This window comes from Aulonocara sp. 'chitande type north' Nkhata Bay, linkage group LG3, assembly GCF_057382095.1.
Source record: "Aulonocara sp. 'chitande type north' Nkhata Bay isolate Kocher_YH1m ecotype deep benthic linkage group LG3, A_spYH_male_GT1.1, whole genome shotgun sequence".
Taxonomy (NCBI): domain Eukaryota; kingdom Metazoa; phylum Chordata; class Actinopteri; order Cichliformes; family Cichlidae; genus Aulonocara; species Aulonocara sp. 'chitande type north' Nkhata Bay.
In genome coordinates, this window is record NC_141346.1 from 61,626,745 (window position 1) to 61,698,833 (window position 72,089).

Below are 72,089 nucleotides of genomic sequence, written 5' to 3' on the forward strand. Positions count from 1 at the left end.
GTGCTGATACAGTTGGTCAAAATGAGAAAATAACAGATTGGCAAGATAAACTGTTTTTAAAGGTAAAATATAGAGGCCACATCAAAAGTAGTCAAGAAGGGTTAAAGGCTAAAAGCAAAGTTGTCACCAAGTACTGTTTATATTTGTGTGTATTGCTGCAGCTTTTTTGAGTATTAATTTGGTACCTTTGTGTGAAATAATGGTATTGTGAGTGATCCATATAGTCACAAAGAATAGCCACTTGTTTCTGTGCTACCAAAGTTCCCCGGCTTTCATTCAAAATGTGTTTATCGTCAGCACCTGCACATTAAACTACTTAAACATTATAAATGTCTTCAAGCTCACACTGAGGCCTGTGGGGTACTATCAGCCACTGAGACAGTACACACATTTATATGTGTTTGTATATGAATATTTCATACTTTAAGACTGCCTGTTTATTTAAGGGAGATGAACAAAATACATTGGAATTGTACAAAATAATATCATGGATGATAAATTAAATAGATTTTAAGTAGATGCTTGTGCATTCTTAAAGTCTTATATGTTGAACTGAACTATGTGATCTGTTCAAAGCCTTAATCTTAATTTGAAGTGAAATGTGCATTTTGAGTTTATACACTATGTATATAAGGCGACCGTTTCCTTTTGCAGTATTTTTGCGTGGTGTACTTTTCTATGTCTTAACAAAAGGGGAACAAAGGTGTTTAAGTTCACCTAGGATGATGTGTTTTAATTTTCACATGGTCTTGCTTGAATTTGACCCTGACAAAGGCGTATGAACTCTGTCAGCTGTTTGGAGTTTCCATTTTCTAAACTTCTACATTCTGAACCTTCTTCAGCTCTGAACAGATGATGAAACACTGAATGATTTCAAGCTCACACTTTGTCTAATAAACTTACATCTTTCATTCTTTATACAGATTGAGGGACTGTGGTTTGTCAGAGATCAGCTGTGATTATCTGGCAGCAGCACTGAAGTCCAACCCCTCCCATCTGAGACAGCTGGAGCTGAGCAGGAACTACAACCTGCAGGATTCAGGAGTGAAGCATCTGTGTGGTTTCCTGGAGAGTCCAGGATGTGGACTTGAAACTCTGAGGTCAGTCAGCATGTTTTAGTTGTGCTGAGATGAATATGATGTGAAAGTTGTGCTGACACTAAACTGCAGACATCAGGCTGATATTATACTGATCCACACTGAGGATCTTCATGGTAAAGTCTGTTTTCTTCTTCTCTGGTTTAGTCCATTGACTGCAGCAGAACAATGTTCACATTTCAAACCTTCAAAGAAGAAGAAAAATCCTCCACTGGATAATTCACTGTGAAACTCTCCAACTCTTCATTCCACCTTAAAGTCTGTCTGACACTGAAATCCAAAGCAAAATGTGCGTTTGCTTTACAGACAGCAGTCCAACACAAACATACACACATCATCCAAAACACAGTCCAACATCCAAATCTCCTCCACTGCCAGCATGAATGATGGGAAAGAGAAGGAGGAACACTCTGACATTCAGGGTTAGAATGAGTTTCATGAAGCAGACTGTGAAGATCAAAGCTGCATTAGAAAGCTTACATGAATGAATGAGTGGACAGAAGTGGACAGAGATCATCTGAAGCACTTCAAAGGCTTTAAATCAGCACATTTCTCTTTATTCTTTATCAACTCTGTTAGTTTCTCTCAGTTTTCTGTGGAATGAAGCTAACAGCAGGCTAATAAGATGCTGACCAATAGGTTTCTATTAAAGGTTGTAATTTGTATATGAAAAAGTGCTTTGGCTCAGCAGGGATCAGCTTACAGGTAGAATACAGCTGCTGGATGGGATTAGCATGTCATAGCTATCTACCAAACTGCTAACTGGGGGATTTCAGGCCATCTATGGATCATTTTTGCTAACTGTTTATTCAGCTTAGGCTCACAGGGCTGCAGCCTGTGCCCTAGCTGTCATAGGGCAAGAGGCGTGGTCCACCTGCACAGGTGAGCAGTCCATCACAGGGCCAACAGAGAGAGACAGAGAAGCACTCTCTCACATCCACACCTACAGCCAATTTAGAAGCACCAATGAACCTAAGCAGCATTTCATTGGACTGTGGGAGAACATCCAACCTCCACAGAAAGGCCAACAAGCTTCAACCTACAACCTTCTTGCTTTAAGGCACTAGTGCGAACCACTTTTCCCCATTTCAGCCCAAATCCTGCATCTTCCTGTTTCTGACTCCAGGCCAGCTCCACTAACACTTTCTCATCAGACACTGCCACCTAGTGGAGGAAGTCTTAGTTCCATTTGAAGCTTCAGATTACAGTTAGTTCCTTTACAAAGAGGTGGAGGTGGTGGGGCCACAGCACCATCATCACTGAGTGCCATAGGACACTTAACCTTTGTTTCCATATGCTGGGAACTTCCTGTTGTTCCAAGGAGGACTGGAAAATGTGTGAAAATCTCCCAGTCAGTTCCTCACAGCACACTTCAATCATTTCCCTCCCACAGCATCAGGACCAGGGCTTTTTCTCTCTTTGGTCCCACTAAGAGATTTCCACACAAACACCTCATCAGTGGGACTCTCAGAGCTACCAGCCCTTTGCTACAATCACAAAGCTCTTCATTGAAATCAATGATATCAAAGCTGGAATCAAATGAGTCCAAGTCTTCTGCTGATTCAGCATCACATTCATCTTTGCTCCTTGTTCTGCATCCCCACCATGGACTTCATTCCTTTCCAAGCCAGCCTTGAGTGTCCTTTATTCAGCTCATCCTCTGCTTTACTTTTACACCTGATTTTAGCTGCTTTATCTCTCTTTCAACAAGTTTCTGTGCCTCAATCTTTTTCTTCTCTCCCTCATAACAAGACAGCTTCTTCTGCCTGAGAACATGTTGGAGTGATTTACTAATCCAGGGCTGCTTATTGGGGAAAATACTTCCTGTTTCCAAAGTAATCCCCATTTTTCCCAGAAAGAAATGTAAGTAGAAATCGATGATCTAAGTGAGAACATGAGCCTTTAAAAAGTCCCAGTGGGTGCAGTCAAAGCAGTCCCTCAGTCCCAGTATATAGTCTTTGGTCCAGACTGGAACAAGTGTGTGCCCAGTTTGAGCTCTCTTCAGTGCTGTGACCTGACAGACCCAGAGGGGCCATCACATCACATTTAGAAGCTCCCCTAATGGAGCCACAACACATGTCCAACACTTAGTCTGTCTTGTTGGACCAACTGGAAGAAATGATTCAAGGACTTAGTCACAGAACAGAGATTCAAATCTCCAAAATCCAACTGGCTGCATCAGGACATATAGTCTGAAACTCTGCACAGTTTCCTGTTTGAAGCTGCTTCCTGTTGGCTTCAGCTATTTGGAGTTTCCATTTTCTAAACTTCTACATTCTGAACCTTCTTCAGCTCTGAACAGATGATGAAACACTGAATGATTTCAAGCTCACACTTTGTCTAATAAACTTACATCTTTCATTCTTTATACAGATTGAGTTTCTGTGGTTTGTCAAAGATCAGCTGTGATTATCTGGCAGCAGCGCTGAAGTCCAACCCCTCCCATCTGAGAGAGCTGCACCTGTGGAGAAACAACCTGAAGGATCCAGATGTGAAGCAGCTGTCTGATCTTCAGCAGAGTCCAGACTACAGACTGGAGACTCTGAGGTCAGTAGAGTGATGGAGTGAGTGGGTGGTGCTGTCAGCAGTATTGTACTAAACACAGTCAGTATGAAACAAAGATCCAGTGTTTCCTGTAAAGCTGCAGCTTCTCAGTGAAGCTGTGAGAGGAGAATGGTGACAGGCTTCAGGATTGGACACAAACACTTCCTGTTTCTGACCTTTATGGTCACCATAGTAACGGCTGACACGCTCTGATCAAACGCTGTCAACAGCCAATCAGCTCTCTGAACAAAGCAGCACGCAGACCAATGACTGCATTCATTTCCAAGTTTAAAGCAGTGAAGAACACAGTCTGTAGGTGAGGAAGAATTTAGTGAGAGCAGATGTTTGGATGGAATTCCTCCAGTTAACAGCTGGAACCGTCCATCTGGATTGTTGGGCTTGTTGTTGGGGTTCCTACAGAGCTCAGAGTGGACACACCAAGGTTCTTCTAATGAATGAAAGTCCAAACTCAAACTAGGAGGGAAAAACATTTTCATCAACTTCAATAAAAATCCAAAGATTAGAAAAAGTGAAGCAACAATGAGTCCTAGTACAGTCCCAGCACTGAAGTCCCTGCTGCTCTTTATACTGGATGTGCTGCATCACTGACTGACAGCTGATGAAGAGTCTCTGGAAACACTCGTTTATCTCCTCTGCTCTTCCTTCTTCTCTCTGCAGGTGGAGGCTATGATGGTAAACAGGACGGTGTGTGTGCTGAGAGAGGAGGAGCTGTGTCCTGATGATCCAGAGAGGTTGAAGCAGCAGCAGCTTGTGTGTAGAGACGCTCTGACTGGGCCATGTTACTGGGAGGTGGAGAGGAGAGCTTCATCCAGCAGTGACTGACAGAGGAATGAGAAGAAGTGCAGATGACTGTCAGTGCTGCAGAGTGAACTGCTCTGAGAACAGCTCCACTGTCAGACACAATGTAGAGTCCAGCATCATCCCTGTGTGTCCCTCTGGATCTGACAGAGGATCATCAGTGTATCTGGACTGCTCTGCTGCTGCTCTGTCCTTCTACAGTCTCTGCACAGTCTCTGTCTGACTCTGGCTTCAGACCCTCCTGGATCAAACTCACCTGGAAAGACTTTCAAACATCACTCAATAGATTTGAATACAGAATATATTTGATATATACTGTAGATGTACTGTAGAGTTGCAGTTTGTCACTTGTAAATACAGTCTGTGAGCAGCTGTGAGCTGAAAGATCTTTCTAGAAACAGGAAATGTTTTCACTCTTCTGTTGCTTTTTCATATATTTCCACAACATTAATATTGATCCCACCTGTCTCACCTGTTTCATGCTTTTATACATAATAACAGGACACGTGTGATCTGAGCGCTGCTGTGGTTGCTGTGCTGCACGTCTTCATTTAGATAACAGAGACATCTAGTGGTTCAGAGGGAGAACTGCAGGAGGTGGAGCTGTGTTTTAGCGTGGAAAACTTTTTATCTTTTAGGCGCAGATACAAATATGACAAGTATCAGTGTGAGATACAAAAGGTCACATCAGTCAGCAGAGGGAACAGTGATCACACAGCAATGTAAGAATAGAAACATAACAGTGAATCTGGACATGTATACAGATGGAAGCAAACAAACAGGATGTAACACTACATTAAAGCCACAAATGGGAAGAAAACAAACACAAAGGAAAATATATTTGATCTCAGGAATCCAAATCAGATGCTTTAGAGCAGGGGTCGGCAACCCTGGGCACGCGTGTCACAGCTGGCAAGCGAAGGGTTAACTGATGGCACGACCATAGCTGGACTGGCCATCGGGCATACTGATGGTGATTTTTCGTTTTTCTGGGCCAATGATGTTTTTTTATGATTTTTTTTTTTTTGTAACAGTATAAACAATGAAAGATGGTGGATTGGCCGGATGCTGGTCGATGTGTAGAAATAAGTCAGTTGTTTGGTGGTGGCTATGGCGGAGCTTCCACAGAGGCAGCAGGATGAGGGAAAGGGGAGGCAGGAGGAGCAGAGACCCGAGGCGGCCGCCGGTCCGAGTGTTGGCCCCCTTGAACTTTCCCACATTTTGTCACATTACAGCACAAACATGAATCAGTTTTATTGGAATTCCACGTGAAAGACCAACACAAAGTGGAACGGAAATCATACATGATTCCAAACATTTTTTACAAATAAATAACTGCAAAGTGGGGTGTGCGTAATTATTCTGTCATGGAAAAACACACTGCCATCAACTTCTGTTTTGTTTTTGTCAAAATCCCTGTAATATAATCACTGTACCTTTATATACATGTGACTTATATTAATGCTGCTGCCCTCTTGTGGCTAAAGTGTAATTATGTTCTTGTTATTAGGGAAAACATTTGAGAGTAACATGACAAATGAGTCAGCACTTTGGCTTCAGCTTAAGAAATCCTCATTTTTATGTCATCAGTTATAGTTGCATGTATTCATTATCATAAGTTAACCTTTAATATTGATGTCTTAAATTGATTTTACTTAAACTAGCAATAATTTTATGGTTGCATTAAATAAATGCATCACTAATGAATGAACTATTTCAGTAATTAATTTAAAAAATCTACATAATCAATTAAAGATATATATTAATAATGAATTATCCATTAATTTCATTTAAAATTTTTCAATATTTGTTTATATACAATTCAAATTAGTTAATTACATATTTAATCAATTATTGGTTTGTTTTCTATTTTGATTATTTTACTGACACATTTAATGAATTATTTAATGATGTATTTATTTAATTCACGTTGCTACTCCTGGCCCTGCATCGCTGTTCATAAATACATTTTATTTGTCAGCTTCACCCATCAAAGTCAGGGGGCGGGGTTAATGCTGATCAAGTCAAAACCATTGCTTTGGTCTGGTGGGCGTTCTTTTAGTGGGCTTTTCTGTCACGGCCTGCGTGGCAGACTATGATGAGGGGAAGGACGACCCAAATGCCAACACGTTCTCACTCCTGTATGGAGGACCACAAGAGCCACGCGCATCGAAATAAAGAATTCTGTGCTTAAGTAATGAATTATAGAATAAATTCTGCATTTGTAAATTCATTTTTGAATTCCCATTTAATAAACTGATTTTTGAAATGCTTTTAAAAACTGCATTTCAAAATCCTTTTTCCAATTGCACTTTAATAAACTGCATAAATTGCATGAATGAAGGGATCCTGCAGCGAAACGGAGAGCCCAACCTCTGACTTAGTGCCTGTTTACTCAGTCTGACCACCTGTGAAGTTAACGCGCTAACGTGGCTAACGCTAGCATCACCACACGTAGCCCCGTTATTTTAAGGTCATCTTAGCTCATGAAAGTTTAACGTCGCAGCTGTACGAGCTAGCTACGTGTTTTGTAAGCTGCTGTGCTCTTCACAAATAAAGCTGGAAGCAGCTCAGACTATTAGAACCAGCACTGAGGCCTGTTACATTTATGTTAGAGCAACAGCTGCAGCCTTTAAACTAGCGATTAAAATGCTGACAGTAATCAGAATCAAAAACGGTTTTATTGCCAAATATTGAGCAGGTTTACAACATTAGGAAATTGCTGCGGTGCTTCAGTGCAAACATACTGTCATATAACACTTAAATAAAAATAAAAATAAGGATTAAAAGTGCTAAGTAGATAGATATATACATGAGTGCAGGTGGTGATCAGGGCCAAACATGGAATGATGCAGTGAACACAGCGTAGGGTCACGTGGTAGTGGTGGGAACAGTCATACGGTTATTGTTCATGTGTCCAACAGCAGAGGGGAAGAAACTGTTCTTATGGCGAGAGGTTCTGGTGCGAATGGACCGGAGCCTCCTGCCTGAGGGGAGCAGGTCAAACAGACTGTGTCCAGGGTGAGAAGGGTCAGCTGTGACTGAGCTGCACGCCCCAGTGTCCTGGAGGCGTACAGGTCCTGCAGAGATGGGAGTCTGCAGCCAATCACCTTCTCAGCAGAGCGCACAACATGCTGCAGTCTCTGTTTGTCCCTGATAGTGGCTCCAGCGTACCACACGGTGATGGAGGAGGTGAGGATGGACTCGATGATTGCAGTGTAGAATTGCATCATCGATCATATAATCCATTGTTTCAAATTAGACCTAAAACTCCCCCTTTTGACACATCTTCATGTGTCAAACAAAACCACAACTAGAAAATTAAAAGAAAAAGGTTCATCATATCATTTCTCAGAAAACCTCAGCGATTCTCCTCTCGAGTATATTTGCTCCGGGCCTGCAAACCTGTGTTTAAATAATAAAATCAGTTTAATTATCATGTTCGATCTTTTCAGCTCCTGGCTCCACCCAGAGCCTGCATCCCCAGAACGACCTAGAAACAAAACCTGTATATTAGCATCAACTTCACATTTAAACTCAGTTCCCCCCCTGTCCTTCCCTCACTGTGATCCACTCTGTGCTATAAGAAACTAAACTTAAAACACAACAGTTATCAGTCATGTGCTTCATACAAAATGTGCGTATGTTTTAGTTTCACGTTGATCCTCTGAGTGTCATGGTACTTCTTTTAATTTGACTTTATCAAATCGAACCAAAATAGGTTTGCTGTCTTTACTTTGCTCGTTTCCCTCCAGCACCACCTCGTATCACCTGCCCTTTCCCTTGGACCAGTGTTTGTTGTTCCATAACTGGATTTGGAATGTGACAAGTCCACCAATCCCCTATATAACTCCTACATTTGGCTTTGGTTCTGTTTTCCTTCTATAAAATGTCATTGACTTCTACAGTGGCCTGCTTTGGTTAATGGTAACATCAGTAATATCAAACATTTTCTCCCCTTCAGCATTTGGCATTTTCCCAACAATATAATGTGACACCATCATCTAAACCCAGTCAATAAAACAACATTTTCTTAAAGCAAACATCAGCAACCCAAAATTAGCCGCCCAAGGGTGGAGTCTGCAGCTCCACTCTCATGTGAACCTTTCGGTCTCCCTCTCTCTCTCTTGTGCTCCTGCCAAAAGCAAAGCAAAGCATCCACCTTTTTCTTACCGGCGTCGTGAATTGTTTGTCAACATCTACTCATCCTAACGCTGGTCCAGTCTTTGTCACGGCTGCACAGCAGACAAGTGGAGCCTCACGCGCAAAGCATCAGAGTCTCCACCCTCATCAATATGAGCTCATTTATTTGTTGTTTCTTTTGTTTTTAGAAAAAGAGTTCTTTATGATATAAGATGGCGCCGGTGAGGTCGGCTGCCGTCACGACTGCTCCGACCACTTTTTCTTTGTCTTTGCTTTTTAAGTTAGTTTTCAGCGTTTCTAAATCGGCAAAATCATCACCATTGGGTACATTAGGTATGACAGTGACACTCTTGTTTCTATTGGTATACAATGTACTCACAATTCGAAGTTTTTAACTCCGGATCCGAGCTGGCCGAGTGAGATCTCGAGGGAGAACAAAGGGAAGCGGCGGCGTCCTAGAGGGAAGCGAGCCGGCGTCAGGAACAGGCTGAGAGCTCGTGCACACCGCACACCTCTGCCTAGCATCCTGCTCGCCAACGTCCAGTCACTGGAGAACAAGCTTGACGACCTCAGGGCCAGGATAAAGTTCCAGAGAGACATTCGGGACTGCAATCTCCTCTGCTTCACCGAGACATGGCTGAACCCAGCGGTGCCGGACCACGCCATCCAGCCGGCCGAGTTCTTCTCGGTTCACCGCATGGACAGGACACGGGACTCGGGGAAGTCAAGGGGAGGCGGCGTGTGTTTAATGGTGAACAACAACTGGTGCAACAGTGCGAACGTTGTTCCTCTCACACGCTCCTGCACACCAAATCTGGAACTACTGTCCATCATGTGTCGTCCTTTTTATCTACCTCGGGAATTTACATCGGTCATTGTAAGTGCCGTTTATATTCCACCACAAGCGGACACGGTCACCGCCTTATGCGAGCTGCATGAGGCACTCACACAGCACCAGACACAACACCGGGACGCTGCGCTTATTGTGACGGGGGACTTTAATAGCGCCAACCTCAAACGCGCAGCGCCGAACTTTTATCAACACATCACCTGCCCCACCAGGGGTGAAAGGACACTGGACCACTGCTACACTACGGTCAAGGACGGCTACAAGGCACAATCCCGCCCCCCGTTTGGCAAATCTGATCACGCCGCCATCTTCCTCATGCCAAAATACAAACAAAGGCTGAAACAGGAAGTTCCGGTTCAGAGGAAGGTCGCGCGCTGGACGGATCAATCGGTGGCCGCGTTACAGGACGCACTCGATGACGCAGACTGGGGCATGTTCAGAAACAGCTCCGACGATGACGTCAACGTGTTTACGGAAGCGGTTGTGGGATTCATCGGGAAACTAGCGGATGATACCGTGGAGACAAAGACTATCACAACGTTTCCCAACCAGAAGCCGTGGGTGGATAAAACCATCCGCGACGCTCTGAGATCCCGCACCGCTGCCTACAACACGGGACTCATGACAGGGGACATGGACCCGTACAAAGCCGCGTCATATAACGTGCGGAGGGCGGTGAAAGAGGCGAAGCAGCGCTACGGGAGGAAACTAGAGTCACAACTCCAACAGAGTGACTCTAGGAGCCTGTGGCGGGGACTAAGGACAATAACGGACTATAAAGCACCAACAACCGGTATGACGAACGCGGCCGTGACTCTGGCAGACGAGCTGAACACTTTCTATGCTCGCTTCGAGGCTGCAGCGAAGGTCTCCAACAATGCTAGTGTTAGCGGCGCTAACGGCTGCAGACAGGAAGATACTGCCAGCACCGGAAACGTGCTCGTCATCTCCGAGCATGAAGTAAGGAGAGCCTTCAAGAGAGTGAACACCAGGAAAGCAGCAGGACCAGACGGCATCCCAGGTCGTATTCTAAGAGACTGCGCATACCAGCTAGCTCCTGTGTTCACTGAGATATTCAACATCTCTTTATCTCAGTCGGTGATCCCCACATGCTTCAAAGAGTCCATCATTGTTCCTGTCCCGAAGAAACCCCACCCTGCTTCTCTCAATGACTATCGCCCTGTAGCCCTCACCTCAGTAGTGATGAAGTGCTTTGAACGCCTGGTCAGAGACTTCATCATTTCTTCACTACCAGACACACTGGACCCACTACAGTTCGCTTACCGTCCAAATCGTTCCACAGACGATGCCATCTCTCATCTCCTCCACACATCACTCACTCACTTGGACACTAGAAGGGGGAATTATGTTAAAATGCTCTTCATAGACTACAGCTCTGCATTTAATACCATAATTCCCTCCACACTCACCACCAAGCTGGAGCATCTGGGACTCAGCTCATCTATGTGTCAGTGGATCTCCAACTTCCTAACTGGCAGACCACAGGCAGTAAGGATGGGCGGACATGTCTCAGCCTCCACCACTCTCAGCACTGGAGCCCCCCAGGGGTGTGTTCTGAGCCCCCTGCTGTACTCTTTGTACACATATGACTGTGTGGCCACTACCAGCTCCACCACCATCATCAAGTTTGCTGACGACACCGTCGTGGTGGGCCTGATCTCTGATAACAACGAGACGGCCTACCTGAAGGAGATTAGGAATCTGGAGAACTGGTGCCAGAGGAACAACCTCCTTCTAAACGTCAGTAAGACAAAGGAGCTGATAGTGGACTTCAGCACTAAGCAGGAGAGGAACTACCAGACCCCTGTCATCAACGAGTGCCCAGTGGAGAGAGTGGACAGCTTCAAATACCTCGGAGTTCACATCACGCAGGACCTGTCATGGTCCTGTCACATCAACACCGTGGTGAAAAAGGCCCGACAGCGTCTCTACCACCTCAGACGCTTGAGAGACTTCCAACTGCCCTCCAAGGTGCTCAGGAACTTTTACTCGTGCACCATAGAGAGCATCCTGACGGGAAACATCTTAACCTGGTTCGGGAACAGCACCATGCAGGACAGACGAGCTCTAGAGAGGGTTGTGCGGTCAGCTGAGCGCACCATCCGCTCCGAGCTCCCTGACCTGCACTCAATCTACAGCAGGCGGTGCTGGACCAAGGCCAGGAAGATCGTGAAGGACCTCAGCCATCCCAACAACAGACTGTTCTCTCTGCTGAGGTCAGGAAAGCGATTCCGCTCCCTGAAGACCAACACAGAGAGACTGAGGAGGAGCTTCTTCCCGCAGGCGATACGGTCTCTCAATCACACCACCACACAGTACTGACCCACACATATGGTTCTTACACACACACTGGACTTTCTGGACTTTGGTTTTGCACAACACTGGTCACTATATTCTTCATTTCCGGTTAATACTTGTACAGCTGCTGTTATTGTGTATATATTTATTTAGATTTAGATTTCTTCATACATTCTTATATAGTTCTATATTGTGTATTTTGTTGTACAGTTATTTTATTTTCAACTTTAATTTATATATTTTATCTTATTCTTCCCAGTTAAATTTACCCTTCATTCTAATTTGTGTTGTACAGTTATTTCATTTTTAACCTTAATTTATATTTTATTCCTTCCTAGTTAAATTTACCCTTTTTAATTTTTCATATTTATTTCCTATCTTATTCATAGCCTTTTCCTTTTTTGTTTTCTTTAGGTCACGAGCAGTTGTCCAAGCATTTCACTACATATCGTACTGTGTATGACTGTGTACGTGACAAATAAAAATTTGAATTTGAATTTGAATTTGATCTTGGACTGGATTGACTCGCTGCAATCCTTTAGACAGGAACTCGCAGGTTCCCACAGGTGACCTTTTCCTCAGCCCATTGTAATCTGGAAAAGCTCACCTTATATTTGCTCTCACAACAATGTTTTACAGCGCTGTTAATTCAATCTTGCAGGCCTGCTTAGAACAAAGAAGGAGGAAAAGAGAGCTGATTATTAGCTCATCAGAGCACAAAACATCATCACCAAAGGGGGCGACACCTGACAGTTTTCTCTAAGTGCACTGTTACAGAAATAATGAGCCGCTCCTCGACATGTCCATGTTTAGTAAAACTCCCTCTATTGAAATAAGAAAACAAGCCAAAGCTAACTGACAGAATGAACCCATCACTAAAACAACAACCCCAAAAATCTTCATCACAGAAAAGTTTTGCTTACTAATCCAACAATATGTTGTGGGAATTAGAACTTTCCGGGTCATAAAGCTTTTGCCCGACTCTTGGCTTAACTAATACTGACATAGTCTGAAATCAGACTTAAAGTCACTCCCTCTGTTCATTTAGGATAAATGTATCTATATCTGATTTAGGCTAAGTGCCTTTTGTTTAGATGAACTGCTGGACTTCCAGACCAGCAGGTTTAGGGAAGTCTTTATGGGGTCACACTCTGACCCCCCCCACCACACACACACACACACACACACACACACACACACACACACACACACACACACACACACACACACACACGCACGCACAGGCAACGTACTCTTTGTTTGTATGTAGACGTCATATGTTAATGAACGTCATATGTATATTCATGTAACCTCAATAAACATGAAGAACTTTGCCTACTCGTGTCTTGCTTTGCTATGTAATTAAATTGTCCTTAACGTTCCAACGAATAGGTTTATGCTACAAACCTATCACTGAGGTTAACTACACAACCCCTCGCCACCTCCTTATACACAGGAGTGAGTACAAAAGGGTTCGTACGGACGCATCAGCCGGCCGTCCTTCTGCTCGACACTGTTAGCTGAAAGATGATCGGATCATCCTCTGTCCTGTATTTAAGGCTGAGAGTCTTTGTCCAGTCTCTTTTCCACAGCTACTGTCCACAGCACTGATCCACCTGCAGCACAGCCCCACTCAGTTGTTTTATGATTTACATTGTGCACGTTTCCCTTCCACTGAGCTTACAAAACCTCTGACAGGAGAAGTCAGGCATGTGTTTCCCCCACCTCCCCTTTTAGGCAGTAATAAAATAGAAAACAAACAATCAAACAGGCTAAAGCTAGAGCACAAGCAAAGACAGCACCGGTGACTAAGTTCTCCCATACTGGACGTACGCTACCACGTGGGCTCAAACAGCAGCACGTCAGCTCAGTTTACATACTGTTGACATCTTCATCAGAGGGTCAGCAGGGAGCGCTGCTGAGCTGCAGTGGTCTCCACCAGAGTGACGGAGCAGGAATCACAAACAGCACAAACCCACCGTGTTGTTTCCACCCTGTTCAGGAGATCTGAGCCCCCATCCCTTTTTTTCATGTTGCAGCTCTGCACTGCAGGCCCTGAACGCCTCCCGGTTACCCTCAGTGTGCTTAGAGTTTAATTTACAACCGACGAGCTCACAGATCATCTGCAGGCAGGTGAACGAACCCTTAATGTGAGGATAATAGCAGAGCTGAGCTGAGGTCAGAAATAGTCAGGAACGGTGTCGACACAGTGAAGTCAGCTGTTTGGGAATTTGTCTGATTATCAGTTTGGGGGGGGTCGGTGTTAAATAACAAAGGCGGTGTAGGATGGAGAGAGGAGGAGGGAGGGAGCAGTGATGATATGAAGTCAGAATACACATGTGGCAGACATAAGGGGGTCAGACAGGAGCAGCATCAGTCTCTGCTCTGTTTTGTTAATAACGTAGAAAAATAATTTTGTATAATCAAGCTACATCGACGGACGCTTTACCTCACGTACCCTAAAATGAAAAAGTAGTGACAGTAAGACGGAGGCTGCACATGACACCATGACTGAGTTCACAGCTGTTGCTTTGATTCTAACGTTTAAGACTTTTGGCATCGACTCCGTTTTAATAAATGAGTGCTGGGAGGCGTCATTTGACTTCAGGAGCTCCTGCAATGCTCCTGCGATGCTCCTGCGATGCTCCTGCGATGCTCCTGCGATGCTCTTACTCTGCGGGAGAAAACCAAAAACCAAAAGTAGCAAACATGGAGCGATATGACTCGTTTAGATTTTGGGAAACGTGCATCGACAGGTACAGTGTCCTTTTCCCCGCGTCTTTAAAAATGATTCATGCATAGATCCCCCACTGAGAAAACCCTTTTATATACTTTCTCCTTTGTACACATTTTATATAGAACTATATATAATATCATTTCTCTATATCTATATTTTCAGAAAAATTCTTTCCACACAATAAAAAACAACAATTTAACAAATGCTTCAAACAAAACAACAAAAAGAGAGAAGATGGAAGAAAGAAAATCACGACTGAGGCCAATTTGGCACTTTGTCATGAGAACATGACAGAACTCTGTTAGTTGACGGTAAATAGCGATACTCTATTTTTCTTTGGTTTTTCTTCTCCCTCGATGAGAAATGAAACACAGCAGTACTTACTTGGCACCTAAAAATGCTGGTAGAATGAAAGATATCAGTGTTTTCATAGTTATATGTTTAGTGTACGCCTCCCGCCTCCAGACTGCTCAGCAGATCGGGAATTTTTAGAGAAGAGCAGGAGGGAGGCGTGTCAAATGAGAGGAAGAGAGCAGTAATAAAACACGGATGTAGAAAAGAGAAGCATAATGTGCACATAACACACAGGAGATGGAAAAAGAGATGACGCCAGCGTAAAAAAGAGAAAACAGCGAGGAGCGAGAGAGCATTCGTCCCTTTGACAAATGTTGGAGGTCTTGAGCCTGGAAACAGCAGACCGTCTTTGAAAACAGTATCTTTGAAAGATCTGAGTCACCCACCCCAAACTGCTCATCTGCTGCTGGACACTTCAGTTGCACCTCCACATGCCACCAGTGGAGGGAGCTGCCAAGTTTCACAGCACATGACGCAGCAGGTGTAGTTGCTTTTGGAGAAAGAAGAGAATAAGAGGACAGAACGAAGGCCCACGTCTAGAGGCCTCCCTTCCAGAGCGGAAGCAGAGCCAGTGTTCCTGGTCCCTAGGTGGCGCTGTGTCGGGCCTGTCCCTACTATACCCTGGTGGTGGAGTGGGGGTGGGGCAGGGTGTTGTTGTGGCCGGTGGAGGGGAATGTGTTGAAGGCGTGAAGAGGCTGCATGCTGGTGATGGTGCTGGGGATCACGGTGATGGTGTTTGGCTTCATCAGCGGCACGTTGTCGGGGGCGCGGCGCAGCGCCAGGGTGTAGTCGGGAGGGCAGGCAGGATGTCGTGGGGTCGCAGGGGCTCCATGTCGTGGTGAGCGTCGTGCTCCCAGTCCTTCATCTGCAGGGACATGATCTCCTCCTCCTGGCTGTGAGCCAGGTCGTTGGCGGGGCCGCCCCGCTGAGGGGACAGCCGGTGCCGGCGCATCTCGTGCTGCTTGTCACGCTTGTAGTAAAGGGCGGCGAAGGCCAGGATGTTGAGGAAGAAGAGCGACGCTCCAACTGCAACTGTCACGCTCAGTTCGGTGGAGTAGTCGTGGGTGTGTCTGGGAAAGAGGTCCTGGGGCGGGCGCTCTGAGCCCTCGGGCTCAGGATCTGATGGGAAGGTAGGGTAAGGATGACGAGTGGTTCGAGGAACGTTGTTTCTGGGCCTCATGGTGCCGGGGTCACGGCCTGCGGGGGAGCGCGTAGTGGTGGGAAAGAGCACGTCGTGCAGGCTGTGAAGATGAGGGACTAATTCCAGCCAAAAGGCCACTTTGTTAGCTCTGTAGTTGTCTCTGACACGAGGTTTCAAACCGATGTGAAGGTACTGCTTGTCCTTCCAGTTGAACTTGGTCCAGATGACCTCCTCGAAGCGGTTGGGCTTGGTATGAATGAACTTGGTGTCCTGAGGGACGGGCAGGTTGGGGTCCCTGGTGGAGCATAAAGGTTAAACGTTTCAGTTCAAAGTTATATTCAGTCTCCATTATAAGTAACATGTGGCATCAATACACTGAATACAGGCAGGAGGCCCATTCTCTGTGCAACCTTTAAACTATCTAAGACCAACCGGCTGCTCTGGGATCTGGATGCTTTTGGTGAACCAGTATGTTCAATTCTTCAAAGCCACACGGGAATTAAACTAGCAACCCAGATTCAAGTATTCAACATGACTAGAAGGCTGTCAGAGAACATACAGTAACGTGTACAGTTTACACTACTGTGACATGAGGCCTACCCAGTCTTTGCGAAGTTAGTCCAGTAAGTCATGACCACAGCGCTCAGCATCACATCGTTCTTGGAGAAGTTGCACGGGAGCAGGTCCGTGGCACCGATCATCGGTACGCCGAACACGTAAGGTATCTCGTCTCCGTGCGCGGCGTCGGCACTCGGGCCGCGTCTCGGTGTGGCAGTGGTGGTAGAACGTGTAAAAGTAAACTGGGGACTGAAACTCAGCATGGAGTTTGGCAGTGGCCACAGCTGGTGCCACCCACTGGTGGTCCGTAAACAGGGCCAACAGAGTCTTCCGCCGCATGTCGCCGTTGTCCCTGTCCGCCCAGTCTGTGTACATGAACTTAATGGTCTCCCTCAGGATGTCTTTGCCTGGTGAAGAAGCACAGGAGGGGACAAAAGGAGGGGGAAGAAAGATAAAAGTGAAAACTGCTAAGAGTAAAGTAACAGCAGTGCAAGACATTTTTTAAGAGATCGGTCTGATCAACAGATATGAAACCAAAGCAAATGTTGGTGAGATGAACCAAGAGCCAGGAAGCGAGTGAGAAATCTAGAGAGGAAAAAAAGTCTTTCAGATAACAGAAGGAGTGACAGGCAGCAGAGAGGAAGCATGACTGCATTATCCAAACATGTCTGTACTGTGACTGTGGTCCGGCTGTGAGGGGTTCGCAGGCCGATCTGTCAGAAACACCGACACTGAGATTGGGAGCCCACTACCTGGGGGATGATAGCATTACTGCCCACAGAGCCTCAAAGGTTAAGGCGCAGACACGCCGTGATGTGGATGAGTGGCTCTCTTTAGCACGCTTGTCTTGTTTGATGCACTTCACTGGGCTCACATGTTACTGATTCCATTCTTTACTCGCATGTTTTAAACGCTTAAAGCACTTTCACAGCTTTTTATATTCTTTTGAAAATTCATGTGAACTCAAGCTGTCAGAATTGTAATGTAAGCTTTGATAATTGTCCACATTTGTCATTTTGACGATTATCCGTTTATTTTAATGAATACAGCAAACAGAAAAAAACGAACAAATCAACAAACGCGGCTCCTAATGAGACAAAACCTGATGATGCTGCAAAATGCAGTTAAGTGAGAGGAGGCTGTAAAATGGAATAACTGAAAAAGTGGCAGTGTACAGAGGTGGCGTCCTCACCCTCTGGGTAGCCGTAGAGGTTGTCAACAAAGTTGGAGATGGTGTAGTCGAACGCCGCAGCTGAGATGCCGTCGTTGTCCTCACTGTCGTCCACAAACTTCAGCCCCTCTCCCTGGTTCACTCCTATCAGGATGTCATAGTTTAGGAGCTCCCCCTGGTGGAGCAAATAAGGAAGAACATGCTGAGTGCTGGGACAGAGCCTGTGTGCATCACAAGTCTACAACAGGAAGTGCAGCTGAAGCACAGCTTTGTGAATTGGCAGCATTTCATTTCCCAGTAAACAAAATAAAGATTAGCTGTTGCCATGAAATTCCTACTATAAACTGTAAATACTGCAATATATGCAGGGTTCATACACATTTTTAGGGTCAAATTCAAGCACTTTTTAAGCACATTCAAGGTCAATTTTCAAGCTTTTCCAGCACATTACCAAAAAAGAAGCATGTTTCACTTTGCATCACCTCAGTAAGACCTTGTAAAAATTTAAACAAATCATCTGAGGTCGATTTAAATGTCTTTTGTTCCCCTTTTGTTAAAAGAGCAGCACACAAAAATACAGAAAAAGGAAACGGTTGCCTTACATGCATATAGTGTACAAACTCAAAAAACACATTCCTCTTAAAAATGTGCAAATGTGAACAAATCAACTTGTTAGAGATCTTCATCTCCACTGTAAATAAACAACAAGCCAGAGAACAAGAAAACTGCACCAAACACCACAAACACCAACAAATTAATGTCTTCTCATCAGACATTGAAGCTTCTTTCCTGTGTGACATAAAAAATAAGAGACAGATGTTTGTTTGTTTTTTAACTAGTTAAGCACCCACGCTCAGTCATCCACCCATTCACGCACACATTCACACACTGGTGATGTAGCTACAGCCACCCTGGGGCGCCACCAGGCCCTCTGACCACCACCAGTAGGCGCCGGGTGAAGTGTCTTGCCGGGTGAAGTGTCTTGCCCAAGGACACAACGACCGAGACTGTCCAAGCCGGGGCTCGATTACAAGGCGAACTCCTAACTCTTGAGCCACGATCGCCCAGTGGGGACATGGGGACATTTCAATTTCCAGCAGGAAGCTCCCCCTTTTTGTTAAACCCTTTAGATCAGGGGTCGGCAACCTGCGGCTCTTTAGTCCTTATAGTGCGGCTCCGCGTGGTTTGGGGAAATAAATTAGCTGAAGTGTATTTTATTTATGTTAGTTCTTTTTTTAACTTGTAGTTCTAAATTGGAAGATTATTGTGATTTTGCAATATACAAATAAAATTATATTTTCTTATTTTTTCATCGCTCAAAATAAGCATCACACTCGCGGAAGCCGGTGTACCCGGCGAAACGCCGTGCATTTATCGAGCCTTTCAACCCCAGATAGGCCAATTATGGCTCTTTGGCTCTTTGGGTCTTAAAGGTTGCTGACCCCTGCTTTAGATGAACAGAGTTTTTTAATTAAATACATAATCTTTAATAAATGTTCTCTTTTATAAAAAGTAGGATAATTAAAAAAAACTTTTATTATACCTCTATTGAGTAGAAAAAAAACTCGTGTTTTCTGTCGTCTGTTATATAATATTAGTGATGTTTGTGACAATTAATTTCTTAATCGGCTGGACTAACCAATAGTCCACAACCAGGAAACACTGAAATTTTAAGTTAAGTTTGAAAACAGTTTAAAAAAAAATACCCCATTCCAAAATGTCTTGTGACAATCTCATTGGCTTAGGGAGTGATGATGTCATAGATCTTAAGAATCTTAAGTCCTTTGATGTTTTTCCTTAAGTAGGGGTGAGAAACAGCAAGTTTTAGTTCGTTTCAGCAGCATCTGTGTTTGCAGCCTACAAAACGTTCACCACAAGCTCTTCAAAGTCATCGTATAGAAACTCCAACATGTTTCCAAGAAAAAAACAACCAATTCAAAAAGATTACGCCGCCTCTCCTTCCTGGCGTGGCCGGCCAATTTCCCCAAATGGCTCCTCATCCTTCCAAAGGGCGTTAGAGGAGAGTAGGAAGGAAAACTACCTTCTCCAGAAAAAAATGCAACAAATTGAAGAAGAGAAACTTCAACTGGAGGACAAATGTAGACGAATGGAAGCCCAAAATAAAGAGCTGGAAGAAAGACAACAGCGCCAGCCGGACATAAAAATTATTAATGAGGGCTGGGGAATCAAGTTTGCTCAGAGCCGAGAGCAGATTGTGCACCTCATTAAAGAAAACAGGCAAAAGAGTGCAGAACTAAAAGAAATGACCAACCAGCTCCAAGACAAGAAAACGATGACTGATAAGATACAACGGGATCTCCAATACATGGACCGAAAAAATCGGCTCCTCCAAAGACAGCTCCATGAAGCTGTGGAAGAAAAGAAAGAATTCCTCCAACAGAAGGAAGAGCAGGACAAAAAGCAACGAGACATGCAGCACGAACTGAAGAGCATGCAGGAAAAATACCGCATGCTGAAAGAAAGCCTGGATGAAACACTGCGCCAAAATAAAGACCTTCTTCAACAGAAAGAGCAACAGCAGGAAAGACTGAAAGAAGGAAAACGTGTCGTCCAGGGCTCTGAGTCTAAAAATCTAAAACTGCAAGAGTTTTGTAATCAGCTGGAGGACAAAGCAACTAAAGTGGAAGAAGAAAAGGACAAACTGGAGATACGCTGCTCACAGATGCAGAGAAGGATCGATCAGATAGTGAGAAACAACTCCGAGCTCGTTAAGGGGATTTTGGTGGAATTCAATAACTTGAAGCGTGAAAACACTCAAATGCAGGCGCAAAAACAACAAGAAGACAAAATACATGAAGACCTGCAGCTCACGCTCCAAGAAATCCAGAAAAGAAACGAGCAGTTAGAAGACAAGCACAAAGAGGTCCAACAGAGAAATGCAGACATGCACAAGGACAAGCTGATACAGGAGGCAACATCCAAACAACTCAAAGACAAGCTTGAAGAACAACAAGCAACATTGGAAGAGGTGGAACAAAGATGTGAGAAACTTGAAGAACAAAACGCAGAAACCATCGATGAGCTGAGAAATCTCATCCTGGAGAAAAAAGCGCTCGTGGAAAAGTGCATGAAAAAAAAGAAAAAATGGTTCCACTTGTTCCGGAGGAGAGACGCTACTGCTTCCTCACCTGATGTAGCCTCGTCTTGCTCCACCTCTGTTAACCCCCCCAACCAGTCCCGGCCGTTGACTGTCCCCTCCTGAGCCTGGTTCTGCCGGAGGTTCCTGCCCGTTTAAAGGCAGTTTTTCCTCCCCACTGTCGCCAACTGCTTGCTCAGAGGGGATTGTTGGGCTTTTCTCTCCTCTGCCTTGTTTCTTCATTTACTTGTTTAACTTTTTTCATTATTACTTCATTTTACCTTGTTTCTTCATTTACTTGCTTGTTTAACTTTTTTCAACTTATCTAAATAATAAACCAATTAAATTTATCCTTTGAGTATTTTTCATCTCATCTTTACAGAATCTTTCCAAAACATTTTCAAACATTCAGATCTGTCTTTTATTTTCTTCTTGAAGCCTCATAAATGGTGAACTAAAAACCCGGAACATGGTTTGAAACATAGTTTCAGCTGAAACTGGCATAACATGCTGTGTGTGTGTGTGTGTGTGTGTGTGTGTGTGTGTGTGTGTGTGTGTGTGTGTGTGTGTGTGTGTGTGTGTGTGTGTCAGGATATCACTAGTTAGGTCATCATGTTTAGACTCATTCACTCCAAAATTATTTAGGCCAAATCTTTAAAACAGTGTCATTTCATACACATTTTCAATTCACTTCAATCGCACAAATGCAGAAATAATTATTTGCAGTATCTTATTTATTATGAGAATGTCATGCCTGATCATTTGTACCTACACCACCAAAAATGGGGGCAAAAGGGAGGAGATCATGTTTAATCGGTTATAAGAAAAGGTCAGAAATATAAGTGCCGACATGAGCAGTGTCCACAGAAACCTCTGACTCTCAGCTCAAAGCTCATATAAACCATTTCTACAACCAGCAAACAAACAAAGACACCGAACAGTTAAAAGAGCAGTGACGTCACCACGAATCTGTGGTCAGGTAATATCCATGTTTTGATTGATGATTTTCTGGAGTTAAATGTGAACCGAAGCATATTTTGGGTGTTATATGCTATTAAATACTTTTTAATTTATTTAAAAGTATTTAATAGCATATAACACCCAAAACATGCTGGGTGTGGAAATAAAAAAATCAGAATTTCCTCTGTTTGAGTCACAGTAACTTTGACATAGTAACATTTGCAGTAAGTCCTAAATGTTCACCTTTAAAATCCCTCCCTCTGTTCATTTTGCCCACATCATGTTTCAGTGGTTGGCCTCAGGTTCTTCAGCTTCCTGACAGTCTGAAGTCAGCTGACAGAGTTTCACCTGCTAAATACACAGAAAATCTTGTTAAAGCCGCACAGTTTGCCCAACAGTAATATTCCCATTAAGCCCTTTCTAAACACTTTATAACAATGTGTCATCACTAAATTATAAACTTCTTCTCCAAATCTGCACGACTGCACTTAGTCACAGACTTTATTTAATTGTCCTGCGGCTGCTATCATATATTTTACCAAACAGTTCTTCTCACACAGTCACAGATATATTTCTCTCAATGCAAACTTCACTCATGTCTCAGACAGGAAACTTGAGTTTTTCTTTTTTTTCTGTCCCCACTCATTCAACTAATTTGCATATTGAGTCACATCTCGAGAAGTTGCCCTGACAACAGAAATGCATATTCAAAACATTGCTGCATAATTCAATTATTATTATTTTATTTTTATTTCTACAGTCGTCACTTCTTTTGCTCAATCAGCTGGAAACCACTTCTAATTCACTATTTTAAACCTGCTTTAAGCTTCTAATCACTGGTTGGTCCTCCCAGTCTCTTTTTCCTTGTCACAACAGTCGCTCTATTGTCCTGCAACTTCCTGAGTTATTCCTCAGCTTCAGCCTTTAAGTGTGTTAAATCTACACCATTCAGCATTTATGTCATGTATTCACATTCATGAGTGTAAGCATGTCTTCATTGCGTGTATGTTGTGTGTTCATATTAATATTGAGTGTAAGCTGGTCTTCGTTGCCTCGATGTGTTTTTATAATCAGATTTAATTCCTGCATCTTTGCGCTGAACTGTGGATTCAAACTGTCTCACTTCTGATTCTCTCCAAAAACAATTTCACATGTGACAATTTCTACATGTGTGTTTTCTATTTTTCTATTCATTTATGTATTATTAGTTCATTTATTTCTTTATCTCTCTCTCTCTCTTACTTTTTTTATTTACCTTTCTGTTGCGATGCTCTGGATGTTTCTAAACCCCACAAATGCAGTCTCACTGTTCAACCCAATTTTCCTATGCTGGCATCCTGGCAGCTGCACGCTTGACTTTTCTCAGTTCATGGGCAGTTATTTTGCGCCTTGGTTTTTCCACACGCTTCTTGCGACCCTGTTGACTATTTTGAATGAAACGCTTGATTGTTCGATGATCACGCTTCAGAAGCTTTGCAATTTTGAGACTGCTGCATCCCTCTGCAAGATATCTCACTATTTTTGACTTTTCTGAGCCTGTCAAGTCCTTCTTTTGACCCATTTTGCCAAAGGAAAGGACGTTGCCTAATAATTATGCACACCTGATATAGGGTGTTGATGTCATTAGACCACACCCCTTCTCATTACAGAGATGCACATCACCTAATATGCTTAATTGGTAGTAGGCTTTCGAGCCTATACAGCTTGGAGTAAGACAACATGCATGAAGAGGATGATGTGGACAAAATACTCATTTGCCTAATAATTCTGCTCTCCCTGTAGACTTTTGTCTTATCGCCTTAACCTCCATGGTCTCAAATTCTTTAAGGATATAATTTCTTTTAACCGGATTAGGGCAAATTTCATTTATCAAAATATTCCTGATCACTTTGTTTGTAAACCTGCTGTCACCAAATTCAACTCCAGCTATGCAGAGCTGCCTCAGTCCAGGAGAAATTTTAGAGTGCACAATATCTTCTTTTATCATTGATCTCAAAGGGACTGGGATGGCTTTCACTGGGGATTTATATCTCTTAGCAGTACATCTTACATCAAATTTCTCACAAAACGTCTCATGTTTTAGTAAGACCCCATTATCATCCATAAAATGAGCTACAGCCCAAATCCCTTTAGATCTCCATTCATCCACGTACACAGATTTCCTACACAAACGGATATACCTGTTGTTCCATATAGGGGTGTTGTGAGGAGTAAAGCTATGTTTATAGATTAATTTCCAGTAGAGACGGACCTGCTGATGGAAAGCTGAGAGTTTAACAGGTAACGAACTGCAATCAAAGTCACAACGTAACAAAAAGTCTATTCCACCCATTTTGCCAAAAATCACATTGGGAATAATGTTCCAAAAGGAATTTTTGTTCCTAATGAAAGATCTTAACCATTTCAATTTTAGTACACCATTCATAACATCAAAGTCAGTGGCATTAGCCCCACCCTCTTCATAATTCTTAATCACATCATTTTTCTTTATATAATGACATTTGTTCCTCCATATGAACCTAAAATTAAGAGTATTTATAGATTTAATTAGTTTTGGAGGTATGGGCAGAGAAAAGGCTGGATAGATGAGTCTGGACAGACTGTCCATGTTGGTTAGCAAGATTCTCCCAAACAGAGTTATGTCCCTTTGCAGCCACATGTTTAAAATTGACTTACACTTTTCTATATTGGTACAGATATTCTTATTTTCTGTTGATGTCTTATCCTTGCAAATTACAATGCCCAGATACTTCACCTCTTTTTTGATCTGCATATTATTTATTGCTTGCAGGGGACACTCATGCAGAGCTAGAATTTTGCATTTATTAATATTCAGCTGTAGGCCAGAAGCTTTGGAGAAATGGTTGATCGCCTGCAAGGCTAAAGGAATCTGGTCCTCATTTTTTAGAAACAGGGTGGTATCATCTGCCAGCTGACTGATTATTATCTGTTCACCCATCACAGTTAACCCCTTAATGTGACTGTTTTTAATCAAAATAATTCCTCTGACACAGAAGACCTACATTCCTGGTTTAATTCTTGCTGTCAAAAAATCATGGACTCTGTGGCTCCTTTAAAAACCAGGCAGCTTAAGGCTAAACCTGAGCCTTGGTTTAATGAGAGCAGTCGTGCTGTTAAGAGGGAATGTCGTCGAGCAGAACGGAGGTGGAAAAAGGATAAACTGCATGTATCATTTCAAATTCTCAAAGACTGCTGGCATCACTACCAGAACACTGTTAAAGAGGCAAAAAGGGAATATTTTGCAAATATTATTTCTTCCAACTGTCATAACCCACGTGTGTTATTTAGGACCATTGACACTGTTCTTAATACTCCTTTGAATGTCTGTTTGGAAGTTTCTCCTGAGATTTGCAATGATTTTCTGAACTTTTTTATTGAAAAGGTTGTCACCATCAGGGCTCTTATCACAGCTCCTGACTCTGACCCCTCTGTCTCTGTCCCTTGCGCTGCTGTTTTCACTCAGTTTGAGCTTGTGACGCTCTCCTCTTTAGAGGATGTGGTTCGCCATATTAAGCCCACAGGTTCCCCACGGGATCCTGTCCCTCCACAATTCTTTAAAGAAATTTTTCCTAGTATACAACAGTATGTCCTTGACATTATTAACAGCAGTCTGTCTTCTGGTGTGGTTCCTGCAAATTTCAAACATGCAGTAGTACAGCCACTGCTTAAGAAACCTGGCCTTGATCACACAGTTTTAGCGAACTATAGGCCTATTTCCAAGCTGCCTTTAGTCTCCAAGGTTTTAGAGAAAATTGTTTTTAGTCAACTGAAAGATTTTCTAGATGAAAATGGAATCTTTGAGGTTTTTCAGTCAGGTTTTAAAACCCTTCACAGCACAGAATCTGCATTACTAAGGGTTTTTAATGACATCCTTCTGGCATGTGATTCTGGTAACCATGTTGTTCTTGTCTTGCTTGACCTAACTGCTGCCTTTGACACAGTAGACCACAATATTTTAATTTCTCGATTACATGATGTAGTGGGTATTGGTGGCACTGCACTCAATTGGTTTAGGTCTTATTTGTCAGATAGAACTTTCTCTGTCAGCCTTCTCGGTTACGAATCGTCTTCTGCTCCTCTGTCATGTGGTGTCCCACAGGGCTCAATTTTAGGGCCACTGCTCTTTTCTCTGTATCTACTGCCTCTGGGTTCTATCCTTAGAAGGCATGGGATCTCATTTCACTGTTATGCCGATGACTGCCAAATTTATTTGACACTAAAACGCAAGGATGCCATCTCCATAAAACCTCTCTTGACATGTCTAGATGACATTAAAGCTTGGTTGGCTCGAAACTTTTTAAATTTTAATAAAAAGAAAACAGAAGTGTTGGTGTTTGGACCCAGTGGTCCCTGTGAGTCCTCCTCTGTTGTTTTAGGATCCCTGGAAGTCTATTTTAAATCTGTTGTTACTGACCTTGGTTTTAAGTTGGACAGTGATTTTAAATTGGACAACCAAATCAGAGCAGTGGTGAAGTCCAGTTTTTATCATTTAAGGCGACTGGCAAGACTAAAATCTTTTCTTTCGAGGCAGCACCTTGAAACAGTGATCCATGCTTTTATTTCTTCCCGCCTGGACTACTGTAACTCACTTTATGTGGGGGTCAGTCAGTCATTGCTCTCACGTCTGCAGCTGGTTCAAAATGCGGCTGCACGACTCCTAACAGGAACTCGAAAAAGAGAGCATATAACCCCCGTGCTGGCCTCTCTGCACTGGCTGCCTGTGTCTTTTAGAGTTAATTTTAAAATTCTTATGTTTGTTTTTAAATGTCTACACAGTCTTGCCCCGCCTTACCTCTCTGAGCTTCTTCATCCCCACATACCCTGTCGGTCTCTCAGGTCAGCTGACCAGCTGCTCCTGGAGGTACCGAGATCCAGGAGGAAGCTCAGAGGGGACAGGGCCTTCTCTATTGTGGCTCCAAAATTATGGAATAATTTGCCCATGCATGTTAGAGAGGCCCCTTCACTGTCCACTTTTAAATCACGTCTTAAAACCCACTTTTATTCCTTGGCTTTTAACCTCAGTGAGACTTAGTTTCTTTTTTAATGCAGTAGTTATTTAATTAATGATTTCACTCTTCTTTTATTTGTTTTTTATTTATATCTCATGTAATTTTATTTTACAGTTCCAATGTACAGCACTTTGTGTCAGCTGTGGTTGTTTTAAAGTGCTTTATAAATAAAGTTGATGATGATGATGATGAAAATAGACAACAGCTCAGCAACCATGATGAACAGAAGTGGTGAGCTGCTACATCCCTGCCTTATCCCTCTATTAACCTCAAACCTTGAACATGTACCATGTTCTAGCAAAACAGAGCTGTTAATGTCATTATATAGCATCTCTATAACATTGATAAATTCCTCTCCAAAACCAAAAGACTGCAGAGTTTTTAATATGAACGTATGTTCAACTGAGTCAAATGCTTTGTAAAAATCCAAGAACAGGATGTACCCTCTCTCTTGGATTAATTCACTGTATTCAAGGAGATCCAAAACCAGCCTAATATTGTTATGAATTAGTCTTCCTTTCAAAAAACCTGATTGTGTTTCACTGATAATGTTTGAGATGCCTTTCTTTAGCCTCAGCTACAGCTCCAGACAGGATCTTATAGTCAGTGTTTAGTAAGGTGATGGGTCTTAAATTGTCTAAAATTATTTTATCCTTACCCGATTTAGGGATCAGGGTTATCAGCCCTTGTTTCATGCTCGGCATCACTTCTTTTTTCTCTATCGATTCCTTTAATGCATCAAACAATAAAGTTCTTAGGTCCTTCCAGAAGAATTGATAAAAATTAGTAGTGAGTCCATCTGTCCCTGGGGACTTGTTTAATGCCATTTTCATGACCACCAAATCCAGTTCCTCAATTTTAAGCTCTGAATCACACAGATCTTTGAACGGCTTGTCAATACATGGGATGAGATTATGAATCTTATCAAAGAAACTATCAGAATCAGCTGCTGAATATTCTGAGGAGTACAATTTGGAATAAAAAGTGAAGACTTCTTTTCCAATCTTTCTGAAATCTTTACATTCAGTCCCATTTATCAACAAGCTTGAGATTAGATTTCTCTGCTGTCTGCACTTTTCCAGCTTACTAAAATATGATGAGTTCTTTTCACCTGCCTCAATCCACTTGGCTCTCGATCTTATAAAGGCACCCTGGGCTTTCTCTAGGTAAAGATCGTCTAATTTAGTTTGTAACTCCATCAATTTATTCTTTTCTTGCACGTTTAGTTTTTCTTTACTACAGCACTGAGTTATTTCACGAAGTAAATTACTTTCATATTCCCGTTTTTCCCTGTTCAGTTCTTTGCAGAATTTTATAGTGAATTCTCTGATTTTGAATTTAATAAGTTCCCATTTCTGTATATTACCCACTACTGAGTCATCATTTTTTATATCTGTAATTTTATGTCTAATTTTATCACAATACTTGTCCTTATTTAAAAGGCTGGCATTAAATTTCCAATATCCCCTGCTACTACGTTTCATCCTTGTTGGTTCTAAGACAAGATCAATGAAACAGTGATCAGATAGGGGTGCTTTGGAGATTTTAGATGGTGAAGTACACCTCAAAATGTCATCGCTCACTAACCAATAATCAATTCTTGACCTGCTTTCTCCATTAGGTTTAAACCATGAATAATTCTTAACTCCAGGATTCAAACTTCTCCAAATGTCTGTAAAATTATTATCACTAGAAAAGTTCTCAATAATGTTATTCTGTTGCCTCCTTCCTAAGCGAGGAGGCCATCTGTCCATCCATTCATCTGAGGTCATGTTCCAGTCTCCTCCTATTAGGATGTAATCTGTGGGGTACATAACTTTAAACTCTGAAATAACATTTGTTAGATTTTCCAATAGACGTTTATTTTGACCTTCGTTATTATGTCCATAAAGATTTGTAACAATTAGAAATATACCTTCGCTCTTCAAGCTGCAGTTGACCAATGACCCTCACTATCAGCTTTATATGTTATAATCTCCCCTGGGAACTTATTAAAACAAATCGCCACACCTCCAGATCTGTTAGATCCACGACTGAAAAGAATCTTGTCTCCCCACTGATTAGCCCAAAAGGTAACATCGGCATCCACAGAGTGAGTCTCTTGTAAAAACAGACAGTGACATTTTTGCCCCTTGCAAAATAAAAAAAGTGCCTTTCTCTTAACAATTTCCTTCAAACCCCGAACGTTTAATGAACCAAAAGAAATTTTTGAGTGAACCATAATAAGAGTATGCTAAGAAAATAACTTTTTTTTAAAAAAAGAAAAGAAAAATATATAAACATGAGTTTAAATTGTAACACTTGTCACCAACTCAGTGACTAATAACCTTTAACTTTAAGTAGAACTCTTTTGTCCCATTAATAATATTCCACTGTATACAGTCTTACATCAAGTCTTTCATTCAACGTCGATGATCCTCCGTCCTTCGATGTATCCATGAGGACCCCGGAAAAAGGCCCGTTTCCCAGCCCGTCTGGCTTGTTCAATTTGCGGCCACAGCCGCCTCCTCTCTTCCCAGTCCTCCCGCGGCAGTACCTCAGCGAAGTGGAAACCGCCGTTCTTACAGACAGCCGAATCTTTGGTGCGACGCCAAATCTCCTCTTTCACGTGTCTCAGAGCAAACAGAATGATGATATGTCGGACCTTGTTCTCAATCTTCTTCCCAACTCTATGCACCACATCCACAGATTCTTCAAGCTTTGATATCATATCAGGTGCGATCTTGCCAAGAATTCCAATAACCAGCGATCTGACACCTTCATCTCTTTTCTCTTCTAATCCTTTAATCCGGAGGCACCACCTCATTTTGTACCTTTCTTGCTCTCACACTCTCTCCTTGAGATCGTAGTTATCTTTGGTCAACTGCTCGTTTCGTCTCTCCAACTCTTTAACCTTTTGTTTACATTCTTTCACCTCCTCCGAGTTGAACTGAACCGCTTTGGCTAGGCTGGCTAGCATCGTACTAGCTTGCTTGCATTGCACACTCAGGTCAGCTAGCTGCTCGTCCACTCTTTTTTCAAGGTTTTTTCTACGTAGTCATGATCCGTTCCTTCTCTGCTGTCTTCCTTTCCATCACATGGCGATGTTGTTTCTTGTTTTTTGAGGTCGAGTTTGAATTTAGCAGGTTTAACTATACTTGGGGCAGTCATTTTACTACTTTCGAGTGGAAACAATAACGAACACAAAGTAAATTCTGGGACAAGTTCAACGAGCTCCTAATTCGTGCGACTGCTCAACTCGCCATCTTGCGCCACCGTCTCACAACTAGATGAACTTGTGACACACATCTGCAGCAGAGGCTGAGTGGCTGCTCTCACACCTGGAGCATCCAAATCGACCCACAAACACGCTGAAAGATGCAATGCCATCAATGTGGATTGTCAAGACTGAGAGACCTCTTCCCTCTGACCCCTCCCCAAACCCTCAAACCCTCCTACCCACCTCGACATACAAACTCTGTGTGGCTTCACGTGTTCTGTTGATGTTTACATGATCGAAATAACTTGAACACAAACACAAACAAACAAAGGGGAAGACCGCACCGGAAGGAAACAACTACAAGTCCCAGCATCCTCTGTGTTTAGGGAGCAGCAGTGAAAGTGAAAGCAGGAGGAGGAAGGTGGAGCTGAGGCAGGTGAGTGTTAACATGAATATGTTTCTTCTTATGACATAAAATAATTCCACGCTGTTCGCGTCTGTGGGTGAAATGTGAGGCCGGTCGGCTCCTCTGAGCGCTGGTTTCCTGTAAGTAGAGAGGAAGTGAGTTTAGCTGAGCCTCCGTTTAGTGTGAGAGAGCAGGAGGAGAGTGAGAGCTGTGCTGAGGCAGGGTGAGTGTTAACACCGCTCTGACATTACTGTGTCTCTGTGGCGGGAACAACAGGCTCCGTCAGTGGAGGCAAAAATAATCAGACTTTGGTTTTTCAAAGGAAACAACTTTATGTCGGAAGTTCCCGCACGCTCATTGGATAACGATGTGTCAATCACGAGCTATTAGCCAATGAGCGTGCGGATTCACAGAAAGACCCGCCTTTATCACGGGACTTTAAAAACTACAATGGCGACAGAAACTCCGTGAGTGGAGTTCAGGGTGACGTTATGAAACTGTGACGTTTGAGCCACTTCCCGTTGATCGTGAAACTGATGGTTTCTGGTGTTTGGGTCTGTTTTTCTGTATTTATGCAGATAAAGTGTAAACTCAGATGAATTATACCATCAAATGTTAAAGGAAAATATCAGGATGAGTGTCTGTGAGCTGAGAAGGACGTGAAGCGAGCAGTTTATCCCAGAGCTGAAGCTGCTCTGTGTGCAGAGATGAGCTCAGATTCCTGCTGTGATTGATCAACAGTCACAGAAATGTAGACTTGTAGTTATTACTGCAGTATGGTCACAGCAGATACTGATAAACATGTATTATGAGGATGGATGATCAAGTTTCTCACTCTCTCCTTTAAATCTCAGTTTTTTCTTCTTCACAGTTTATCTGTTAATTTATTAATGAATAACACTGAAAGAGTTTCTGTTATATTTCCCCTTGAACATCAGCTTATTAGGGCGGCATTAGGAAATAGCCCCCCTCCAAAGAATGAATAAATGAATGATGATAATAATAAAATGATTCAAAAGCAGAGCTCAGAGTGGTAGAATGGTCAAACATGGATCCACGGGTGGTTCAACTGCATTTGGTGACGTGACCAAAGCAAATCTTTCAAATAATCCCACCATCAACGGGATGTTGTCTCCTTTACTACGGTTACTTTACTTGGTCACCGTGTGAATTTCTTTGAAATGAACCAAATTCTTTTATTTGTTGGTTGTTGCATATTTAACCTCTACAGTCAGGAAAGGAGGAGATGAGGCCTCAACAATGTTGGGTTGTAGCTGTGCTTCAGGTTAGAGTGAGTGTCCATGGAATAAATGTAAGTCAGTGAACTGGAAACATGACTGTGTTCAAACTTTGTTTCCTTTTTATAATGAGTCTAATCAAAGGTGGACAGAAGTATCTCCACTGTGACTTTTCTGTGTCACCATCAGAGCTTCTGCACAGTGTTTCTGGGGCAGATAACATTGCAGCATTATGGAGACATTATGGAGACAAAAAGAAAAGCGTCTGGACTTCTTTAAGTTAAACTTAAAGAAATCCAGACGCTTTTCTTGGACTGTTGGTTTCAGTGTTTAGTCTCATTCACACACTCCCTCAGACTCTTCACACACACTGATTTGCTGACATAAACACACTCCTGTGTGCTTTCTTGGCTTCACACACACACTGAGGACCATCTACAGACTGTGAGCTCCGTCTTCTTCGTCTTTGGAGCCGAACTCTGACAAAGTTAGGAACAAAACTTTCTCCAGCGTGTGAACTTTCCTCCTAGACTCAGTCTGAGCAGTCAGACCACATATTTCTAAAGCAGCACATGAAGGTGTGGCTCACACACACACAGGTGAAGGAAACAGCTGCAGTATTAAAAGCTGCTTCACTGTCTACAAATATATGAACTGAATGTTTCTTTCAGGCTGTAAAAACCTTATTTATCCTCCATTACAGTCCTGCATTCAGAGCATTACTTCTGTTATATTAGTACATGTATTTTATTCTGATGAACACATGAAACTCTGAGCTGGATTGAATCCATTGAATCAGAGTCCAGGACTCAGACTAAACACACTGAATGTGTCCTGAGCTCGGCCGCTGTTCCACAGTAACTGCTGTCAGAGTCACTGTTACTGAGTTAGCTTAGCTAGCAGAGCAGCTAGCAGTTAGAGTATGAACTCTGTAAGCAGTCAGCTCGGTCCTGGACATGGTTACTGACATAAAGCTGCTCTCTGCAGCCATGTTTGACCTGCTGCTTTGTAGGACTACAGTAATGGAGGATTTGGAGGCTGAACTGGGCTCTGTGACACTTTTTGTAGTGAACTGATGAAAGCTGTGTCTCAGATGGATGTTAGTCCAACACATCAGACACGACCTCTGCAGCTCTCAGTTGATGTGCACATGAATGATTTGTGTTTCCTCTGCAGGTGAAGGTAGAAAGTGTGTGTGAGCTGATGTGAACTGAGCAGCATGGATCAGTGTGAGGACAGAGAGGAGGGAGTCCCTCCCTCTAAAAGCACTCTGTGTGGGGAACATGAGAGCCAGACCAAAGCTCAGAGGTGAGATGACCATCTCTAACTGTCCATGACTCTTCTCCATGTCACAGCTCAGCACTCACATCACTGCTCCATCATTATTCATACTCATACCTCTGTGTGTGTTGTTTTAAAGCCCAGAGCTGTGGGGCGTACCAGGCTCAGCTGGACATAACCCTGAAACTAATCCAGAGCCTGGACCTGAACCCAGCTGTGTTTCCTTAAAGAGCAACAGGTCGAAGGATGTTGGTGTAAAATTTAACAAAAGACTGTTATGTGACAAAGAGTAAGTACATTATTTTTATGAGATTGTTCATCATGTCTTTAATTTAATGTTTCCAGTTTTTCCTTCCTGTCTCATGAAGCTGTGACATTTATTGTTTTTCTTTTAGGATCAATAAGAGGCCAGAATCTCCTGGACCTGAACCCAGCTGTGTTTCCTTAAAGAGCAACGAGTCGAAGGGTGTTGGTGAAGACTTTAAAGGCTGTTCTTCTGCTGCTGAGAGGTAATGTGTGTCTAGATGTTGTTCCTGACTCTGTATTTTTGAATAAATCCTCATGTTTAATATCAGCTCAGCTCTTTTTCACACATTTCTATGTTGGTATGTGAAGCGGTGTGTGTTGGAGTGTTTCCACAAACACAGCAGTCAGAGTGGAAAGAGTGGATGTTGTAGGAGGTGTTTGTGTAGTGAAGAGGCTGAGTGTCTGTAGGACTCCAGCTGCTCCAGCAGGTGTCTCCTTTGTGCTTTGCTTCAAACACAGTGTAGGGAGGAGCTTCCACTCAGGTGTTTCAGGTGTTGCTGGATGGAGGAGGACAAATAGTTTTTCCCTTCAGTGACACTTCAGCAGCTCAATGTTCTGGGGAGATGTTTGTCTTTATGAAGGTTTATGGATTCTTGTTCTTACTTTGGTTAAACTGAGCAATACATTTTCCATCTAACATTTAAAGTAAATTTCCAGGTGAATAAAAGATCTGCAGCTGCAGCCTCTGTGATGTTTCACAGTCTGAAAGTAACAAATTCAACCAGAGTTCAAACAAAGGCTTAATATACGTGTGTGTTTGATATAATGCCAACAAGTACAAATAGGTGTTCTTACAGGTCTTAATCACAGAGGTCTGATAAGTCTGGTGACTTTCACACTCAGCAGTTTTGCTGCCTTTTATTTTATATTGGCCTTTTTAAAGCCCTTCAAAGTCTCCCACATTCATACAGAGCTTTTAACACCAAACTCCTTTACAGTCCTTCTCCTCTCACACACGATCACACGACTGATTTGTCTGCAGCAGCTGTGTTACTGCTAGTATTTTATTATGTGTGTAATCTCCTCATATTGTTCCTGTGGTTTAGTTTGACTTCCTTCTGCAAACTCAGCTGCTCTGTTGCTGATACACGTCTCCATGAATATGATTGATCAGATGCTGCCAACACCATGTGTTTCATGTGAGCGCTCAGCTGAAACCCTGGGTTGACTTATCGAGTTAATAACAAGCTTCACGTGACTGTGAATGCTAAAGTGAATCAGATAAAGGAAAGAGACCCTGCTAATGTTGGACTCACTTCTTAGTGTAGATCCCAGGAGGAAGTTCAACATAGCCATTCTTTGTGCTAGCTCGACCAAACCTGAGACCACAGTGCAGGATAATGATCATCATCTGTCTCTGTCAAGGACATTTAAACTCCACAAATAACAAACATAATTATATTTGATCATTAAAAATGATGATTAAACAAAGTGTCAAACATACTTAAGTAGAAGGACTGATGTTTGTGTTAAAATACCCTCTTAAAGCTGAAATAATGATTCAACTTCTTTACTCAAGTAAAGGTAAAAGAGTCCAGGCTCTGAAATGTACTCACAGTATTAAAGTAAAAACTCCATCTTTGAAGGAAATTTCTGCCAGTTTTTGTGCAAAGTTACCTGAATTTCTACCTCCAACATTAATATGAGAAAATTATCTGAACTTTTATTCTAATGAATTTAATCAGCTTGAACATTTTGTAGCACAAAAGTAGAAAAAACCCAAAGGGAATCAAAAATAGCTCCGTTTGCTGTTGCCTGCATTGTAGATGGGCGGCTTTGCCTCAACACCTAAACAGGAAAATGAGTTTAGTCAAGTATTAAAGTGGGATTGAAGAGGTGAGGAAACCAGAGATCAGGTGTTGTGGTGCAGCATTAAGATAAGATGGGGCCTGATTATTTAAGACCTTGTATGTGAGGAGCAGCCAATGAAGGGAAGCCAAAACAGGAGAAATCTGCTCTCTTTCTAGTCCCTGTCAGGACTCTTGCTGCAGCATTTTGGATTAGCTGAAGGCTTTTCACTGAGTTTTTAGGACATCCTGATAATAATGAATTACAGTCGTCCAGCCTGGAAGTAATAAATGCATGAACTAGTTTTTCAGCGTCACTCTTTTTAGCATTTTTTAACAACAAGCTTCTATCTATTAGGGCTCTTGTCTCGCCGACTGCTGCCTCAGATCCGAGTCTTTCTCCTGTGTGCTCAGCTGTCTTAGAGCAGTTTGATCCCGTCTCCCTTAATGACTTGACTGCGGTAGTTTGTAACCTAAGATCATCACACTGCCCCTCTGATTGTCTCCCCCCAACTACTCTTTCAAGGATTGTCAGGTTGGAGATTGGCCTATAATTAGCTAAGACAGCTGGGTCTAGGGATGCTTTTTAAGTAAAGGTTTAACTACAGCCAGCTAGGGATGGGTACCGTTTAGATTTGAAAACCTGTTAAATCAGAATCAGTTGCTGATGATGGCTTTTTTCTTTTACATCAATCACGTATAATCTTAACTCAAAGTGAACATAGACTTGATTGCTCAGATCAGCCAATTCAAAATGCTAATTCAATCAACTCTGAGTTCATGGCTAGACTCAGTTTGTTGGCCCTGCACCTTAAAACTATTTCCTGTTTGTCTCTCGTGTTTTTTGGATATTGTTTTCACATCTTATGTCACAGCTAGCGGGGCGAGCCATGTTGAATTTAATAAAGGACCCAAGATGCCGACACTGCTGTGAAGTGAGTGAGCTTTATTGAAACGGTGAAGTGCAGTGGAGATGGCCTGTGCAGAAGCTAAGATAACCTCTACTGAAAAAACTACAAAACTAACCTGAAACCTTAAACGGAGGCACGGGGAGACAACACAGACGAACCAGCAACAAGCAGGAGAAAACAAAGGGCTCATATACACAAAAGAGCCATCAGGGAATGAGAAAAGGGAGACACAGCAGGATTCATTGGACATAACCAGACAAGGGGAAGCAAAAGTAGACACACTAACGTAGGACATGGCACTGTCAAAATAAAACAGGAAGTGAACACAGAGACACAATACTAACACAGTACAGAGGGAACACAGAAACCAAAACCTCAGAACTAGAAAATCTTAATCAGAATGAAATTGTAACAAAAGACAATAACAATCAAAACAAAACCACTGAGTCCACAGACTCGGGACATACATCGGCTCAAACTGTGGTCATAAATATTTTGTACTTGTAAATCAGACTGTGTAGTTGTGAACTGAGTTTTGTAACATTGTGAAACAAAATATCTGGAAAGTTTATGTTTTTGCGTTCATTGATTTGTGTGTGCAAAAATGTAAAAATGTAATAAATGTAAGAAACATTAGAACTACTTTTGCTGACACAAAGTTTGGCGAGCACTGCAAGTTGTCCCTTTAAACCAGTCACTGATATAAAGAGAGCACCTTGTTCCAGGGCATCTGAGCATGGAGGGAAAGCTTTATGCAGGAGATGGTAAGAGCTGTTGGGACTAAAGAAACTGAGCAGAAAACTACAGACATCTGGAAACTGAGTTGTTAATTCTCAGTGGGATCAGCAGGACTAGCAAAGCTCCACCATGACAGTCATCTGATTGACTGAACCCATCCAAACATCACTTCATGGACCTTTAGCTTGTGTCTGTGTGTGGACAGACATAACATGAGCTAATTATACATTACTCCTCCACAGAGTGGACCAGCAGAAAGCAGAGGTTTCCACTGGTCAGTCTGCACAGCAGCATCAAACACACCTGGACTCTGTGGTTATGGTTTGTAGTACTACGTTTACATTTGTTCTTTTCAGTCACCTCTATGCTGCACTTTGTGGACCAGAGGATTGTCAGTGTGTCCAACATAAGTCAGAGTTTGGGCTCCATGATTTCAGTCAGATTGGGGTGACTGTAGCTCAGGAGGGGAGCAGGTCAGCTACTAGTTAGGTTTGTGAATCAAACCCTGGCTGGCAAATGTACTGGGTAACGTACTAAACCCAAGCTGCCCTCTGATGCATCCATCAGAGTGTGAAAGAAAGTATTTAAGCATAGAACAATGTGCTTGGTTGAATGAGGCATGTTGTATAAAATGCTTTGTGTGCACAGAGTATCAAAGAGAGCTATATAAGAACCAGTCCATTTACCACTGGGTAATTCATATAGTCTTCTTTTCCAGCGGCTGGAGGACAACATCACCATGTTTGTGAAGAACGAGCTGAAGAAGATCCAGAAGCTTCTGAGTCCAGATCACCCAGAAACTTTAAAGAGCCAGATGGAGGATGAGGAGATGTTTGAAGGAGAGGATGAAGATGAAAGAAAGAGCTGCAGAGAAGCATTTCTGAAGATCACACTCCACTTCTTGAGGAGACTTAAGCAGCATGAGATGGCTGACCATCTGCAGAGCAGTAAGAGAATTTCTCTAAAGACTGAATATTGATCTTTCCTAATAGCTCAAGAAATGGACCAATAGACATTCATCCTTTCAGGGTACTGAAAGGCTATGATATTTATTATATAATATTTTTTTCTGAATTTCTTACCTTCAGAAATATTTGCTCCACTCTGTAAACGAGAACTTAAAGCCCAACTGAAGAAGAAGTTCCAGTGTGTGTTTGAGGGCATCGCTAAAGCAGGAAGCCCAACCCTCCTGAATCAGATCTACACAGAGCTCTACATCACAGAGGGAGGGACTGCAGAGGTCAATGATGAACATGAGGTCAGACAGATTGAAACAGCATCCAGGAAACCAGACAGACCAGAAACAACAATCAGACAAGAAGACATCTTTAAAGCCTCACCTGGAAGAGACGAACCAATCAGAACAGTGCTGACAAAGGGAGTGGCTGGCATTGGGAAAACAGTCTTAACACAGAAATACAGCCTGGACTGGGCTGAAGACAAAGCCAACCAGGACATCCAGTTCATATTTCCATTCACTTTCAGAGAGCTGAATGTGCTGAAAGAGGAAAAGTTCAGCTTGGTGGAACTTGTTCATCACTTCTTTAATCAAACTAACGAATCAGGAATCTGCAGGCTTGAAGACTTCCAGGTTGTGTTCATACTTGATGGTCTGGATGAGTGTCGACTTAATTTGGACTTCAACAAAACTAAAATCCTGACTGAAACCAGAAAGTCCACCTCATTGGATGAGCTGCTGACAAACCTCATCAGAGGGAACCTGCTCCCTTCTGCTCGCCTTTGGATAACAACACGACCTGCAGCAGCCAATCAGATCCCTCCTCAGTGTGTCGACATGGTGACAGAGGTCAGAGGGTTCACTGACCCACAGAAGGAGGAGTACTTCAGGAAGAGATTCAGAGATGAGGAGCAGGCCAGCAGGATCATCTCCCACATCAAGAAAGCTCGAAGCCTCCACATCATGTGTCACATCCCAGTCTTCTGCTGGATCACTGCTACAGTTCTGGAGGATGTGCTGGAAACCAGAGAGGGAGGAGAGCTGCCCAAGACCCTGACTGAGATGTACATCCACTTCCTGGTGGTTCAGGCCAAAGTCAAGAGGATCAAATATGATGGAGGAGCTGAGACAGATCCACACTGGAGTCCAGAGAGCAGGAAGATGATTGAGTCACTGGGAAAACTGGCTTTTGATCAGCTGCAGAAAGGAAACCTGATCTTCTATGAACCAGACCTGACAGAGTGTGGCATCGATATCAGAGCAGCCTCAGTGTACTCAGGAGTGTTCACACAGATCTTTAAAGAGGAGAAACAACTGTACCAGAACAAGGTGTTCTGCTTTGTTCATCTCAGTGTTCAGGAGTTTCTGGCTGCTCTTCATGTCCACCTGACCTTCATCAACTCTGGACTCAATCTGCTGGAAGAGCAAGAAACAACTTGGAAGGTGTTTCAAACAAGAAAATCTTCAAAGAAATACTTCTACCAGTGTGCTGTGGACAAGGCCTTACAGAGCCCCAATGGACACCTGGACTTGTTCCTTCGTTTTCTCTTGGGTCTGAAGACTAATCAAACTCGTTTGCAAGGCCTGATGACACAAACAGGAAGTAGCTCAAAGAGCAATCAAGAAGCAGTTCAGTACATCAAGAAGAAGCTCAGTGAGAATCTGTCTGCAGAGAAAAGCATCAATCTGTTTCACTGTCTGAATGAACTGAATGATCGTTCTCTACTGGAGGAGATCCAACAGTCCCTGAGATCAGGACGTCTCTCCACAGATAAACTGTCTCCTGCTCAGTGGTCAGCTCTGGTCTTCATCTTACTGTCATCAGAAAAAGATCTGGATGTGTTTGACCTGAAGAAATACTCTGCTTCAGAGGAGGCTCTTCTGAGGCTGCTGCCAGTGGTCAAAGCCTCTAAAAAAGCTTTGTAAGTTATAAAGTTTTTATTATTTAATTTGGTTGGTATGTTATGGAAAACACACTGCCATGAACCTCTGTTTTGTTTTTGTCAAAATCACTGTAATATAATCACTGTACCTTTATATACATGTGACTTGTATTAATGCTGCTGCCCTCTTGTGGCTAAAGTGTAATTATGTTATTGTTATTAGGGAGGATTTGAGAGTAAGGCTACGTTCACACTGCAGGCGAAAGCGCATCAAATCCGATTTTTCTGACCTTTATAAATCTGACTTTTTTGACCCTATGCGACCCATATCCGATCATGCTATGACAGTGTGAACGTCGCGAATCCGATATTTTCAAATCCGACCTGGGTCACTTTCGTATGTGGTACTGAATCCGATACATATCCGATGTTTTAGAAAGCGACTGCTGTTTGAACGGTCATGTCGCATTAAATCCGTCTTTTACGTCACCAACACAAGACAGACGCCAATTATCAGCGCCCGATAAGACATCGCGAACGCTTCCTGGCCATCCCGTGTAGATGTCAGTGAAACTGTTGGGAAGACAACGTTGGAGAAACGTGAACTTTTTATTTGTACTGTATAATCTGCAGATTCTGACAGAAATCTGCAGCTATCCTTTGAAGCACCGCTCCTCTAAAACAGCAATAAGGATCATTATTAGGTTATTTACATTATTATGTAAATAACAAAATAACTTAAAGCAAAAATTGGGAAACGTAAAGTCCGAAGTCTTTATATTAAGGGTCATCTGTCAAACAATATTGTTTGCTCTGGGTCTAAACAGAGCACGTTGTGTGTGACATCTTCTTTTGCGCATGCGGGCCGCTTTGAGCGTTCACACTAGAGCGCGTTTGCTGTCGCATTTTATTTGTAGTGTGAACGAGCAGATAAAAAAATTTCTTCAGTATATCCACATTTGCAGCTGGTACCTCAACCTCCACTTGTCCAACACAACTGCTGTCCACTGCCTCCATGACATTGTGATTTTGCTGTTGGTCTTCTGTCAGATCTTCATCAATCACTTCTGCACGGGGCACACCTTCAGACTCTGCAGCTGCATAACGAAAGCCTGTAAGATAAAATTAGACATAAGGTAAATGTACACCAATATTCCAATGACAGGTGTGTGATTCATCTGGAAGTTATGTGCGGATTAGTGTACAGTGATAGCAATTTAGTATGTTTTTAGAGGGGGGGGGGGGTTGTTTACCTCCGATGGGTGCTCTTTTTCGCTTCCGTTGCGTACGCCTTGAGTGCCGGTCCGAGTCTGATACAGGTATGTCGTCATGCCCCATGTGCAGTGTTGGTGCCCAGTCTGGATTTGTTACATCCATTTCATATGCTGGTTTGCCTGCAATAATGCCAAATCATAAGCTACTCAGTCGACATGATGTGGTTCTGCAGCATCACACATTAGCATGTTTTATCTCATTATCTATGACCTCAGCACATTGAAAATCACACTAAAAGCCTTTCAAGAGTGATATGAATTAATTTAGAACTCACCGGAAAGAAAATGCCGTGAGCAAACCAACAAAAAGCTGGGGATTGCAGAGAACTCGATATCCGCTCGTCTCACCGCTGCAATCCAAGCCTGACGTCTTTGTTTAGTAATATCGGATACATGGGATCCCTCACGTTGCCTCCAGGATGGAAAACGATGAAAAGAGAGCCCGTTATCCAGCTTCTTGCCTTCACGATCGTGTGATCTAACGTTGCAACCGACAACACAACACGTACGATCCATAGCTGAAATGGTATCCTTTGGCTGGCCTACTGTCATGGCGGAAGGGGGCATGGCCCATCTCCCGTGACATCACGCTCCAAAGCCCTATAGGTGGGAAAATGTACCATGTCGACCAATCAAAAATGATATGGAAACATGACATTTGGTTGTTTAGCAAAAGGGGGAAGTTTTAGGAGTGACCGGCAAGAGAGAGCGAGTGAGCGAAAGAGAGAGAGAGTTTTGATACGTGAGAGATTTGTGACGTTTACCGTGTTTGGTCTCAAGTTAGTTTGTTGTCTTGTGTATTTAGTGTGTAGCTGTTGTTTTGTTTTGTGTGTCAGTTCTACTAGTGATCGTCACAGTTGCTGCCTTAAAGCCAACAAAGGCAGATTGCAGTGTAAACGCTGAGTGACACACCTGCTGTCAGACCTGCAGGTTTATCCCTGTGCTGTTCTCATATGTGTTAGAGTGACACAAACTATTGTTTGACACCTGATTGTTCTGTAAATAGTTTGAAATGATTATATGAAAAACGTCTGAGCCTTGGCTGCATTTTTTGGTAAATAGTACCATATAACTTTGTTGTTTGCAAAACGTGTGCGTATTTTTAAAAGTGTACAATCTCTATTTGCATTTCAAGTTATGAAGATGATTCGTTAAACATGTGTGTGGTTTTTACAGTCAAAATATCACTTTCTACTTGTATTTTAAATTTTGTCTGAATTTAGATAAATTGTGCTGATACAGTTGGTCAAAATGAGAAAATAACAGATTGGCAAGATAAACTGTTTTTAAAGGTAAAATATAGAGGCCACATCAAAAGTAGTCAAGAAGGGTTAAAGGCTAAAAGCAAAGTTGTCACCAAGTACTGTTTATATTTGTGTGTATTGCTGCAGCTTTTTTGAGTATTAATTTGGTGCCTTTGTGAGAAATAATGGTATTGTGAGTGATCCATATAGTCACAAAGAATAGCCACTTGTTTCTGTGCTACCAAAGTTCCCCGGCTTTCATTCAAAATGTGTTTATCGTCAGCACCTGCACATTAAACTACTTAAACATTATAAATGTCTTCAAGCTCACACTGAGGCCTGTGGGGTACTATCAGCCACTGAGACAGTACACACATTTATATGTGTTTGTATATGAATATTTCATACTTTAAGACTGCCTGTTTATTTAAGGGAGATGAACAAAATACATTGGAATTGTACAAAATAATATCATGGATGATAAATTAAATAGATTTTAAGTAGATGCTTGTGCATTCTTAAAGTCTTATATGTTGAACTGAACTATGTGATCTGTTCAAAGCCTTAATCTTAATTTGAAGTGAAATGTGCATTTTGAGTTTATACACTATGTATATAAGGCGACCGTTTCCTTTTGCAGTATTTTTGTGTGGTGTACTTTTCTATGTCTTAACAAAAGGGGAACAAAGGTGTTTAAGTTCACCTAGGATGATGTGTTTTAATTTTCACATGGTCTTGCTTGAATTTGACCCTGACAAAGGCGTATGAACTCTGTCAGCTGTTTGGAGTTTCCATTTTCTAAACTTCTACATTCTGAACCTTCTTCAGCTCTGAACAGATGATGAAACACTGAATGATTTCAAGCTCACACTTTGTCTAATAAACTTACATCTTTCATTCTTTATACAGATTGATGGACTGTGGTTTGTCAGAGATCAGCTGTGATTATCTGGCAGCAGCACTGAAGTCCAACCCCTCCCATCTGAGAGAGCTGGACCTGAGCTTCAACAACAAGCTGCAGGATTCAGGAGTGAAGCATCTGTGTGGTTTCCTGGAGAGTCCAGGATGTGGACTTGAAACTCTGAGGTCAGTCAGCATGTTTTAGTTGTGCTGAGATGAATATGATGTGAAAGTTGTGCTGACACTAAACTGCAGACATCAGGCTGATATTATACTGATCCACACTGAGGATCTTCATGGTAAAGTCTGTTTTCTTCTTCTCTGGTTTAGTCCATTGACTGCAGCAGAACAATGTTCACATTTCAAACCTTCAAAGAAGAAGAAAAATCCTCCACTGGATAATTCACTGTGAAACTCTCCAACTCTTCATTCCACCTTAAAGTCTGTCTGACACTGAAATCCAAAGCAAAATGTGCGTTTGCTTTACAGACAGCAGTCCAACACAAACATACACACATCATCCAAAACACAGTCCAACATCCAAATCTCCTCCACTGCCAGCATGAATGATGGGAAAGAGAAGGAGGAACACTCTGACATTCAGGGTTAGAATGAGTTTCATGAAGCAGACTGTGAAGATCAAAGCTGCATTAGAAAGCTTACATGAATGAATGAGTGGACAGAAGTGGACAGAGATCATCTGAAGCACTTCAAAGGCTTTAAATCAGCACATTTCTCTTTATTCTTTATCAACTCTGTTAGTTTCTCTCAGTTTTCTGTGGAATGAAGCTAACAGCAGGCTAATAAGATGCTGACCAATAGGTTTCTATTAAAGGTTGTAATTTGTATATGAAAAAGTGCTTTGGCTCAGCAGGGATCAGCTTACAGGTAGAATACAGCTGCTGGATGGGATTAGCATGTCATAGCTATCTACCAAACTGCTAACTGGGGGATTTCAGGCCATCTATGGATCATTTTTGCTAACTGTTTATTCAGCTTAGGCTCACAGGGCTGCAGCCTGTGCCCTAGCTGTCATAGGGCAAGAGGCGTGGTCCACCTGCACAGGTGAGCAGTCCATCACAGGGCCAACAGAGAGAGACAGAGAAGCACTCTCTCACATCCACACCTACAGCCAATTTAGAAGCACCAATGAACCTAAGCAGCATTTCATTGGACTGTGGGAGAACATCCAACCTCCACAGAAAGGCCAACAAGCTTCAACCTACAACCTTCTTGCTTTAAGGCACTAGTGCGAACCACTTTTCCCCATTTCAGCCCAAATCCTGCATCTTCCTGTTTCTGACTCCAGGCCAGCTCCACTAACACTTTCTCATCAGACACTGCCACCTAGTGGAGGAAGTCTTAGTCCCATTTGAAGCTTCAGATTACAGTTAGTTCCTTTACAAAGAGGTGGAGGTGGTGGGGCCACAGCACCATCATCACTGAGTGCCATAGGACACTTAACCTTTGTTTCCATGTGCTGGGAACTTCCTGTTGTTCCAAGGAGGACTGGAAAATGTGTGAAGATCTCCCAGTCAGTTCCTCACAGCACACTTCAATCATTTCCCTCCCACAGCATCAGGACCAGGGCTTTTTCTCTCTTTGGTCCCACTAAGAGATTTCCACACAAACACCTCATCAGTGGGACTCTCAGAGCTACCAGCCCTTTGCTACAATCACAAAGCTCTTCATTGAAATCAATGATATCAAAGCTGGAATCAAATGAGTCCAAGTCTTCTGCTGATTCAGCATCACATTCATCTTTGCTCCTTGTTCTGCATCCCCACCATGGACTTCATTCCTTTCCAAGCCAGCCTTGAGTGTCCTTTATTCAGCTCATCCTCTGCTTTACTTTTACACCTGATTTTAGCTGCTTTATCTCTCTTTCAACAAGTTTCTGTGCCTCAATCTTTTTCTTCTCTTCCTCATAACAAGACAGCTTCTTCTGCCTGAGAACATGTTGGAGTGATTTACTAATCCAGGGCTGCTTATTGGGGAAAATACTTCCTGTTTTAAAAGTAATCCCCATTTTTCCCAGAAAGAAATGTAAGTAGAAATCGATGATCTAAGTGAGAACATGAGCCTTTAAAAAGTCCCAGTGGGTGCAGTCAAAGCAGTCCCTCAGTCCCAGTATAGAGTCTTTGGTCCAGACTGGAACAACTGTGTGCTCAGTTTGAGCTCTCTTCAGTGCTGTGACCTGACAGACCCAGAGGGGCCATCACATCACATTTAGAAGCTCCCCTAATGGAGCCACAACACATGTCCAACACTTAGTCTGTCTTGTTGGACCAACTGGAAGAAATGATTCAAGGACTTAGTCACAGAACAGAGATTCAAATCTCCAAAATCCAACTGGCTGCATCAGGACATATAGTCTGAAACTCTGCACAGTTTCCTGTTTGAAGCTGCTTCCTGTTGGCTTCAGCTGTTTGGAGTTTCCATTTTCTAAACTTCTACATTCTGAACCTTCTTCAGCTCTGAACAGATGATGAAACACTGAATGATTTCAAGCTCACACTTTGTCTAATAAACTTACATCTTTCATTCTTTATACAGATTGATCGACTGTGGTTTATCAAAGATCAGCTGTGATTATCTGGCAGCAGCGCTGAAGTCCAACCCCTCCCATCTGAGAGAGCTGCACCTGTGGAGAAACAACCTGAAGGATCCAGATGTGAAGCAGCTGTCTGATCTTCAGCAGAGTCCAGACTACAGACTGGAGACTCTGAGGTCAGTAGAGTGATGGAGTGAGTGGGTGGTGCTGTCAGCAGTATTGTACTAAACACAGTCAGTATGAAACAAAGATCCAGTGTTTCCTGTAAAGCTGCAGCTTCTCAGTGAAGCTGTGAGAGGAGAATGGTGACAGGCTTCAGGATTGGACACAAACACTTCCTGCTTCTGACCTTTATGGTCACCATAGTAACAGCTGACACACTCTGATCAAACGCTGTCAACAGCCAATCAGCTCTCTGAACAAAGCAGCACGCAGACCAATGACTGCATTCATTTCCAAGTTTAAAGCAGTGAAGAACACAGTCTGTAGGTGAGGAAGAATTTAGTGAGAGCAGATGTTTGGATGGAATTCCTCCAGTTAACAGCTGGAACCGTCCATCTGGATTGTTGGGCTTGTTGTTGGGGTTCCTACAGAGCTCAGAGTGGACACACCAAGGTTCTTCTAATGAATGAAAGTCCAAACTCAAACTAGGAGGGAAAAACATTTTCATCAACTTCAATAAAAATCCAAAGATTAGAAAAAGTGAAGCAACAATGAGTCCTAGTACAGTCCCAGCACTGAAGTCCCTGCTGCTCTTTATACTGGATGTGCTGCATCACTGACTGACAGCTGATGAAGAGTCTCTGGAAACACTCGTTTATCTCCTCTGCTCTTCCTTCTTCTCTCTGCAGGTGGAGGTGATGATGGTAAACAGGACGGTGTGTGTGCTGAGAGAGGAGGAGCTGTGTCCTGATGATCCAGAGAGGTTGAAGCAGCAGCAGCTTGTGTGTAGAGACGCTCTGACTGGGCCATGTTACTGGGAGGTGGAGAGGAGAGCTTCATCCAGCAGTGACTGACAGAGGAATGAGAAGAAGTGCAGATGACTGTCAGTGCTGCAGAGTGAACTGCTCTGAGAACAGCTCCACTGTCAGACACAATGTAGAGTCCAGCATCATCCCTGTGTGTCCCTCTGGATCTGACAGAGGATCATCAGTGTATCTGGACTGCTCTGCTGCTGCTCTGTCCTTCTACAGTCTCTGCACAGTCTCTGTCTGACTCTGGCTACATTTTTGGCATTTATATTCTTGGTTGCTCTCTTTATATTTTTCACATGCAAAATGTGCCCATCTTTGGCAAGATTCACACTGCACCTGGAAAGGAAAAATAAATGGCTCATATTCTGTTTGGTGAATACTATTACTCAACATTTTAATTATGATTGGCAAGTAATGATACTAAGACTTATGTGTTTCTTTTGTTTTGTTTTGTTTTACCATTTCAATCATGCTGCGGTCAGCGTTAGCATCTAACATGGAGCAAACAATGCAGTAGTCCTCAGCGTTCCCTGAAACACAATCATAGTTAGGTTTTAATCAAACATTATTTATTGAATAATTAAAAAATAATAGTACATTTTTTCCAAATATACTTCCTGGAAAATTAGTCTAAATTAGACTTTGAGAAGGGTCTTATCTGAAAGTGTTTGAAGAGCACTATTTGTACTGTGCTGTTTGAAAAGCACTATTTAAATTGGAAGTACGCACTAACGTGATAAGGACTTTACTGGACTTACCTCGATTTTCAAGTAGGGTGCAAGCTATCTGCATTCGCTCCAGCACAACTGGCTCTGTAGTGGTTGACACCTCACTGACCTCTCCAAAATCAAGGTAGTGTTCTGCAAACTGTGAGATTGATCATAATTAGAATGTAAAGTCTTAATTAGGTAAAGGATAGGATAATTATAAGCCACAAGGCTTCAGCCTATTCCTTTTTCAGTTACTGTATGATTAAGTACTTCTATGTAAAATGATCATCTTTGTTGTTGTTGACCGAAATAACTTTCACTTCACTTAAATTCACTTAAAGTCTTAATTCTAGCTAACAAGAAACTGAATCATTTGAATAAGGGTTACCTTTAACAGTAAAACTCCACAACTGCTGGAATCCTGTCGCTTGTTGTGTTGCATAGTCTGTAACTGCCACTCCATGGTGTCTTCATGCCCTCTCATCCTCAGAAAATTCCTAGTTGAACAAAAGTGTTTGTAATGAAACAAGATTTTTTTTTTTTTAATCTAAGAATAACACCTCAGTATCATACATACCTCCAGTTGCGCAGAATTTTCCTGTCATAAACACCTTCATTCCCATGGGGTCTATGAGCAGTATTTTCTGTGCAGAAATGTTGACAATCTAAAGAAAAAGTTAAATTAAAAATTACAATTGTTTGTGCCACTGAAAACTTATTTAAAAATAACACTTTGTGCAAGAAACTGCTTCACAACAAATTACGCAAATTAATAACAAAATGAACACATACCACAAGAATCCAGTGTGTACCAAAGTTCACAGGGCACAGCCACGTCTTCAACTGGGAACTTCATCTGTGGGATTGGAAGTGCAGAGTAATTTGGATTTACTTAGGTACCATGCGTCTCAGGGTGTTTTCAAATATAGTCTTCTTTAAAGGAACCGAACTCTTTCCTCAGCAACAGAAAGGAGTCAACTGTTTGGACCACTTCTGAGCTTTCAACATACCAGTTGAGGCATCTGAACTGCCCAAAAAAAAAAGAGGTTGCAACTACTGAACAGAGCAGGTGTGCAGCATTCTGCACAAGTATAGAAAAATGTTATAGAACAGTAAATAGGGTTTTTTTTTTATTTCAAAATTAGTAGGTAAATGACATTTCTTACTTACCTTTCGTCTGTCAATAACACGGTGCAGATATGCATCAATGACCTGTTTTGAAAAATCTGAGTTTATACAACAACAGCAACAATTTTTGAAGTAACTGCTTGAGTGCTGTACACAAAAACATCTAAAGGAATAGAATTGCTGATAAAGGTTCTTTCTGCATATACTGAAACTGGGTATTATGATGTCACAACATCTGTGTTGTGGTTGATAACATTTTTTCCTGTTGAAGTGAATGGGTGAAACCTTATCAGAGTTTTGCAATATAACCCCCCCCCCCCCACCTACCCGCACATTTTAAACTATTAATGGTCTCTGCACTGCAAATGCTTCAGAAGGAGCAGAACCTCGAAATCAGACTCAATAATGATAAGTTCTCTTACCTCATCAGAAACCACCGTGACCCCTGCAGTGTTCGAAAAGAGGAATCCAATAACTTGTATGGTCCAACAGCTGCCTCCAAGCGCCCAGTATCCTTTGCACGCCATAGCCTCTTTACTAAAAGAAAAATATGATAAGTTAGCTCAGGCATGCATGAGATTTGTAGTGGATAAGCTTGGTAAAGGCCAACGGGCCACAACAGGAAAAAAGTCAATACAATAGGCATGCATTTACACGCAGAGAAATAGGAAAGGTACAGCGGGTGGGCAAAATAGAAAATTACTGACAGGCAGATCCATTTCCAGACTTCCACAAGCTCAGTGCACATTTCTTTACATCTAATATGAGTTGAAGACTGCAAAATGCAAACAAAGTCATGCAACAGTCAATTAAGTTGCAACGCCAAACTGGCAACAAATGACCAACTGGTCAAAAAGAGTTGTTCACTATGTCACCTTCATTTTCTAACCTTTGTTTCCGGGAGGGAAGTTCTTGTTCACGCGTTTCTGGTCCTGGAACACAGTTAAACTCCTTGTGTCAGCCGTTTTGGGTGCATAATGAATCCTCTGGACTTTGCTGGCACTGAGGGTTAGCAGTAGGATGGCAGGGAGGCATCTTCAGGTCTGTGCTGCTGTTCACCGTCTGACTGCGAGTTGGGTATTTTTAATTGTCACTGATATTTACATGGTGGCTTCTTCTGTATGGCTTGATATGGTCAATGCTGTAGTGATTTCTTAAAGTTGCTCCTTCCGTGTTTTTTTAATCTCACACATTTGCCAGCGATGTCTTGAATGGTGTAGGGTCCTGAAAAATCTGGATCAAGTCTTCCTCCCTTCCTTCCACGTTTCATGTTCAAGAGAAGAACTTCATCTCCAACGCTGTACACAAGGTTTCTGTACTTCTTCTGGACTCGTCTAGCATAAGCTTATGCATAAGCATAAGATTGTACTTAAACTGAAATATGACACCTACTCAGTGATTTACAACATAGAGGTAGGTTGTTTCCTCTTAAACATTTTAACCGCTTTCCTTACAAAATGAACTGGAAACCTATAAGTTCAGTCTCTGAGGTGCTCTGGGATTTCTCTCAGGGTAATGTCTGCCTGTTTGGTCAGAGTCCATAGTGCTCTGTGTGGAAAGTTCAGGTGTTTGAACATTGGTGGTTTCACGTAAACCCTGAACCTCAGGTGGTGAAGCGAGGGCAAACTCTTCTGAATCTTGAGGTGTAGATGTGTCCTCTCAGGTTGCTCTGGAACCACGTGACATTCTGCATCTAGAATCTGATCAACATGTCTACACCAGACTAAGTTGGCTCCAACATTTATGGTGTATATCAGCGGTCCGGTCCGTGAACGAATCGTGCCAGAATGCCATTTCTGACTTGGGTCTCTGTAGTCTCTGGCGAGAACTCTTTGTCCAACATTGAAGAACCTGGTTTTGTTTCTTGTTGCTTCCACCATGGAAGACTGTTTATCTTGGACATCCTTGCGAATGTCTGGTTTCAGCAAATCTAGATGTGATCTCAGATCTCATCCCATGAAGAGCATTGCAGGTGTGTGTCCAGTTGTTGCATGAGTGGTAAGACAGTAAAAAAATTGTCAATTTTCTGTTGTAGCGGTTTCCCCTCTGTGCGACTGGCTGGTTCAGCTTTGTTGCAGGATGATGGGGAGCTGAAGTGATATGTCGTATGCCGTTACTCCCAAGGAAACACTGGAACTCCTCTCCAGTAAACTGATGACCATTGTCACTTACGAGCTGTTGTGGCGGACCTGTGCGTGCAAACGGTGACCAAAGACTATTGATCGTGCTGGCAGCTGTTGCTTGCTTTACGGGGAAGATTTCTGGCCACTTTGAGTGGGCATCAACCACAACCAGGAACATTTGGTCCATAAATGGGCCAGCATAGTCTATATGAATGCGTTGCCATGGAGCAGATGGCCACTCCCACGCGTGTACAGGTGCTGTTTTTTTTTTGTTTTTGTTTTTTTTTTGTTTTTTTTCTTTTCTAAATGACATCAGAAACAGCAGTATGCGACATTACGTGATGGCAGAGCTTCAGTTCATCCTTTGTCATTTTTTTTTTTTTTTTTTTTTTTAAATAAATAGGACAGGGGGAATGAATGAGAGAGAGAGGGGGAGAGAAAGAAAGAAAACCAAAGGGGAGAAGAGACGGTGAGAAGGGGGGGGAAGAGAGACAAAAAAAAAAAAAAACTCCTGGGTCACCTGTATGGAGAAAAAAAAAAAAACAAACAAACAAACAAACAAAAACAAACAGAGGAGACAGCAAACAACAAAGAGCAACATAATAATAGAGAAAACAAAGCACCATCACAATAAACTAGCTAGTCATAGATATCAGTATTTACTAAGTAATAAACGATATTGTGCAGCACGCAAGATAGACAGCGCACAGTGTGCTTTGAGGCAGCAGCCAAGAAAGCTTTAGTCCGCGTCTGTGAATACCCATGTGTGCATACCTGTGTGGATCAGCATGCTTGCATTCCAAAGGTTTCTCCATGTAATGATCTGCTAGGGAGTGTGGGGGGGCCACAGCCCCGTCCTCCAGGGTGTGAAGCGGGTATGGAGGAGATCAAAACTCCAGACATCCAGAGGCCCCCAGAACACAAGAGACCATGGAAGACCAACAGAGGGGCAGCCGCGCCACTGTTCCAGTGTACAGGTGCTGTTTGAGGCTGGCGCAGCGTCTGCTGGCAAACAATGCAGGATTGTTCCTGACATTTTCTCAGTATTTTCAAAAACATCCTTCACTTAAAAGAACTGATGTTACTCACATCCTCTCTGCAGCACACTAGCCAGGCGAGTGAGTTAGTATCCACACGGATGATTAGTTGTTTTTGCCGTAACCTTTTTCGTGTCTTTTGGCCACTTTCACAAGGATTTCCCCCTCCTGTCGTCCAGTGCACATTGGAGATCCGTTTAAATGCCATTTTTCGGCTAAATTATCCACACCCACTGCCGCGCTATGCATTCTGGGATATGTTGGGCCACGAAGTCTACACTGCCACAGCCTTAAAATTCAGGGAAATGAAGGACGCATTTCACGGCCGCATTTGGAGCAGCCTTTGAATTGGGACAGCCTTCGGCGCGCCGCTGTGACGTAATCGGCCTTGAAATGCGTACTTTAAGGCTGCAGACCCTGAATTGGGATACAGCCACTGACATGAGACAACCCTTCACAATAAAACAGGAAACAAGAAACAGACGCAGACTTGACACTGAACCTATACTAAACACGAGACAACCTAAGAACTAATCCTCACTAAGAATAACAGAAACATGGAATACCAATAAACAAAAGCATCGGGATAAAAACCATAATACAAAGTAATATAAGAACTGAAAATGCTGGGTCAAAATGACCCAGAACCGTGACAAAAGCCCAGAGTTCAGTTTGGTCTTGAATTCTTTTAGTTTCTTCTCCACGTTCAACGACCGATTTACTTTTTGGTCCTTTGTGAGATGAATTTCCAAATATCTTATTTCTGATTTAACAGGAATCTTACAGTTTATCATTTATGGCAAAGAGTTCACAGTTATTAGGATTTAACGTTAATCCAGATGTCTTGGAGAGTTTTTACATTTTTCACTAGTTATTGGAGCTTGATTTGTTTTATCTTGAAGATGGCTGTTAGAAAGTGTGTGTGTGTGTGTGTGTGTGTGTGTGTGTGTGTGTGTGTGTGTGTGTGAGAGAGAGAGAGAGAGAGAGAGAGAGAGCGCGAGAGGTTGCGTCTTGATTTAAATCGAGTAGTTAATAGTCAGTAAGTGTCCGGCTGCTCCTGTATGCGATTAGAATGATGCCACCTTCTCCCATAGTCCAGCCAATGATGCGATTCACATTCGTGTATATACGCAGCTAATCAACATGGTTGACAGGCTATGACAGCGTCCTTCTGTGCAGACACCGGTGTTTTAGTGAGCAAAGCGGCGTGGCTGATGCGGAGTGATACATCTGCTGTTGTCAGGCCTGCAGGTATCAGGCTGTTGTTCTCCTTTATCTCATAGTGGACAGAAATTATTTTTTGCAGTGGCACAAATAATTTGTGTGGCATCAGATTTGATGCCGAACAGCTGATTGTTCTGTAAATAGTTTGAAATGTTTATTTTAAAAATGCCTTGGCTGCATTTTTAGGTGAACATCTGCAAAAAACTTTGTTGTTTGCATAACTCACATAACTCATAACTCAAACATTACAAAATCCAAACGCTGAACTGCACCTATGCCACAGAGCTTCATTCCAACACATCAAATTAATGACGTTCCTTTCAATAAACCTTGGACACACACAATTAACAGGAGTAACATCCCCACTAATCTGCCTGTTAAACCTAGCTAACCCAGCCTAGTCTTCCGTACATACTGGCGATGGGTATTTATGCACCTCCATACCGTCAGCTGTGAGGAAGACAAACTGTCTTAAACACAAACTGCGGCGGTACTCCCAAGCCAATGGCTTCAGCCGCCTGATGCACAATAGAAAGCAAATCAGTACAACGCCTAATGCAGGTGAAACTGCTGAAACCTAACAGGGGAATAAGACTCCTGATTGAAACAGCTGTGTGAAGCCACAGGCTTACTCTAAAAGGCAACAGCGAACCATAAAACTCTCACCAATAAAACTATATATAAATAATCTAATAAAACCTACAAACTCTTCTGTTGACAAGTTGTTGTGGCTCCTCCAGCAAATGTCCGCAGCAGGCTAAACATGAGGACGCTGATGACGACAACAACAAACACATGAGATGCACTTCTGCACTATTTGCTCCTTTAATTCCACGTGTTACTGTCCACTATACAAATCAGCACATCGAACTATTAAACAAATGCACAGACTGCACAAACACAATGACTGCAACTCACAAAGAATTACACCAATTACTACACCAAACTACAACATCGGCCTGTGGCATCAATTAGTGCATAAAACATACATCAAGTTACAGCCAAAAATGCATCAAAATGACTCAAGCTGGGGTCAACAGGTTTCCCCTCATGCTCACCCGACCTTTCTGCTCATCAGGTGAGTGCAACCACATTTATCACCTAACACGCCCACGAGTCACGCCTCACACCCGTGCACCAATACAAGGTGTGCATTTAAACCAACCCTCTTAATCCAAAACAAAAAGGAACAACTCATATGGCTCCTACACTTGTGCTCAAGAACTCAGTCCTATATTTTAGGTTATTCTGAATAAATCGTTCATGCCCTCTCTTGGGAAAGAAGCTGTTGTGGTTCCTGGTCCTAAATCTAGTCGTCCAAAAGTTCTAAACGACTTCAGGCCTGCTGCCCTCACCTCAGTCTTTGAACAAATCATCAGAAATGTGATTATGGAAGACACTGAAATTCAGCTTGATTCAATGCAGATTGCACATGAGCCCAATAGAGGAGTGGAGGACGCGCTTTTGATTCTACTTCACCTGATTGTCAAACATGTAGAGAGTAAAGGACTTCAGTTCATCGATTTCTCTGCTGCTTTCAATAACACAGCCCCAGATTTGAATCAAAAGACTTTTAGAACAGTTTGAAATCTGGACAAACCTGAGCAAGTGCAGTCATATAAATATCTTGGGGCCATTGAGTCTGTTTTATCATGAGAATGATGCAGGACAAAGTCTTATAAAAGCAGCTTTGTCCCTGCTGCCGTCACTAAACTTAATAACTAATAACTGTTTTTCTGATTTGATTCATCGCGTCTAATTTCCAAATGTGTGTCTGTCAGGTTTAAATCGATGTGTGTGTTTGTGAAGGGATGACAAACGCTATTATTTTTCTGTAAAGCAAATTTACGTAAAAGTAAAGTAACCTTGATATGTCAGGATGTAGATGTCCCACCCAAAAACGTCATCAGCCCTGAAACATCGGTACTGTTCCAGGCAGCATTGCTGTCCACACGTCCATCAGAGTGTTAGAGGTGGCTGTCACAGATGTTGCAGTCTGCTCTCTGTTTCCATGAAACAACCACACTTGAAATGATCATTAAAGCTACCTGTACTAAAGGAAGCTGAGAACATGGCAGACGTGGGACTGACTGTGATCAGACTGTGACGATTGTTCTTGAGCAGATCTACAGGTCAGCTGTTCCACATCATGTTTCTAGGATGGAGCCGTTTGGAATAATGCCGCCCTCTGCTGGACAGATATCGTGTTGTCCCTGAGTCCTTCTGATCCTCAGCACTTTCTATCAGGAGACAACGCACTCAGGTCCCATCTGACGTTGTTCACTTGATGTTCTGAAGCCCAGTACGGACCTTAACACGGGCTCCATGTGGACATATTAGATTAAATGTTTTTTAAGACCAGTTTCTTAAATTACATGACGGTGTGATTTTTATTTTGTGCTTTTAGTGCAGAGAGAGTCTCTGTGGAGGTTGGATGTTCTCCCCGTGTTTGTGTGGGTCCTCTCAGGGGACTCTGGCTTCCTCCCACAGTTCACAGACATTCAGGTAGTGGGGTTAGGTTAACTGGTGAATAAGTGTGAGCGTGAACGGTCGTCTGTCTCCTCACCCTGTGTTAGCTGGGATCCACTCCAGCTCGTACATGCCCGTCAGGCACCATCCTCATACCTGTTCTGGTAAATCCAGTCCTGGAAGACACAGCTCACCTGGAATCTGTGTTCATGTTATAAAATGTTACATTTCATTAGAAGTTGGTTGTATTCCAGTTTTATGTTGCAGTTTTCACTTTTGAAAGGGAAGGTTAGTCCAGCTCAGTCAGATGCTGAATGCTCTCTTTCAGTACGTTGTTGTATTAAACGATGACTCAGCAGACGACACATTGTAGCCATGTTAAAAATCATGCAACAGACCCTTGGTCACGATGTCATTGTGGGGATGTCTAAAGGCTGGGTTCCTTCTAATAACCGTAACAAGTGTTTATGGCGCTCCTTGTGATGCTGGGTCAAAGTTCAGCCTCTGAAGACCTCGACGTGTTTGAAGTTATCCACAGGCTGCGAGGTCCACTTCAAAGGTGTTCTATGTTAGATGTTGGTCAGGTTAATCAAAATGTGTTTATTGTTTGAAACTCATACTTGGCCTTCTACTCTTCATGGCTGCTTAACGAAGCTAACAGGGTGGACAGTCTGAGGAGCTGGGAAAGAAAAGCGTCTGAACTGCTTTAAATTTCTTGAAGACGTTTTATCCAAGAAGTTTCTTCAGTTCTGAGAGAACGGCGCGGCGGTGGGTGTGGATAATGTTGCCGAAAGAAAACGGCGGAAGAGGGGCGGCTGAAGAGTAAACTTTCAGAAGTAAGTACTGAATATTATGTCACTTATTTATGTGCAAATGTTTAATAATGAAAAACATTAAAACATTCCTGTTGGCCACATGTTGGCAAAGTTATGTGACATTAGTGATGTTTGTACTTTCAGCGTTTACTTGGTTTTAAAGCCTTTACTTTAAAATATACGCTGTTCAATAGTCGACCTTAATCCTACAGAGAATGTGATGATTTTGTGGATAATTAAAGTCAGTCATATATCCACAAACACAACAAGCTGAAAGTCAGTGATGCTGCTCGGTTTGCAGTCCTGAATATCACGGCACAAGCAGGATTCACTGCACTGTTAATGTTAGCTATGTTATATTGCTGCCTCTGTTCGGTGGTGTCGAGCCAAACGGACTTTAACGTGTGTTTGAACGAGCTGACGGTTCACTCGTTAAGCTGAAAGAAAGATGCTTTAATCACAGCAGTCACACATGTGTCCACTGCACCATCTGGAACTCTTCTTGTTTAGCACTCGTAATAACACAAACACTAAATCCTCCTTCTCTGGTGCTGTTGTGTAGCAGTGTGTACACCTGAGACTGTCACCTGTCTGTCTGTCCTGCACAGGGCTGAACTGGGACAAAAAATCGGCCCGGGCATTTTGACTAGAGACCGGCCCACCAAAAATGTGACGTCATTCAGGGGTAAAAACCGCAAAGGATTCTGGGAACTTGTGGCAAGAGGTACTAGCGCATGCAGGCTTTCAATTGAACTCAGCTACAGAGCGATAAAAAGAAACACAAAAAATAGCCGGTGTTGTGCCAAAAAGTGATTGCTGGTATTTAAATTGCTATAAGTAACTTGTTGGGCTATAATATGTGAAACATATGTCAAATGCATCCCTCATGGATGACATAAAGTCATCTCTCCATCTCCATCTCCTGCTCTTTTATTTCTCTCTCTTGCTCCATCTCTCTCTGCTGCTCTTCTGTCTCCTCTGTCACAGACTTCTCCACTTTTGATGATAAATCAGCCTGGTGCAACATGTAAGGATTGGCACAATTTGTTAAGATTTTGAGGAGTTTGAGAAACTAACCTTAAGCATAAAATAAAATTTACTATCAGTAACTTCATAGCACCCGCCCAGCAGTATATAAACTCCGTCATGCTAGCTAGTACCAGTTATTCTAAGCGACTGTAAAAAGTCAGCACAACGAAAACAAACTACAACTAAACTTGGTTTATATCTGACACAGATAGACAGCAGGTCATAACTTCTTACCTGAAGTTCAGTTCCTCTGCCACTATGACCGGCGGCCGCCTCGGGTCTCTCCTCCTCTTGCCTCCCCTTTCCCTTATCCACCTGCTGGCCTCCACCACTTGCTGATGTTGCTAAATCTGTGGAAGCTATGCCACAGCTACCGCCAAACAATTCAGTTATTTTTACACATTTGGCAGCGTCTGCCTGAAGGGCTTGTTTCTTTTTGGCCCTAATTTTTTCTGCACCTTCTTTCCTTTTTTTGTTCTCCATTTTCTTTAGTTCATTTATAAGATTGCTAAACAAGGGGGAGGGTGCATCCGACCTCCTCGGCTGTAATTGGTCCAGCCCAGAGTCGATCATGACCAATTGGCCAATCCAACACCTTTCATTATTTATACCCTTCCAAAAAAAATCGATCGGCCCATAAAAGCAAAAAATCGCCAGCGGCCCACCGGGCAAATGCCCGGTATGCCCGATGGCGAGTCCAGCTATGGTCCTGCACTCTCTCTCTGTTTCTTTCTCTCTGATTGTGGAATAAAAGTATGAACATGTGTTTATAAGTTACACTTGTGTTTGAATCCTGCAGCTTATCACACATTTGATTTCCATGTGTGACGACTGCAAGTGTCCAGAGTGAGGACAGACTGAGGGACCCACTGCTGCACATCATCTGTGAGGCTTTGCAGCCCTGATGATCCACCAGGACAAACTCAGCAGTGTGTGAGGAAGAGGAGGAGGAAGAGCCAGCAGCAGCTGACAGATGGAGAGAATAGACAGACTGTTCCCTGTTTGTGAAGGACTGCTAGGAAAGTTTAACATAACTGTCTGTGCTGAATCAGTCTTATTAGGTAATGTTCAAATAATGTTATCCTCCCAGTGTTTTCAGTGTGGGAGAAAGTACTCAGGGCCTTCAAGTTACACACTATGAAAGGCAGCAACAAGTTTAATGTTCAGAAACCTAAAGTCTGTATCAGCAGCAGAATGGAGCTAAAATAAATGTTTGTTTCAGTTCTATGAAGCTTTGAGTATTTTGGATCAGTAGCACTGCTGTGTTTGTTGCATCATATTGCTGTAATTGTTTATTTGCTTTATATATTCTGAGCTAAGTTGATCTATAGTGTTACATCATTTTCTATAAGGATGTTATGTGTTTGTAGACTTTCTGCCCAGTTTGACCCATTTAGCAGAAGTCAGCCTGTTTAAGGCTCTGATGTCTATTCTGTATGACTTAAAGCAGTTATGACATGGTCTGATTTTCTCACCCAATAAAGGAATATTTCATTTATCAGTCTACTCTTCATTCTATCAGACACAGTTATCACAGCTCGTACATTTGCTTTTTACACATATATGTAAGCACTGAGCCACATTTAGTAATGCCAACATATTAAAATAACAATATTTCTCTCTTATATATGATACATCTATATACACACTGTCACAGATACTTGAGTGTCTTTGAGTGAAGATTTAAGGTGATAGGAAATATAAATAACTGCAGCTTGAATCTTTGACACAGAGTTCATGCTTCAGAGTTCAGATGTTCAGAGTTCATGGACCGTTGAGGCTGCGAACTTTAAGGCTGCAGACCCTGAATTGGGATACAGCCATCGACTGTGGAAACCTTGCAAGTGGATCGTAAAGGTTGTTACAGAGTCTTTCATGTCTAAATTTGCCGTTAATAATTATATAATTGTAGGAATCATCTAGTTTGCTTACACTGATTACGTTGGCACTTTGTTAGCGCTACAACAACGGTCAGACCCCCGAGGCATCTAAACTTTAGTAAGAATGTGCACTTTTGACACCTCTGGTTAGCATTTAGTGGTCAGTTTCAAACGTATTTGATTTTTGCTTGTTATGAACAAATTCACTTCACTACTTTTCACGATCTGTAACATCAATGCACATTGTTCCATTTACTGCATATTGCACTTTATTCATATCTCTCATTCCACCTGCAAAAACATTGTAAAGGTCGTCACAGAGAGTTTTATATATGTATAAATACTAATATTCTCTATTTATTCTGTTTTATTGCCAAGATGTTAGTTAGCCTTTGTTCAATTGTCTTTTATATGTCAATAGATACGTATGTCACAAATAAAAGTTTCTTGTAAATTATGTTTTTGTAAAGAATTTTCTCCCAAATCTCTTACATGCTAACTGTAACGTGTTATTTCTGCTAAAACCTGAACTTAAATGTGTATATGGTGTTTATCTGTTTTTCTCTCTGTTTTAGATGCAAATATCAAATTGGAGTTCTGCCTCCAGGCCAGAATTGCAGGAATGCACCACGTGTTGGCTGTTTCACTGCCCTCTGTGCCCCACTCTCAGCCCTGCTGTCAGGGCAAAGATTGAGCAGCATATAAATGGACACATTCAAAGTGCTTTGCCTTTCAAAGGTATGTTGGTATTAAATATACCTCATAGTTAAAGTCATAAATATGCACTTCTTTTCAGCACCTCTGCAGGTCTTTGTTGACTTAAAAGTTATTTTTCACATTGTACAGTTCAGTTCATTCATCAGCGAGAGAAAAAAGTGTTTTCATTAAATATTTTTCCTGTTCACCACATTTCCTGACAGCTCTTGTGATCCACACCATTTTGCTTTCATTATTGAGGACGGCTTGGATATTTTTGTTAATATGTACAATCTGATTGTTAGATAAACTGACTGCATTCTATACAACTACATTTAAATTACATGTTTTTTCTTTTTTTCTCTCTTACAGACAAAATGATGTGCCGGTGCACTTTCACTGCCCTTCTGTAACATGACAGTCATACAGCGTGGGGATATGGCAAGGCAATTATTGTCATGTCAGCATTCAGGACTGCTCCCCACTGAACTCTCCGTGGAGCCTCGTCTCCCTCTCCATGTCTCGTCTCCAGCATCTAAACCATTTCCTGAATCTTGGGTAGAACATTCATGTGCTCCACCCTCTGTGCTAAATGAAACTGGGGCTTGTGGAAAGTCCATGAAAATGAAACGTCCTCACTGTGGTCTTAGTCTTCTTACAAAAAAACTTCAAGGCTCACATGATGAGGAGGCATTCAAACAGGTCAATAGATGTTTGCCTGGCCTGTCATCTGCAGTGTTTTTGTGTAGAGGGACTTCTTCCTCTTTGTTTTTCAGTTTGCAGAGGACATGGAGCTCTTTTTAAAAGCATGTGCTGATGAGCAGAGACTACAGGTCAAAGCGATGTTTGACATTTAATGGACAGATGAAGGCACTGGCTGTTTGTTTGTGTTTTTTATCTGTTGTTTGTTTTTCAGTGTACAGAATTCCAGTTAAACTTATTATAAAATGCTGTTCACTTGTTTCCATACTTATAGTAAAAAATGTAAGTGTAAATGCAACAGCATTGTTTATACTTGTAACTTCAGAGTAAAAAGCTTATTGTTGATATTAACATTAATGTATTATCCTGTAATCAATAATATTTTTATGCATTTTACGCATTAACCCTCTGATCTCTATCCTGGCCATTTGGGGCCACTTCACTTCTCCTTGTTTGACTGCTACACTGCAGTGGACCAAAAGAATGACGCAGGTTTGATCTTAAGGCTCTAATAGTTGTGTGTGTTGTGCATGACATTGCAACGCAAACATGTATTTGCAAGATAGACTGGAATAAATTATGATGCATCAAATATTACACAGGCTGCAGTGAATTGTTGTTGATACAGGTTATTGAGCTTTGAGTTTCCCAGTCAAACTTAGCTTTGACACACATGCTAACACTCTTACTCTCAACAAACACTGTTAGTAAATGTGTCCTGGAGTTTCTGCAGGTGCAGAAAGTGCTGCTGCTGTAAGTCAGCCTAACAGCTTCCAGATCACTGATATTTCTGGAAAGATGGCAAGAAGGGCATCACAGCTCATTTCTACAATCTCCCAGATCTTGGAATACAAGCCCCTGTCCCATGAAAACCACTTCACAGTAGTAGGAGTCCACTAAAACCTACAAATGAAGAGTGATCCTGGAAGAAATAGGGCGCACACTAGTGACCTCAACAGTTGCAAGACAGCCTTGTCCCCGATGCTTATATGAAAAAAAATATGAAGATTTATGAAACCATTAGGACTTTATTACTGTTTTATCTGAAAAGCTACTGGTAATATTTAACCTAACTGGGATTTAAAGTGTAAAAAACAGAATGTAGATAAAATTTTGGTTTTGATGAAAAGGAGTGGAGCTTGTGAGCCACAATGTAAGCAGTGTTGCTTTGCTGACATGCACTCGATGCTGGCAGTACAAGCATTGTAGTGGTTCTTATGTTTTTGTAAACTAACTGTATAATATATTGAGCCATTCAACAGTACACAAATGTTTGTAGGCTCCTTTTTGTATGCAACCTGCATGTCTTTCTGAATTAATTGTTTGTTTATATCATGTTTTTCAGGAAAAAGAAGTTAAAGTCAAGTGGAAGCCCTGCTCAACATGGTATGTAGTAACAACTTTGTTGGACGGGAACAGACATTCATACTGTTGATAAATAGTTATCACCTCAATTTGAATTCATGTATTTGGACTAAAGTAAATTGGGAGCTGTTAGCTGTCAAGCTGCTCCTCTGTGAGGAGCTTGATAGCTGTCCACCTCCAAAGTCCATTATGAGTTTTGGAGGTGGACATGGTCAAGACTTTTAAGAGTTGGCATAAGACTTCACTTCTTTATAGAGCTTATAGTTGGGGCTGGTTCAGGTCAGCCCTTAGTTATGCTGTCATAGCACCAGACTGCTGGGGGTTAGTGTCTACTCGTGTCATTGTATATATCCAGGAATATGTGCCTGAGGATAGTTGTCATGAAATCAATATTAAATCAAAGTTTTCCTTAATGATCACAGCTGGCATGAGTTCTCCAAAGCTGCCTGCTGTCTCAGGATCTGTCTCCAAAAAGAACCAGGGAGCGCTAACATGTTATGTTCTAGACTGATGAAGAAAATGCACATTAAACATAGTATAAACTCACTATGTTAAGTAATGTGAAGAGGATGCCTTTAGCTCCTATTGGGTTGGTTCCTTGATCAGTGCAATACAGAATCATTCATCTGGTTTGATGTAATGTCCTTCAAACACGTCAAAATGAGGCTCTGTAGTCTGTGTGGCCTCCACATGCCTGTATGACCTCACTACAACACCTGGGCATGCTCCTGATGAAGTGGCAGATGGTCTCCTGATGGATCTCCTCCCAGACTCCAGGACTAAAGCATCTGCCAACTCCTGGACAGTCTGTGGTGCAGTTGGTGGATGGAGTGAGACGTGATGTCCCAGATGTCCTCAAATGGATTCAGATCTGGGGAATGGGCGGGCCAGTCCACAGCATCAATGCCTTCGTCTTGCAGGAACTGCTGACACACTCCAGCCACATGAGGTCTAGCGCTGTCTTGCATTAGGAGGAACCCGGGGCCACCCGCACCAGCATATAGTCTCACAAGGGGTCTGAGGATCTAATTTCAGCACCTAATGGCAGTCAGGCTACCTCTGCCGAGCACACGGGGGGCTGTGCGGTCCCCCAAAGAAATGCCACCCACACCATTAGTCACCCACTGCCCAACCATCATGCTGGTGGATGTTTCAGGCAGCAGAAGGTTCTCCAATATGTCTCCAGACTCTGTCACAAGTACTTAGTGTGAACTTGCTTTCATCTGTGAAGAGCACAGGGCGCCAGTGGCAAAGTTGCCAAGCTTGGTGTTCTCTGGCAAATGCCAAACATCCTGCACGGTGTTGGGCTGTAAGCACAACCCCCACCTGTGGACGTCGAGCCCTCATACCACCCTCATGGAGTCAGTATCTGACCGTTTGAGCAGACGTGCATATTTGTGGCCTGCTGGAGGTCATTTTGCACAGCTCTGGCCTTTCTTTCCTACCCCACAGTACCTTTCCTTATCTTTTGTTTCCTACTCTTTTACTTAGTCTTTGATCACGGTTGTCTTTCTAGATAATTAATGTCATTTGTTCTGGGGCGAGTCACTGGCTCGGGTGCATTCTGGGACTGTCAGTTCACCAGTGTGCTGGCATGCTTCTTAACAAACACACCACTACAGCAAACATCTCAGTTGTACTTGTTGATTTCTTCAACAAAACACTGAACAAAACATGTCCTTGTGAGTGTGCTGCCTGCTGCTTTTACATTTTGTGGTAATTTGAGCAGCCCAGAAAGCATCCCATGAATTCAATGATGTTATTGTATCTGAACATGTACACGAGTCATTAAATTAGATGGGAAAGAATGATTCAGGGTAAACAACTGCACCAAGGGAATTACATTTTTCTTCTCAACATGTAAAATGTCTGTTGATAAGCAATTTCTGAAACAGACATTATAAAAATCACATTAAACAGATGTGATTAACTTTTTATTCTAGCAAACATAACATCAATGATGACACAATCAGTCTTCATCAGAAGTGCTCAAATCACTCTCATCGTCTGAAACGTCCTCCTCCTCCTCCGAGTCCATTTCCAGGAGTGGTTGGTGGCTGAGGATTCTCTTGTACACGTCCTTTACTTTGAGCGTTTCAGCTTTCAGTTCACTTTGTTTTTAAACCAGGCTATGGAGTCCTTTCTGTGCATCCTCCGACATGCCAACAAGGGAGGCTGTAAAAACAACAAAACTATTAAATATAAGTAAAACAAACAAACAGACAAAAAAACTCACCTCATAAACACAAGGAGTTAGGATCATGTGATTAAACTTTTTTTAAGGGAGAAGGCAGTGTTAGCTAGCAACCCAAATATAGGTAAAAGATCCAGTAAGACTTTAGCATCTGCTATTATTTTCAATCAATTCATCACCAAATGTATAAATAAATAAAAGATGTGCTTACAGTCTGAGGAGATTGTCCCCAACACCACAGATCGCATTTGCAACACTGTCCAGTGATGCTGCATCTCCCTGCAAAGGATCATCTCCTCCTCTCTCAGGCGCCTCACAGCCATCACCTTCTCAAAGACCTTTCTCTTTGTCCGGAGGTCAGCAGCAGCTGCAGTTTAACAGCATCAGATGGGAAAACATAGCAGCATATTATGATTCAAGAACAAAACATTCAACTGCTGCTCAGATACTGGGAGTTTGTTTAAAAAGGATATTTAGAAATCAAGAGCTTACGTTCACTTGTGCTCTGCCAGGGCCAAACGTCGCTCTGCATGAGGGCATCACTGGATACGATTTGCTTTGTTGCTTGTTTCCTTGTTGTAGTCGTCAACAGCAGCCGCCAAGCGTTTCTTCTCATCTAAGATGACCTTGCGAATTCCGTGTCGCCTCTTGTTGCTATCTGTAAATAATCATAAAAAGGAACACCTTCACATAATGCATATATTTACATTTTAATCTACACTCATCAATTCGTTTGCTAGAACAAATCACATCCAGCTTAAACAAACCTGGATCTGATTTTATTCTGTTTACAAAGTAGCTGTACAAGCTGTACAAACTGAGCATCAAACGGTCCGTTTCAAAGAAACTGTGACACCATTTTGTCTGTAAAGACTTTGTGCTCGCACTCTGATGATGACGACAAGCTCCTCTACTCGTGCCTGCAACGCTCCAAGGCTGCCATCAGTTTGATCCGTTTCTAAGTGAGAGGAATATTAATCAGAACACAGGATGAGTAACAGTCACCAAACTACAGTGGACTCTGTAATCACTGACTTGATGATATTCATTATAACACATCTGGAGCCTTCATGTGCTGCATTATCATGAGATAACAAGTATGTTGGTGTTCAGCTTTATAAAACCAACTAGTACGACATCACTTCAACCCAGGTCCAATCCAATTTGATCAAACGCAACAACTCTGCCATCAATTCTGCTTTTACAAGCTTATTTTTCATTGTTTGTTGACACTGTCAGAAAGATCTTAACTCTAAGTTCTTTAATGAGGCCATGGTGGGTCCTGTTGTTATACACGAGTGCATTATATTGAGACTCACCTTCAGCCCATTGCTGCAGTGTGTCGTCATCCACACCCAGCTCATTTCTGCTCGCATTCAGGCTCCACTTGTTCTCTAAAGATCCTTATGATCTAAGAATACATTAATAAATGTCATTCATATGGACATTTTTAGAGTACTGGTGTTTTTGCCCCATTACCACACACATTAAAATGGGTGTTGAAAAAATGACCTTTAGATATCTCTGGCTCAAAGTGCGGCCCAGTTGTTCCACTTTCCTTTTGTTCCAGCCCAAAGCCAGGAGGCTCAGCATGTCTGTTCGCCCTGCATTTCAGTTAGTATACAAATAAGAATGAATGAGCAGGAGACTGAGTGGAATCTCACACACAGACACACACCTGCTTTAGACATGTACTTCGTTGTGATGGCCGCCCTAGACAGGAAACTGTTTACTTGCTCCACCTCTTCTCCAACTGTAGAACCGGCCCCATCCTGAAACGCACCTCCCCATTTGATCTATAGAAAGGAGGTCACAATACATGACTGCTGAATTCATTCAACCTTATAACAAAATGTCTTAAACGTATCCAAGACTACAAGCTGCAGTATACCTCGCACATCCAAGTGTGAGCTACTCAAAATGAAGTACACATTAAGATAAAGTCAAGTAAATAGTATTACGACAACACCAAGAGAAAAACAAAATAAATATCCACCCATCCAAATATGTATCCACACACACACACGTATGAGTATATGGTTATGGCGTTAACGTCATTTTAACAAGATTAACGCTGACAGCACTGATATATATGTGTATCTTACATCATTTGTGTGTCTCTGGATGTATTTCACAAACTCAGCAACTTCCTCATCTTTCTCAATGAAGACACCTTCAAAGTTCCCCTGCTCTGAAGTGCTGAACGAACACGGTGACAGTTGTTTGAAAAGAAACATCAAAATACAATTTTTGTACAAATCCATATTTGATTTATGTACACAATGCATAACGTACCTTGCATTTGATTGAAAGCGATAAAGCTTGCAGTTTCCATCAACTGAGACGGCGAGCATGTCTGGAGTGCAGGCAGGGCAGCTAAAGCATGGCTCCTTGCACATCCTGTCCACCTCACACTTTACAGCACTCCACTCCAAGAAACTTTTGCTGAAGGCATCAGCTGATATTCGGCCAGTCTTTTAAGTAGAGGACAAACAACAGAATATTCACGGACAGTCATCATAAACATTGATTTGCACAATTTCCTTAAACTTGACAAATTTAGAAACTCACCCTTCCAAAATGGGCTGTTCGTTCATCCAGCACTTTGACAAAGGCCTTAAGTGACATCCCTGCTGCAGCTTCTTAATGTCATAGAAAGACTGAAAGACATCCATTGAAAACAGGGTGCAGAAATTTAAGGTGCCAGGCCAATATCCACCACCCTGGAAGTCCTTAACTGAGGGGGACCACATTAGGCCACTGCTGGTGCAGCTCACCACTGGCAGTGCAAGGTTATAACGGCCTTTAGGAAGGATAAGGAGAAATCCAGTCATGGCTCAACAAAGACATTCATTTTTTCCCATGTTGTTTTCAAAGCGGTCTGGTAAATCCAAATGACCTTTGACAGGTGCCCACATATACTGCGGGCCGAGGGTAATTCAAAACAATGTAGCAATGTACAATTTGCAATAAAACCTGCAAACACATCTATTGTGTATGTACTGTGTGACAAAAGAGCAACTTACCATTTATGGTTACAAGAGCCACAATTGCACCGGGTGAAACCTCAACGTTACCTGCTGGGCAGTCACACACAGTCTGGTCTTTGCACAGGCAACAGCCGAACTAACATTAAAAACACACAATATATATAAAAAGAATTGGAAATTAAATGATACACAATAAATATACAATAACAGCACACACTCATAGTACATAGCAATAAATGCATAAGACTTAAAAACCGTACATATTGGATTGTGAAACTCTGATGAAGGCTGCAAAAACCCTCCTGTTACTGCCTCTCTGCTGTGCAGGACAAAGCGTGTGTGAACTGCAATATCACAGTCAGCACAAAGGAATGGAAGAGGCAGGCAGTCCAGACACCTCACAACTACTTGTTTGCCACACTGACACACACGGTGTGACTGTGGATCCAGAGTAGCTAACATATTGTCTATAAGACAAGGCCTGGCCTCTTTCCACTTTAGCAAGGACACCATGTTTCTGATCGCCCAGTGAGTAGCAGCTGACTCAGACAACGTCTCACAAGTCATGGCTGCGTCCTCTTCTCCATCCTCCAACAACTGAAGGAGCTCCTGACGAAGCACCTCAGTTCCACACACTAACAGAAAAAAAATAAAGAAACTCTTCCACAAAGTGAAAAACACTCTAGGCAGTATGTTTCTTAGGACTGCACAAAAGCCCTGCCTAACTCAACTATAACAACAAATATAAAAGTAAAGGAATCACAATATATACAAGAAGGTAAAGTACCTTTTGTTGGGTTGACACTGGCAACATAACTAGGTTCTTCACGTGGACACTGATGCTGATCTGCAGACACTGGGGGGAAAAAGAGATTGAAGAATATTTACTTACTGAAATTCTTTGGTGAAAACAAGTTGTGAGATAAAATCAATGGTTGTGAGAACACTGACCACGTGGCAACTAGTACTTCGACTGGATGATGGTCTTTGAGGAATAAAATCTCCCTGTCTGTCAAGGGCGGCATCACTTACATTTTGATTAGATACCTTGAGTTTGTAAATGATCAGATTACATAATTGGAATACAATGTATCCAATTCAGGGTTGCAGGAGGATGAAGCCTATCCCAGCTGATACAGGACAAAGACAGGCTGCCAGTTTATTGCAGGGCTAACACGATATGTGTAACAGAAAATCCACTTAAATGTTTGATATTTCTTATAATAATCATAATTATGACTATTATTTAAAGGTTTCTTTAAATAATACATTTTGATTTTTTATAACCTCTAAAATATAAACCTGAGCTGTTTCAGATTCTGACCTCTGACCTCACTGCAGCTCCCTCTTGGAAGTACGTCTGCTTCTTGTCTACCCCCAGTGATGACCGCCTGCCCTTGATATCACGTACTGTACCTAAGGAACAAAAAAGGACAAACACTTGCCTTCATTTAAGAAGTACATTCATACAGAGGTAATCTATGGAAACACACTAGTTCACCCTTTGGGAGAAATCAGTTCCTGTGAAACATTTCTGTAAATGAACATCATGTGGAGAATGAATGAAATGAGTTCTTCAGGTGACTCAGCAGTCCCACACTGACAAATGAAATCTAGTTAAACTATTAAGCATATTTGCTCTTCTGAAATCTGTGTTAAACAACAACAAACATAAATTAGTAACAAAAATACAGCTGAGTAGAGGCTTTACAAACCACCAGCAGCCATAATGCTAAATTTTAATCTTCAAATGTTTCTGAGCCGTCTTCAACCTGCTTTTAACACATTAAAGTCCCACAGTCAATGCAGCCTGACTCAATCCTAGATGTTCAGCACACAGAGACACAGAGGTGCCGTTTAAAGTTTAGTGATAACCTGAGTCACTGATCATTTGCAGTATTACAGAGTCTGGCAGTCTTTGCATGATGTCCACGTCACTGTGAGTTTCTAGCTGACTCTCAGGTGTGACAGGTGTGCCAGCAGGAAAGAGTAATAATAACCTGCATCCTGAGGTTTGTCATGCAGGATTAAAGCAGCCAGGCTTTGTTCACACAGCTAGGATTGTATTTTACACTGACCCTGGGTCAGTATAAGTATCATACAGTTTAAACGAAGCACTGAAACTTGCACATATTTATTACAGATGCACTGAAGCTAATCGAGATATTTGCTGTCAGTCTGTGGCTGCGATTAAACACTTTACTGGAAACTTTATTAACTAGTAACTTCATCAGTCATGACAGAAGCTAATATTTCTGTGCTAACATCGTTTAAACAGTAACAGCTTTCCTCCAATATAAGCTAACGTTTACACCGTAACTTTAAGCTAGCACCATAAAGACGGTAAAACACGTAATAACATCTACAAATGCATCTTAAAGCTGTTATATTAGCACTCGGTGTATTACTAACATAACCACATTAACATTACTGACACTCGCAGACTTTTAATAGTCATTCTATAAATGCTGTCCGTTTAAATGGTCTTACCTGGTGGTCCATATGGTCCATAAGTGAAGCAGAGGGAGCCTGACCATGCGTCACACGTTTGACGAGTTGGGAGTGAGAACGTGTTGGGCTATAAGGAACACACTCACTTCCTGAGCCCTGGGCAATAAGAGACGTTTTGTGTTTTATGATTTATTGATATGTTTGATCCTTTCTGACCTGCGTTAATGAAGCAGTCATTAGAGCACCATGTCCGCTAGAATAGTTCTGTAGTTTGATGCTTGAGTCGTTGCAGACTTGTTGAAACTCCCTCACCCGTCAAAGCAGCGTCTTTGTTATTCGCGTCCAGCAGATGGCAGTGTTTCACTGTCTGACGGCTGTCTGAAGCTTCAGCTGGATTATCCGTTTGCTATGTTTGCCATGTTACAGTGGGGAGGAAAAACTCCTTTTTAACAGGAATATCTAGACATGAGTGATTACTGCAGTGGGGCACTATCTGTGCTATCTATAAGAAATGTTAGCAACAATAAAACTCTGAGGATCAGGGCTCCATTTCACTCCAGTGTTCAGTGGCATTTTAAAAGAGTGAATACCGACGCTGAATGTCTTTGTAAAGCAAAAGCACTTTGTTAGCCTTTACAGAGCAAAGCTATGGATCAATGTGCAGTGAAGAAAAATCGAGGTGGCCAGTCTGTCCTTTCCTAACCAATCACAGAGCTCCTTACATTGTTGCGCTGGAGAATAACTAAATATAATATAAAGATGATATTGAAAATAATCTTTTGTAGAGTCACTACTTAGTGTGCAGAGGACAGTTATCACTTTGCTGGATGCTTTAAAGTCGCATGTTCTGTATTTGCTGTATGCAGATTAGCAGGATATTAACAGATTAACAGCTTTTATTAGACTTCATATGATAATCAACAGTGAAGTGTTTCTCTTTCAGTGTTTATTCTTGCTCATTGAATGATCTCTGTTCAGATAATATGCTGCACTCATCTCATGTTTCTTTAAATACGGCATCACTTGTCCAGCTGTCAAACTCTGAAAGAGTTACAGTTTCACCACTGAGCACTTTGAATGGTTATTCTTTTATTTAAAAGCACTTATTCTAGCTGCATCATCAATACGACAAAAACAGTGACTTCAACAAAAATTTATCTAAAAATATTTAGGGGGAAATGTTCCTACACCCCTCATGTAAATGTTACATCTCCAAAAGGGAGAAATAATCAGAATAAGGCGTAATCATTGTCATGATAATAATGACCATGAAAATGAAACTAGGCCTACCTTTAGTTCAGCACACTCAGTGTTGCATAAAGACATGCGAACATGCCATCATCCATTCTGGAGCCTACTTTTAAAAAGAGCGAGCTGTTTATTCTGGCTGAGTAGCAAACAGAACCAACCATGAAAACCTAAACTGGGAAAACACTCGGAAACCTTGAACACTGGGAATATGGAGACACAGGGGTAGGTGAACAGACACTGACAAAGGACAGAGGAAAACAGAGACAATATATATAAGACAAGAAGTAACACAGACACCCTTTTCGGTGACAAAAATGAGAAAATATCCAGTGAAAGGCAGTTCTCTTGGAAAAACTGCCTTATTGATGTCAACGGTCAGAGAAAAATGTCTGATAGGAAGGCAACCGTAGCTCATACAACCATTTGTTGCAACCAAAGAATGCAGAAGAGCGTTTTGGTCAGCTAAGAACAGGAAATTGAAGCTACAGTTCTCAAAATTTGACATGAGAAGATTGGATAAATGTTGCCTGGTCTGATGAGTCTTGATTTCTGCTCTGACATGCAGATGGTCGGGTCAGAATTTGGCATAAATAGCATGAAAGGATGGATCCATGCTGCCTCATGTCAGCTGTGCAGACTAGTGGTGGTGGTGTCACTGTGGGGGGGAGGGGCGGTATTTTCTTGCTGAAACGTTACATAGTGTGTGTGTGTGTGTGTGTGTGTGTGTGTGTGTGTGAGAGAACAACTTGAAACAAACTGCAGCAATAAGGGCAAACTAGTGCACAGTTATGTTTACGTGAGCGTTATTTTGTATGCATTTGTACAGTTCCATAACTGTGAGAATACATTGATAGCATTTAACTCTAGTAACAGGCATTTGTACCAGTAAGCATGAAAAAGTAGGGAAAAGAACTAGTATGTAAGCACTGACTAGTACTGTAAAGTATATGTGTATATAGGGCAATCGTGGCTCAAGAGTTCGCAGTTCATCCTGTAATTGGAAGGTTGCCAGATTGAGCCCCGCCTCCGACAGTCTCGGTCGTTGTGTCCCGGGGCAAGACACTTCACCCGTTGCCTACTGGTGGTGGTCAGAGGGCCCGGTGGCGCCAGTGTCCGGCAGCCTCGCCTCTGTCAGTGCGCCCCAGGGCAGCTGTGGCTACAATGTAGCTGCCATCACCAGTGTGTGAATGTGTGAATGACTGAATGTAGTGTAAAGCTCTTTGGGGTCCTTGGGGACTAAGTAAAGCGCTGTACAAATACAGGCCATTTACTGTGCGTGTGTTTATGCTCAAGTGTATGAATAAATTAGTCAGTTTTAAACAGTTGCAATTTAAACAGTAGAAGAGTGGCACTATATTTATATATTTATAAAGAATTTCAAACAACAATTAATTGATGCTCAAAGCAGGTTTATTTAATTAATATCCAGATTTCCAATTAGTTCCCAATTCATTCAGCAGCAAATCACATCACCACTCACTTCAAGGCTGTATGTATTATTGTAAGGTAGACCCTACAATAGTACATACAGAGAACCCAACAATCATATGAC

General features: G+C 42.2%; 2 protein-coding genes, 1 long non-coding RNA gene and 1 pseudogene across 4 annotated transcripts; 2 read left to right on the forward strand and 2 right to left on the reverse strand.

The window, feature by feature from the left end:
- Positions 1–14,435: 14,435 nt before the first annotated feature.
- Positions 14,436–30,069, reverse strand: LOC147336458 (neuroligin-2-like; annotated as a pseudogene).
- Positions 19,376–21,293, forward strand: LOC147336459 (uncharacterized). Its single transcript, XM_086287063.1, has one exon. The coding sequence runs from the start codon at positions 19,643–19,645 to the stop codon at positions 20,954–20,956; it is 1,314 nt and encodes a 437-aa protein (XP_086143189.1). The 5' UTR covers positions 19,376–19,642; the 3' UTR covers positions 20,957–21,293.
- Positions 30,070–32,879: 2,810 nt separating the features above from the next.
- On the forward strand, positions 32,880–45,688 carry LOC147336460 (protein NLRC3-like). Of its 2 annotated transcripts, XM_086287093.1 has the most exons (6): positions 32,880–32,971; positions 33,084–33,233; positions 33,340–33,453; positions 36,929–37,007; positions 37,405–37,633; positions 37,775–39,570. In XM_086287093.1, exons 1-6 carry the CDS (start codon positions 32,883–32,885, stop codon positions 39,568–39,570), a joined length of 2,457 nt encoding a protein of 818 aa, XP_086143219.1. In that variant the 5' UTR covers positions 32,880–32,882. The 2 variants fall into 2 exon arrangements, with proteins under 2 accessions (XP_086143219.1, XP_086143220.1); XM_086287094.1 differs by lacking the exons at positions 32,880–32,971; positions 33,084–33,233; positions 33,340–33,453; positions 36,929–37,007 and adding exons at positions 42,955–43,131; positions 45,502–45,688 and having other exon boundaries at positions 37,057–37,633; positions 37,775–39,566.
- A 20,940-nt stretch (positions 45,689–66,628) lies between these two features.
- On the reverse strand, positions 66,629–69,564 carry LOC147336461 (uncharacterized). Its single transcript, XR_015128524.1, has 3 exons — positions 69,326–69,564; positions 67,096–68,251; positions 66,629–66,971 (listed from the first exon to the last, which is right to left on the reverse strand). It is a non-coding gene; the product is annotated as an uncharacterized LOC147336461 (long non-coding RNA).
- Positions 69,565–72,089: the final 2,525 nt, after the last annotated feature.

What these genes read in the sequence shown, in the direction of transcription:
- LOC147336459 (XM_086287063.1), top strand. Translation starts at nt 19,643, where the DNA reads ATGTTTCCAAGAAAAAAACAACCAATTCAAAAAGATTACGCCGCCTCT.
- LOC147336460 (XM_086287093.1), top strand. Translation starts at nt 32,883, where the DNA reads ATGGATCAGTGTGAGGACAGAGAGGAGGGAGTCCCTCCCTCTAAAAGC. An exon ending in AGACTGTTATGTGACAAAGA is followed by an intron (nt 33,234 to 33,339) that starts GTAAGTACATTA and finishes TTTTTCTTTTAG; the next exon opens with GATCAATAAGAGGCCAGAAT. An exon ending in GGCTGACCATCTGCAGAGCA is followed by an intron (nt 37,634 to 37,774) that starts GTAAGAGAATTT and finishes TCTTACCTTCAG; the next exon opens with AAATATTTGCTCCACTCTGT.